At 41.1% G+C, this 70,592-nt stretch overlaps 3 protein-coding genes across 15 annotated transcripts; 2 read left to right on the top strand and 1 right to left on the bottom strand.

Moving 5' to 3' along the window:
• Positions 1–3,079: 3,079 nt before the first annotated feature.
• Positions 3,080–18,659, top strand: Poli (DNA polymerase iota). 6 transcript variants are annotated; one of them, XM_029471896.2, is made up of 11 exons: positions 3,162–3,179; positions 3,558–3,626; positions 4,545–4,670; positions 6,613–6,777; positions 7,819–7,971; positions 9,923–10,159; positions 10,442–10,620; positions 11,397–11,488; positions 15,987–16,114; positions 16,504–16,706; positions 17,585–18,656. In XM_029471896.2, the coding sequence occupies exons 3-11, from the start codon at positions 4,634–4,636 to the stop codon at positions 18,395–18,397; spliced, it is 2,007 nt and encodes a 668-aa protein (XP_029327756.1). In that variant the 5' UTR covers positions 3,162–3,179; positions 3,558–3,626; positions 4,545–4,633; the 3' UTR covers positions 18,398–18,656. The 6 variants fall into 6 exon arrangements, with proteins under 6 accessions (XP_029327754.1, XP_021005956.2, XP_021005954.1 ...); XM_029471894.2 differs by lacking the exon at positions 3,558–3,626 and having other exon boundaries at positions 3,080–3,179; positions 7,888–7,971; positions 17,585–18,659; XM_021150297.3 differs by lacking the exon at positions 3,558–3,626 and having other exon boundaries at positions 3,080–3,179; positions 4,548–4,670; positions 17,585–18,657.
• A 7,586-nt stretch (positions 18,660–26,245) lies between these two features.
• On the bottom strand, positions 26,246–47,133 carry Stard6 (StAR related lipid transfer domain containing 6). Of its 3 annotated transcripts, none has more exons than XM_021150404.3 (9): positions 47,052–47,133; positions 46,258–46,421; positions 45,166–45,246; positions 43,359–43,452; positions 43,121–43,170; positions 36,604–36,730; positions 31,571–31,688; positions 28,634–28,727; positions 26,246–26,873 (listed from the first exon to the last, which is right to left on the bottom strand). In XM_021150404.3, exons 4-9 carry the CDS (start codon positions 43,446–43,448, stop codon positions 26,651–26,653), a joined length of 702 nt encoding a protein of 233 aa, XP_021006063.1. In that variant the 5' UTR covers positions 43,449–43,452; positions 45,166–45,246; positions 46,258–46,421; positions 47,052–47,133; the 3' UTR covers positions 26,246–26,650. The 3 variants fall into 3 exon arrangements, with proteins under 3 accessions (XP_021006063.1, XP_021006062.1, XP_021006064.1); XM_021150403.2 differs by lacking the exon at positions 47,052–47,133 and adding an exon at positions 47,003–47,051; XM_021150405.2 differs by lacking the exon at positions 47,052–47,133 and adding an exon at positions 46,968–46,989.
• CUNH18orf54 (chromosome unknown C18orf54 homolog) lies at positions 47,130–67,682 on the top strand. 6 transcript variants are annotated; one of them, XM_021150402.3, is made up of 9 exons: positions 47,130–47,324; positions 47,623–47,946; positions 49,852–50,126; positions 51,115–51,876; positions 52,153–52,303; positions 55,633–55,735; positions 61,322–61,453; positions 63,215–63,285; positions 66,549–67,682. In XM_021150402.3, exons 3-9 carry the CDS (start codon positions 49,889–49,891, stop codon positions 66,619–66,621), a joined length of 1,530 nt encoding a protein of 509 aa, XP_021006061.1. In that variant the 5' UTR covers positions 47,130–47,324; positions 47,623–47,946; positions 49,852–49,888; the 3' UTR covers positions 66,622–67,682. The 6 variants fall into 6 exon arrangements, 5 of the variants coding, with proteins under 5 accessions (XP_021006061.1, XP_029327758.1, XP_021006059.1 ...); XM_029471898.2 differs by having other exon boundaries at positions 47,131–47,324; positions 49,852–50,180; positions 51,115–51,792; XM_021150400.3 differs by having other exon boundaries at positions 47,131–47,324; positions 49,852–50,180.
• Positions 67,683–70,592: the final 2,910 nt, after the last annotated feature.

Here is a 70,592-nt window from a genome sequence, read left to right as displayed (position 1 = left end):
TTTCCTGGGGAAGGCTGCTCCCAGCATTCCTTACTTGCCCGTAGCTCTTTGTCTAGAGAGCTGAGGCCCCAGGAGATTATCCCCTTCTGTGCTGGCGTGTCTTTTGGTGTCATCATGGCTCATGTCCTGTTTAGGCAGACACTCTGACATTTCTAGACGAAATCGCACAGCCAACTTCCTGTCCCTGCTGTACTCACAATCTTACTACTGTCATTTCCGCTACGATCTCTGGGCCTTAGATGCAAGGACTGTGCTGTAGACAGACCAGTTGGTGCTGGGGACCACATCATCATGTGTTCTCAGCATCTGGACTGGTTGTGGTTTTCTGTAAAGGTTTACATCTGTTGGAAGACTTTTTTTTTTTTTGAGGGTTGAGACCTATGCTTATCTGTAAGTATGAATATTTAGAATGTAGTTAGGAATTATGGTGATTTTAGTAAACTGTTTTATGTAGGCTTTCCTCCAAAATCCATAACTTCACTAGCCCTGGGTAGTTGGCTAGGTTTTTACTACCAAGCATAATTTTCATTTAGATGAATGGTCATAACAAATCCAATTAGAGAGCTGTCGGTTATAGCTAAGGCATGTGACATAGCTAAGGTATATCCTAAGCTACTGCACCCTTAGGATATCATGAACGCTGGTCATTGTTTGATTTCAAAGGCAGCACAGCTGGGTAGGACTATTAGATGCTTCCTTCCCTTAGAAACTTACAGGGAACAGTATGGTTCTTAAGATTTGATTTTGATCCTATGTAGACTTTTTTGGGGGGGGGGTGAATTACTCCATATGTCTAAGAATTAAATATGCAATGGTGATTTGTAAAAAAATATATTGGACACACACACACACACATCATGTCACTTGCTATTACTCTGCATGGCTTCACTGGCAGTTTATAAAAGAGTTCTCTTTTTTAAGATCCTCACTTCATACTTGATAAGAAACAGAATCACAGTGCCCATGCCTATAATCACAGAAGTGCTTTGGTCAAGGGAAGAAGATGGAGAGTTAGTTCATGGCCAGTCTGAGCAAGGTAGAGGAAGTAGAGAAGATGGGGGGTGGAGGGAGAGAAGGAGGAAATACAATCATGTAAAAAAATTAATGTGTTATTCACATGTATGTTAATTGTTCATATTTTATTCTGAGACAAATGAGAAGAACCATATGTTGTATGGAAATTTCCTTCGACCTTGAGGCATCTTGACAGCTCTGGAGTCATCAGCCCTGTTGGGGTGGGGTTTGGATGATTGGGGTGGGGTTTAGATGATGCAGTTGCCTTTGGGCTTCCCATGCTCCTGAAGGGAACCCCTTCACCCACACTCCTGTAAGCAACCTCAGTAAACTCAGTGGTGGAGCAAGGTGATCTACGGTGGTGTCTCTGCTTTGTTCTGTCAGTTTCCTATCCAGGGTGAGCAGACTTGTGTCCCCATCTCCCCAGGAAGTTTCACAGGACGCTTGGGTAGAGGGACGTGGATTTTAAGCTACCCCAGATGACACATTGCAAAATCAAAGTGGCGGTGTTAACATTTTTAGTCAAAGGAATAGAACAGTTACAGTCGGGACATCTAATAAATACATCGAATCCAGCAAATCTTTCCAGGGGTTTCCAGATGTTTCCGCACTTGGTAGAGGTTCTCGATTTGCTGAATTTAACAATACATTCCAGACAAGGCACAGAGGCTGAAAGCGAGTGGCTATTTCTCTAAAGGGCCTAGAACTGCCGAAGGAGGCTGTTTTGTCTTTTGACCTGTGTGCTGATTAGTTTTCCCATAAACTTGAAACCAAGGTAGAGTCATCCCGGAAGAAGGAATCGCAAATGGGGAAACGCCTCCATCAAATTGGCTGGTAGGCACGTCTGTGTGGAGTTTCCCCAGTTAATGATTAGCGTGGGAGGGCACAACCTACTGTAGGCAGTGCTGCCCGCGAGGAGTTGCTTCTGGGCCACTTCTTCTGGAGAAGAAAGCAGGCTGAGTCTAAGCCAAATAAATCCTCTTCTCCCCGTGTTGCTTTTAGTCATGGTGGTTATCAAAGCCATAGGAAGCAAAGTGTGACATTTCTCGCTACAATCAGTATGTTCTACTTCACCAAGGTAGAGAGAGAAGCATATCAGAAGAAGCGCACAGAAACAAGTATCAACAACCGCAGCACACATGCACCCCGAGAGGAGGCATGGATGCAGTGAGCTCCTAACGTGCTAGGTGCTTTACAGACATTAAAATATTAAACTATCTTGTTCTTTCTCCATTTACGTAATCGAGTGTATGTTGTTCTGTTTATTTTTACAGTACGGGTTCAGAGCAGTTATATAATCTACTCAAAGTCACGTCAGCAAAGTCAGAGTCTGGAATGGTGATTTTATGACCCGAAGCTCGTGAGTCAAAGCCCTACTAATTTTTTTTTTTTTTAACATTAAACCAATCAGGGGTTGAATGCATCACAGTTTCTCTAAATAAAACAAATCTCAACAAACCTCCACATCCTTGCTAATCACATCTTTTACTTGGTCACTCAGGGTTAGGGGTTAGCATTGGAAATCATTGGAAAGAGAATATATTTAAAAAGTGATTTTTTTTTCTAACATGAGCCGAACACTGAAGCTCATAAACTCAAATCAACAAAAACTGAATCAACAAAAGGAAGGAATAGGGTTGAAGAGATGTCTCAGGGGCGAGAATGCTCGCTGCTCTTCCGTGGAACCCAAGATCACTTCGTAGAAACCACAGTTCCCAGAAACCACCAGGGGCTCACAAACCCCAGTTAATTCCAGTTAACTCCAGTTCCTGGGGATCCAACGCTCTTTTCTGGCTTTTGTGGGCGCTTGCATTCACACAGCATACACTCTCACATACACGTTTAAAAAAAGAAAGAAAGAAAAAGATTAAAAAGAGAGAAGAGGAGGCATCTGGCTGGGTTCTTCCTACTCCTCTTACCAACCACAACCAAATCTTTCCCATTCTCCCCGCCTCTGCCACTCTCAGGCTGTTTCGCTTCAGTGCGCAGGCGCCAGACTGGAGGCTGGGCCGTGGTTTCCTAGGAGACCGTGCAGCAGCTGCGCTGCGGTTGGCCCGAAGGGAAGATGGGGGTGGAGTCGGAGGAGGAAGGCGGCCCCGCGGAGGAAGAAGACGCTCCTCGTGCCATGGAGCCCTCGCAAGCGGGGGCGGCGGGCAGCTCGCGGGGTGCGCGCCGTCCGGGTGATGGCGGGAGAGGGAGGGAAGGACGTGAAGGGCGGGAGCCCGGGGCGGTCGTTGAGTCGCGGCCTTCTGGTCCCGCTCGGGCCTGGGGAGTGCGGGCACTCCGTGTTGGCTGCTGAAGCCTGGGGGTGACGGCTGCATTCCTGCGCACACCGTCGGGGTGCACCTGTCTCCATGGCGGGCAGGACTTTTCTGACCTCCCCGTGGGGACCCCTGATGCTTCTTGAGACTCCAAATCAGAGAATAGGAGGATTTTGTCGCCCCCATGTATGCTTAGAGACCTAGCCTCGGCCTAGGGAGGAAAGGCTCGCCCGAACCTAGCAAGCAGGCTGGAGTCCCTAGGTGACCCACTTCCTACCCCAGGCCGTGGTCCAGCCTTGTGGCGCCAGGAACTGCACTGGATTCCCATTCCCTGACACTTCCCACCTCCAGGTAACAGAAAAGTTGTGGCAGAACAAAAGTTGTGTTTCTTTTATATCAACATTTTTCATCTCCTGGGTACATATATCAAAATTAAAGTCTGTACACAACCAGTCCTCTTTAATGGAAGACACCCATTCGGTTTTGTCAGTTTCCCCACAAATGTGCTTTTCCTAGCCTAGGGTTGGCATTGAGCCTGCCTTGTAACAAAGGAAGGCAGCTGTTCCCTGTTGCTTCCTGTTACACTCATAAACTGTTTACACACTGGACTGGTGGCTTCAGGTGCAGCCCTGACCCCAGTTTTTAAAATTAGATACTCAGTTTTGTTTTGTTTTTTTAATTGAGTGCTTAAATTATTCGTTTTCTGTTGCACCTCACACACTGTTGTAGGCACTGGGGACTTTAAAACAGGAAATCTTAACGCTTGTGGGGGACTAAATTTAGTGTCTTGGAACCCACAGGTTGTGTTGGTTTGGTGTTTTTAAATGTAGGAACAGGCCACTTTGACTAGTTCTCCAGTCGGTTGAAAATAATATTGCTACAGTTTCTTTGCCTCTACTGTTTAAAAGCTTCTAAAAAACCTTAACATCGTACTAGGTTTCGTGCCATCCATTATTTATCAAGAGTTCTCCCCTCTTAAATTAACTACTCAGAAAAGGAAGTAGCTGAAGAAATTCTAGTTAATTAAAGCAGGACTGAAGACCTTTTTTTGTTGATGGCGTTTCATGTCTTTGTTTTGTAGATACTGTGAAGCATATAAAAAGCTGGCATTGGATACTTCATAAATCCAAGGGGGGTGGGGACCATGTTGAATTGAAGCCACTATATGTTCTTTATTAGATGAAATGTTTAAAGGGTCTGCTAGTCTGTTAGTTGCTCACTGATGATAAGCAGCCTAAATATGTTGGTTTTCTTTTGTGTATTGTGCAGCAGTTTGCAGTCAAGGGCCACCAACACAAATCTCTTCGCCGAGAGTCATAGTCCACGTAGATCTGGATTGCTTTTATGCCCAAGTCGAAATGATCTCCAACCCAGAATTAAAGGACAGACCTTTAGGTAATCCACATTGATGGTGTCTTTGTTGAGTGATGATAAAATTAGCTTCAACATTTTTTTTTTTTTTTTTACTAACTGTATTAAGACAGTTCCTGGAGTCCATTTTCAGGTACTTTGGTGGCAGTCGTATTTGCTTTGCAACCAAGAGTAAATGTGCCGAGCCTTTTCCCCTTTAATAAAGCGGACATTAGCATAGGTAACACACGAACAGAAACCAGGATGTGCTCTTAATAGATGCAGTAGCTTGCTTCTGTGGGCTCAAACCTTAAGGAAGGAAAGCGGGTTTATGCGCGCAGAAAGGATCATTTAGTGTTAGCATGAAGGGCAGTCTTTGGTATCCCTGCTTCCTTCCTTTTCTTCTAGTACCTGGTTTGATGCTATAAGTCGTACCGTACTCCAGCCTAGGATTCTGTGAATCACAAAGGGATGCCTGCGTTTTACTTCTTCAGGGTGAGACTAAACCTTTAAGCTTTCCTAAGAGGCTAAGGATTTAAGTTAGGCCATCAGGTTTTTTTTTTTTTTTTTTCCCTCTGAAATAATTCCTAATTAGCACAAGATGCCCAGTAGTTATTTCATACTGAAAGTATTTTGTGGTTAAGAAATAACTATAAGTGGTTATTATGAAGAGAGAGTGTCAGGCCAGGCATACTGTGGGGAGTCCTTTTAGCTAGGGAGTTTGCCAGTCTGGTCTTTTAATATAGAGCTTTGGAGTCATGGATAGCTACCTTTGACTCAGTGACTCTCAGATATTGAAAAAAAAATGTATCTGTAACACTGATGTTATGTCTGAGGATGTCAGGTTCAATAATATGCAAAAAGAATGGGTTAGGTGGTTTCTATATTTTTATTCTCTATATTGCAGATGAATATGACTTACAGTGTTATGAAACAATCAACTTGTGTAAAAAGAAAAAGAGCATATAGGTTTAGCAATCTTAAATGCTTGGTAACTATAGGTGGTCATAATGTCAATTTTAAAAAGAAGCCCTAAATAATTCCTCATAGTAGCACTACAAATTATTATGAGCTATAGTTCATTGCTTAGAGTGTTTATTGGCACAAGATTTCTCATGGTTTCTGTAGCTTGGCTCTTAGAATATTGCGCCTCTATTCACTGGCAGTATGGTCAGAAGATAAATGAGTTTTTAATAACATCAACCAGTATTTAATTGTTTTTTTTTTGTTGTTGTTATTTTCTTCGGGCTTATTGTTTGGTGAACATACCCAAGAGTATTACATGACAATATAAAATTAATTGGGCTTTGAGTTGTCTGAAAAGAATCCTAGAAGGATTTAATTTATGTTTTATCACTGAAAAGTCCAAAGAATATATTGGCTTGAGGATAATTTAAATGTGAGAAACACAGCTTCCCTTTGGGAACTGGTATCTGTCCACATTCTTGTATGTAACTTCTGCTACAGTTATTCGGTGTTTTCTTAGTTAATATATAATTTCTGTCTTCTCTAATTATTTTATAATGTGTAAGTGGGGAATAGCTTGAAAACTTGATGCTTCTTAGGATTTTAATCGGGGTTCTTCTTACCCAGTTATCTTTTTGTTCTTGCCAAAACCCACTTGGCTGGTCAAGGTGGTACAAAATCCTGCAATCCTAGCACGTGTAAATGGGAGGCAGAGGGAAGGTGAGAGGCCAGCTTGTGCTACACGGTGAGCTCAAGGCCACTGTGAAAGGGAGGGCGAGGGTGAGTGTGTAGCAAAGGCCCCAAGAGCTCCGAACTAGCAGTGCTGAAGCCCTTGACAAGCACGCACAAGGCTGAGTTTGAGCCCCATTGCTGCAAACAACCACAGTTGCCAACAGTGGGTTACCACCTACGCTGCTCCAGCATGAAGCTACGAAGCTGTATTTTAAAATGCTCAGGTCGGCCTAGTTTCCCCAGGTGCTTGCTTATTTATTTATTTATTTATTTATTAATTTATTAATAGGTGTGCAACAGAAATACTTGGTGGTTACTTGCAACTACGAAGCCAGGAAACTGGGTGTGAAGAAGCTTATGAATGTGAGAGATGCGAAGGAAAAGTGTCCTCAGCTGGTCCTCGTGAATGGAGAAGACTTGAGCCGCTACAGAGAGATGTCCTACAAGGTCACAGGTGCAAGCTGGGTGCTGGAGACTTAGCATGTTTATGCAGGGTGACGTTACTATACAAATATCCATCATAAAGTGCCATATATGGAGTTCCTTTTGCCTAACACTTTAAAAAAAAAAAAGGGCCTTCCCCGCTTTAAAAATCCTTATGGAGTTGGCCGATGGCTCAGTGGAAGGATGCTCTTGATGTTAAACGTGACAGTCGGAGTTCTTCGCGGGCACCCACTTGGTAGAAGGAAAGAACAGACTTGGACAAGTTGTCCTTTGATCTCCACACATGTTGTCACATGTGCCCCCTTCCTCCACCAACAAAATAAATGTAATACATTTTTTTTAGCTATATAAGAAGATGACTTCATATACTCCCAGATAAATAAATTAAATACAAATTTTTAATTATATAAGTAAGCCGCTTTCACTGTTGCAGCTGTGAGGAAAAAAATGAACAGCCATTTATTCCTCGACATGTGCTTCAAGATTTTAACTACCTCTTAAGCACGGGTTGTTTTATTTATTTGTTTTTAGTGGACTACAGATAAAAAAGTTATGGATGTGGGAAAAGATTGAGTTAGATTTATTCCTATGAGTCATTGTCCTCGGAATATTATTTTGGGGCTTTTTTTCTTTGAATATTACCTTTACTCAAAAGTCTGTTAATTGAGGACCTTATCCAAGATGCTGTGCGGAGCTTGGCTGGAGAGATGGCTCAGCTGTTAAGAGCACTGATTGCTGTTTCAGATGATCTGCGTTCAATTTCCAGCATCCACATGGGGTTCACAACCATCTGCAGCTCTAGCTGGCCTCTCTAGGTACCAGGCACACACACACAGTACTACACAGACCCACATGTCAACAAAATGCCCATACATAATAAAATAAAAATTTAAGTAAAAAACTCAAGGTGTGAAACTGTGGTGCATATGGTATCATACATATGATGTGCACATATTTTATATGTCATATTTGCTACCTTAATCATTAAACAGTGAGATCGGTTCTAGTTTGTAACTTAATTATATCGGTGTCCCAATGTTATTTCAATTAGAATTGTTGGAGGAATTTAGTCCAGCTGTCGAGAGACTTGGATTTGATGAAAATTTTGTGGATCTAACAGAAATGGTGGAGAAAAGACTGCAGCAGCTCCCAAGTGAGGAGGTTCCGTCAGTGACTGTGTTCGGCCATGTTTACAATAACCAGTGTGAGTGCTTCCTCCGCGCCCCCTCGGTGACTGTAAGTGCACATATCCTGTAGCCAGTGAGCTCACTGACAGATGTGTCACTCTGTCATTCGGTGTCTAAGGTGGCCAAAATGAAGTCTTGCCAGTCTTGTCAAGGATTCAGAAAAGTGGAGTGGTGTGTAGGGCAGTGCCCCTCGAGGTGTGGCTTTGCTCTCTGAGGCCATTAACCTCTTGTTCTTTCTGCTCCTTATTTTTAAGAGCTCTACCTCTGTAGGTTAGCCTTAACTTACAGATGTTGACTTAGTACTTTTTGCTTTGTCATTTTTTTTTTAAGATTTATTTTTATTGTATGTATCTGAGTACACCATAGCTATCTTCAGACACACCAGAAGAGGGCATTGGATCCCATTCCAGATGGTTGTGAGCCACCATGTGGTTGCTGGGAATTGAACTCAGGATCTCTGGAAGAGCAGTCAGTGCTCTTAGCCGCTGAGCCATCTGTCCAGCCCCTCCTCTGTCATCTTTAATTCTGCATTTTGAGGTCCCCTGCTGGATCCTGGCCAAATCTTGTCCAGGCCTTTTGTCACAGGCCAGTCTGCTATTTGCTGGTGACTTCCCCAGACTTCAGGTAACCAGTTCAAATGACCATTAGTAACTAGTGGCAAAAAGCGACATGGTTTATCCCCACATATGAAGAAAGTGTGGAAGACAGATGTTTTTCCTGGGGTATTCCCAGGTGTAAATAAGTTGTAGTTAGTGCCTGGGAATATCTAATTAGGCCCTGGACACCCATGACTGCTGGAGAATGGATGTGGAGGACTAGCTTTTCCTGTCAGAGCGGCCTGACATGGTCGGTCCTGTGTCTCAGCATGCACTTCCTCGTATGCCCCTCTTTAGAACGTCCTGTATCATCGCCACAGACGACAGCGGCAGAACCTCTTTTCTAGGAGACATGAAGTCTCTCCTATGTAGTTTGTCCCTGTGCCCTTTTGTCAGTCCCTAGGGTGAAAAGCCAGAAAGATGTCAGATACATCTTTGTGCAGCTTTTAAAGCTGGCGCAGACCTTACTGTTTAAAAAAAAAAATGTGTGTAGAGAGAGCTGGGTTTCCTATTTCAAGTGAAGAAAGCCTAATTACTTAGTACTTTTTATTCCTTTATATAAGTTATTTAATTGAAACCAGTCTCACTATGTAGCCTGGCGGGCCTGGAACTTCGGTGTTGACCAGGATAGCTTTAAATTCCGAGATCAGCTTGCCTCTGCCTCCCGAGTGGCTGGCTCCACATAGATCTAAAGGCAGTTTCTTTCAAACCAGTAGATAGACAGGCAGAATCATGGTGTGGACGCTCTGGTCTCTTATAGACAAGCCAGTTATCACTTTGGTACATTTATTTTATCTTGCCTCTGTGGACTGTGTGTGTGATCTCAGCTAGGCTGACTGATGGGCCACAGGGGAGTAAGTCCTGTGACAGACTCTTTGTCTCCATGTCCTTCCAGCATGGGTCCTAGGATGGGTCCACACCAAAGAAAACCTGTTTTTTTTTTTTTTTTTTTTTAAACCTCCCTACGATATCATAAGCAGATCTCCTAACCTGTGGGCCAGTCATTATTTCCAGCCGGTTATGTGGTGTGTGACATCCAGATGCCATTCTAAGCTCTGTCTGTCTCCCTAGTGTGTGTTTCCTGGTGTTCCTCTATTGGTAAAGGTGAATGAAGGGTCCACGCATGTCAGCTAGAATTGCCAGGGGCTGCACTTTCAGTCAGTGAGGGAGTGCTCCCTGCATGCATTCCTTAGCACAGGCCCTTGGTTCCTGCTCAGTTTCTGATGACCCAGGATAAACTAAGGAAGCAGTTGGAGGAGTGGTGAGGGGTGTCGGGGGTTGGAGGAAGAGTATCAACAAAATCCTCGGCTCTTTTAACCCCATTTGTGAGAGAGAAAATAATGCTTTTGTGGTAATACCATTGTCGTTATAGCTGTGAACCTACACAACATCATGCATCTGAGACTTGTGGTTGGATCGCAGATTGCAGCAGAGATGCGGGAAGCCATGTATAATCAGCTCGGGCTCACAGGCTGCGCTGGAGTGGCTCCTAATAAACTCTTGGCAAAGTTAGTGTCTGGGGTTTTTAAACCAAATCAGCAGACAGTCTTACTACCTGAAAGTTGTCAACATCTCATTCACAGTTTGAACCATATAAAGGAAATTCCTGGTAAGACCAATACATTTGAAGAGTGTATATTGGCTTTGTTGTGATTTCTTTAAATATGCAGTTAATTCCTAGGGGCATACACTTGGCTTCTGGAGAAAACCAAAAACCTGAAATGTTTTGTGGAACAAATCTGCGTTAAGATATATGTTCAAGTACTTTTTCCATACAAGACTTTGAGCGGTGCCCTGGAGCCATATGGTGGAAACATCTTTAATATTGACAGTAGCTTGGTTTTGAAAAGCAAAGCTGTCGTAACACTGTGTGTGAATTTCTGCTGTTTAGGTATCGGCTATAAAACTGCCAAGCGTCTTGAAGTTCTGGGAATCAACAGTGTTCATGATCTCCAAACCTTTCCAATCAAAACATTAGAAAAAGAATTAGGAATTGCAATTGCTCAGCGTATCCAGCAGCTCAGCTTTGGAGAGGACAAGTCTCCTGTCACACCGTCAGGGCCACCACAGGTGTGTGAGCATGGGGTGCTTATGATGCTACTTAGGCTGAAGATGTCTGGTGTCACTGTTCACCCCTCTGCTGTGCTGTGCAGCTTGTGAGTGATCCTTGCCCGGGAGACGCGTATTCTGAAATTGAAACTTGCCCGCTAGTAGTTTTAAATCTAATTATCTATTTTTTGTTACTACTTCCTTAAAATCTTGATACACACACAAACATATGAAGAAAACCTTTTAACCTTGTAAACATCCTCGTTTCTAGACTAATACAGTGATTTGGAAAGTGGGGAGGAATAATTACCCAGTTAGCAAGGGTGTTTTCCTCACGTGCCAGGCCTGTCTGAATTCGCTTCACCCACTCATCGCATTGAATCTCACCATAACCTCTGAGCGAGGCAGTGTCCTTTGTTCAGACCTTCCTTCCTGCCTCCGTGCTTCCTCTTTCCCTCTAAGACCAGGGCACTGCACTATCAAAAGGTTAAATAACTTCTCCAAGCATAAACTCAGATTAAGGTTCTAGGGCCATGGGAACCTTGCTGTAGTCCTATAGAAGAATTAGAGATGGCCTTCGTGCGTTACATTGCATGACTCTTGGTGTACAATAACGGTGCACACAATAACTGCACACATACTAAGTGTATATAAAATAACTGCACACAACAGGATTTAGGGCAAAAGTGAATCTGGTGTTACTGATTCATAAAGACAGGTAGTAAAGAACATGTTGAGTATTTGCATGAACACTGTGTTAGCTTTTCCATTAACCCTTATTTATACTTCTTTGGTAGTCCTTTAGTGAAGAAGATACATTTAAAAAGTGTTCCTCAGAAGTGGAAGCTAAAGCTAAGATTGAAGAATTACTTTCCAGCCTTTTGACCAGGTGCGTTTCACCTTGCCTCATCATCTTTTATATTTAGGCTGGATGTAGAACCACCTCATGTTCTATGTTGGGTTTTACAGATTAACTGTGAACGAGGCACTGTTATTCAAGATAGATCATTTGCCATTAGATTTCTCTTATCTGTGCTCTTAATTAAAATGACCGACTTGCATTGGTTGTCATTCGGGTCACATGGGGGTTTACCTGATCTTAAGCCACAGTGGTTACCTAAAGGGCTTCTTCAGTATATCTCATCGTAATCCTAGATTAGGTGAGAAGGAGGTTTTCAGTCTTCCCTGTAGCTGTTGCAAGCCTCTGCTGCAGACAGTAGGACTGGCTTTTCAGTTAAAAGGGGAGCCACAGAGAGGATTCAGTCTGCTAGAGTTCTCCTGGTCCTCTGGGTGATGGCTCAGAGTAGGAAGGAGCTGAGGAGCAGGGAGAGAGGCAGCAGCAGAAGCCCCTGCCTCCCTTTCTCAGACTCTTGAACGTGGAGCCAAAGGAAGGGATGGCTAAACAGGTGTCTGTGCAATGCAAGTTCATACAAGGGGCTCTGAGCAGACAGCCAACAATGATGTGCCAACTGGGATCTAAATATACAAAAAAAATAATGCAAACTGTGCAAGAAATGCTTTCCTGGTGTTCCTTGTCACCTTTCAAATGTGCACTTCTCAATTCCCATAAGAAAGTAGTCATCTCCCATCACTTCCTGTCGTTACAAGTGTCCTAAGTTGGTTTAGAGCCTGTGTACTTCTGAAGTGCTCCGAGGATGGCTGGTTTAGAGCCTGTGTGTTTCTGAAGCGCTCCGAGGATGGCTGGCTGTACAGAGATGAGACAGCCTGATGTTTGTTGCACAGATCTGCTGTCACGTGCAGCACTTCTGGAGCAGAGCTGTGCAGTGCGTTGCTGGCTGCCTGCTCTGAGGTAGAGCGTGACTCAGCTCCAGAGAGATGGCTCACTCTCTTCTGGGGACTCTGCTGCTGAAACTGGGTCATCCACTCCACCTCAGCTCACGCGTACCCTGAACTCAGTGGCCGTGGAGAACAGTCCAGTCCTGTGCATGCAAACACCAGAGGCCGTATGTGTGGTTACTTTGTGTTCTCCACCTGAAGACTATCCTGAAGAGAGTGGGTACTCTAACCGTCTGAGACGCCTAGAGTCCTCAGCCCGAGTCTCTGTTGCCAGTGCTCCCTAACACCACACTGTTGTGCTGTGACTGAGGTTAATAGAAGTCATGTGACAGGTATAAAATAATTTAATATATCTGTGTGTCTGTATGTCTGAAAATACAGTTTTCTTCTAGAGACTTTACTGACTAATCCTACAGGTAGGAGAGAAAGGTAAGCTGTCTTTTAAAGAGCCAGGCTCTAGGCACTTGGTTAAACTTGGGTTTAGCCTTTTCCCAGTGTTCTGTTGAACAGACCTCAAGTCTGACGAGGTGGTTGGTAGTTCCCACCTAAGTCCAAGTGCCGCCCTTCCACCATTGTTGGAACGTGGCTAGTGCAGTGTCTGCTTTTGGCTCGTCGGCTGCAGCTGCTGCGGACGACTGAAGGCTGCTGTGCTTTGCCAGGTTGCATTGTCCTTTCTGATCCTATGAGCCGCTCCTCACAGATGAGCTTCTGAGTCAGTCCCAGCTCTCGCTCCCACGCCCTGGGTCCAGACTGCACGCTGTCTTCATGAGCAGGCGCTCACTCACCTTACAGTTCTAGGAATCAGTCTGGGGCAAGGCAGTAGCTGTCTTGTTTTCAGAGTTGTGCACTGCCCTGCCCTGCCAGCACTTGGGAGGGGCTTCCTCATGCATGCTGCTGGGGTTTCTGTTCAGCAGTCCTTGGCTCTTGGTAAGGCATTAGTACTTCACGGGCTGTAACTTCTTTAAACCATATATAAATATATAAAAGTAAATATTTATATGCAGTTTATGTGTATTACTTATATGATATATATTATAAAATTTACATTATTTATATACACACATGTATAATTTTAGGTAAGTAGAAAATCTTTCTGTATTTTTTTTTAATAGCTATTCTCCCCCTCCTCTGCCAACTTCTCCCATGTCCTCTTCCATACGTCTTTCAGCCCTGTCTTCTACTTCTGCCTCCTCCCTCAGTGGCCGTCTACTGCCTTTAGCTACCAGCTGGTGGGAGGCTGTGCTTCCCTTTCTGGCATCCATGCTGATGTGGACTCCTGTCCACCAGAACTGTTGGTGGTTCCTGAGTGCCTCATCCTGGTCAGGTCCAGAAGGCAATCTCGTGGCAGTTACCCTGGCTCTTACTGTCTTCGTCTCTCTCTTCATCACTGTCCACTAAGCCTTGGGTGTGGTGTTATGTTGTAGATGTCCTATTATTTGGGGTTCGCCACTCCACGGGTGCTTTGATTCTCTGCACTTTGTCCATTTGTGCTTCTCTGTAATTACCTCCATCTGCTACAGAAAGCACCTTATTTGATGTGGAGGAGAGCTGCTGTCACCCATGGGTATTAGGATAAGTATTTAGAAGGCAAGAGATGCTAAACCTACCGGTTGAGTGAAATGGTGGAGGCAGGTGCTTCTCTAGGGTCTGTGACCTCTCCAGCTAAAGGTTTCTGCTAGTCTTCAGCACCAGGTATGAAGTTCCTTCTGTTCAGCAGACTTTAAATCCAATTATATATATATATTGGAGATATATCTATATCATCTATATCTATATCTATATCTATATCTATATCTATATCTATATCTATATCTATATCTATATCTATCTATATCTAGTGAGAGCAAGCAGGCAAAGAGAGCAAGCTTCCTTCTTCTATGTCCTTATATAGGCTGCCAGCAGGTGTGGCCCAAATTAAAGGTGGATCTTCCCACTTTAAAAGATCTGGATTAAAATTGTCTTCCCACTTCAAATGATTGGAAAGAGAAAAGAAAAGAAAAAAAAAAAGCCCTCAGCAGCTGTGCCCAGCCAGTTGGGTTTTAGTTAATTCCAGATGTAGTCAAGTTGGCAACCAAGAATAGCCAGCACAGCTTGTCATTATGGGAGTTCCCGGGACTTCCAGCTGGGTGGGGTTCCTGATAACTCTGTTTCCTGGTGTCCTGCATAGCACATTCCTGCACTATGACAGCTAGTCAGAGGAGGGAGATGTGGGGAGCTTCAGGCTTAGTACCAGCTTGATTTCTGCAAGCCCGGTGACCAGTGTGTGGTGTCTTTAGTACATCACAAGTTAGGACATGCAATTAAGAGCAGTGACAATTGCATGTATTATCTTGTAATATTTTTTGGCCCACCCCCACCCCCACCCCGACACTGGACTTTTGATAAGTGCATGGGACTTGTGGGGAGCATTGCTTCACTGTATGAAGGATTCCGTATGGCCTTTTCACCATCGCTAGTGTCACTTCTCCCTCCTGGGCTTCTCTGCAGTCTCTACCCTCTCATCTTGCTCTCCAGTTAACTCTCCCCCTACCCTTGCCCCCCTTCCCTTCATAGACCTGCGCTCCACTGTCCTCTCTACAGGGCTTCCCACTGCATGGTCCTTTTCTCCTTGGCTGGATTGCACACTTACTCCAAGTTAGAAACTCCTAAGTAAGCGAGAACGTGCAGAGTTTGTCTTTCTAGGTCTAGGTGACCTCACTAGGTTTAATATTGTCTAGTACCCAGGCCAAAAATCTATGGCCAGATTAGAGTTAGAAAACAACTAGCTTTATGTGCTCTTTCATTGCGCATGACCATTACCTGCATTCTGTCCGTCCTCGTCCCCGTATAGCTAAGCTTTTCTGTCCTCTTTTCTTCATGTTATACTGTACTACACACACACACACACACACACACACACATGTACGTACGTACGTATGTATGTATGTACATATCTATGTGTGTGTATTGGCTAGATTCTGCATATGAGAGAACATTTTTCTTTATGAGAGTGTGTGATCTTGCTTAATATTGTGTCACAAGTGGATTGATGGGCCTCTGGGTGTCTGCCCAGGGGTACTATAGCTGGGTCTCCTGTGATAGATTTGTTTTTAGCTTTCTGAGGAAACTCCACACTGGTTTCCATGGCTACCCCAGTTTGTCTTCTCAGCAGAAGTGAATGAGGAGTCTCCTTTGTACACATTCCTCCAGGCACTTGTTCCCATTTACCTTACTGTGGCCATTGAGGTGTGGTTGGATGAAATGCCAAAGTAATTTTCATTGACTTTTTTCTCCCAACTGCTAAGGCTGTTGAAAATTATTTTTATTTTTATTTTTCTTGGCAGGTGGTGTTGTTTTCTTGATGCATGGTCTTTTTAGTTCTCTATATATTCTGGCTATCAGTCCTCTATTAGATACATAGCTGTCATGGCTTTGCTATGTTGACATTGAGGTACTTATTTGGATATTTTTGAACATTCATTATTATTTCATTTTCTATGGTGCATTTAGTTTCTATAGTTACAGGATCTGACACTTCAATAAATAAGTATTCCATCATCTTAAAATCATGTTAATTTATCTTATTATTGTGTTTTCCATTTCTATTTTAGAGTATGCCAGGATGGACGGAAGCCCCATACAGTAAGATTAGTCATCCGTCGGCACTCTGACAAGCACTGTAACCGAGAGAGTCGTCAGTGCCCTATCCCATCCCACGTCATTCAGAAGTTAGGGACAGGTATGGGCCAGTTCTCTAAGAAGATATTGAACTCTTTAAAAAGCAAACTTTGAGTTAGAAACATGCCACATTAAAGTGTTTTCATGTATTCTTCAAAACTTAGTTATATTTTACCAGGAATTAACATTAGGAAAACTTTTTAATAGATAATAAAAGTAAATTTACTCAATCAACTCAGTAAGTTAAAAATATTTCCTGAGTTCAGAGGGTACAAATCTAATATAATTATAAAGTACATTTAGTAAATAATATCAGATGCGTGGTGATCCCACTTTAGATTTTAAGTTCTTAATCCAAGTCATATAAATAATGTTGTGCTTTGAATACTAATAAAAGTGCATGTGTTTATTACATCCTGTGTTTATTACATCCTTCTACATGTTACTTAGGAAATCATGACGCGATGCCTCCCCTGATTGATATCCTTATGAAACTTTTCCGAAATATGGTGAACGTGAAGAAGCCCTTTCACCTGACTCTTATGAGCGTGTGCTTCTGCAACCTGAAAGCCCTGAGCAGCGCTAAGAAAGGGCCCATGGACGGCTACCTCACGTCCCTCCCAACCCCTGCCTACACCGACAAGCGCGGCTTTGTAAGTACACCCTGGCTGCACTGCTGCCAGACCCACCATCTGCATTTGTATGTAGTGCAGTTTGGAGACTCTTTGAGGTGCTATTGTGTGGATGATTTAGTTGTTTCTAGTCTAGATCGTATCAAGGGATGGTTGCTGGCCTTAAATATATTGTAATCTAAGAGGAAAATGTAAACACAGAATAAGAGAGACAGCCATTATGGTGCTTCTGTTTTGGGAAGTGTTAACTAACACATTTTCTGCGGGGGGAGGGGGTCCTATAAAAATACTGTGGATTGACTTATAAATGTAAACATATCTAGAAATTAATTACCACTGTACTAAGGCTAGGATACTATTAGAATAATTGCTGAGCTGTAGTTGAGTGCATGAATGTTTTATGGCATAGAAAACTAGAAGGGAAATTCAGGTGAAAAATTTTATAGAAAAATTGAGTAAACTTAGGTTGAGACTGTTTCTAAGTTTTATATAAATGTAGTATTACAGATTAAAAAATGATATACTTTTATTGTGCTTTTTTGTTACTGTTAAGTGTTACCTTTTAGACAAGTAGTTTTTGGGAAATCATCCCTTTCTGCTTTGTGTTTCTATTTTTAATGGCATTGGATCACATTATCTACTGAGTTAGATGTGCAGCCCATGGTGGCTGGGGTCTTTCCTTATGCGTGTCTTGTCTCCTACTCTGCTAGCTAGCAGGGACTGCATGAGTATGATGATAGGCCACACAGTAATGTGAGACACGGGATGGATTGCTCTCTGTCAAGGTCAGAGGTGCCGGGCAGGTTTGCAGGTGTGTGAGACACTAGCTCCAGGAGAACTGCAGCAGTGATATGGAAGGCTGCAAACTCCTGAGCTCTGCTCTTCCCCTTGTGTTGTAGAAAATGAAGGACACCCACACGGAAGACTCTCACAAGGAGAAAGAAGCAAACTGGGATTGTCTACCAAGTAGAAGAATCGAAAGCACGGGAACGGGGGAGTCTCCGTTGGATGCCACCTGTTTTCCTAAAGAAAAAGACACAAGTGACTTGCCTCTCCAGGCACTGCCAGAGGGTGTTGATCAAGAAGTCTTTAAGCAACTTCCAGCAGATATTCAAGAAGAAATCCTTTCTATAAAATCTAGAGAAAATCTAAAAGGGAAAGGAAATTTAAGTTGTCCGTTGCATGCCTCTAAAGGAGTATTGTCTTTCTTTTCTACAAAGCAAATGCAAGCCAGTCGCTTAAGCCCCAGAGACACTGCGCTCCCTAGCAAGCGAGTATCAGCTGCATCTCCCTGTGAGCCGGGAACGTCAGGACTGAGCCCCAGTAGCGCCTCTCATCCATCGCGCGGAAAGGACTGTTCCTATTACATAGACAGCCAGTTAAAGGATGAGCGTACGAGTCAAGGCCCTACTGAGTCTCAAGGATGCCAGTTTTCCAGCACGAACCCTGCTGTTTCTGGTTTTCATTCCTTTCCTAATCTGCAGACTGAACAGCTCTTCTCCACACACCGCACTGTAGACAGCCACAAGCAGACAGCCACCGCCTCTCACCAGGGACTAGAAAGCAGAGAGATGGATTCTGCAGAAGAAAAGCTTCCTTTCCCACCAGACATTGATCCGCAAGTTTTCTATGAGCTTCCAGAAGAGGTCCAAAAGGAGCTGATGGCCGAATGGGAGAGAGATGGAGCAGCGCGCCCCTCGGCGCACAGATAAGTCCAGAAAGCCAGGGAGTGCTAGTTCCTAGGTCGCCGGGGCAGGGGCATAACCAAATAGAAAGAGTCAGTGGTGTGGAAATCCGATGTAAGATAAGGCAAAAGTGGGCACAGGAAGGAAATTCTAGTACAAAGGGAAAATACCCATAATGTGGTAATGTAAAAAAAAAGCTATCTCCCTATTATTTCTGTTTTATATCATTGTCAATAAAAGGAATATCATGGTCAACACTGGGCTCTCACTGTAAGTTGTGAGACAGATTTTTTATGCCTGAAAATAGGAGTTCATCACAGCATCATTATGCATAGGAAAGAACGGGCTTTGGTTTTGGTTTTCTTTGGGTTGTTTGGTTGTTTGGTGTGTGTGTGTGTGAACTGTGCAGTATGGCAAAGTCAGTCCATGACATCCAAATAGGAAATTCTCTTGTCATATTCAAAAGGTAAATACTTTGGCTAAATCACTACATACAATTTAACAAGTTGACTTAACTTTGGATTTTGTTTCTGAAATAATATCCTAGTGTGTAACCCAGTCCAGCCACAGTTTTCTGATCTTTCTGCCTTAATCCCCTGAGTTTAGAGACTGCATTGGGGTGCACCAATATGTCAACCTACTAACTGGTTTATGAAGATTTTGTGTGTTCATGTGCACCTGTGTGTGAGTGTGTGTGTGTGTGTGTGTGTATGTGTGAGAGAGAGAGAGAGAGTCATTCCATAGAAACCAGAAAGGGGCATGTAACCCCTTGAAGATGGAGGCACATGTGTTTGTAAGCCACCAAGTGTGGGTGCTGGGATCTGAACCTCAGTCCTCTGATAGAGCCCTGAACACTCTTAACCAGCAGGCCATCTCCCTCTGATAGAACTGTAAGTACTCCTAACCACTGGGCCTCTATCCTCACCGCTGATAGAACTGTAAGTACTCCTAACCACTGGGCCTCTATCCTCACCGTTGGCTTTTCAAAAAGCAGTTCCTGATTTCTCTCACAGTTAGAACATACCACAGTGCATTAGGACAGACTGAATGAACAGACACTGTGGCCTTTACCTTAAGGGTAATGACTGAGGTGGGTGTGTACGCTGTAGAGCAGTGGCTCTCGACCTTCCTAGTGCTGCAACCCTTTAATACAGTGCCTCATATTGTGCTGATCCCCAACCTAAAATCATTTTTGTTGCTTCTTAACTAATTTTGCTACTGTAATGAATTATAATGCAAATGTCTGAATTTTTTCTGATGGGTTTAGGGGACCCCTGTATTGAGAGCTGTTGTAGGGGATGGTGGGAGGAGGAGCATTATTTGAAATTATTATGGAAAACATGGGCACCAGGAGTGTAGAGCGATGGGCCTATAACACTATTAGCACTATTAACAAAGTCCATTTCCGCCTAGGCAATCAGTCTGCGGGGTCTAGAAGCTGTGGGTGATGAACAGCTCTGCTGTTTTTTACCTCCTGCATATTGGACACGAGCCTAGGATATGTCAGAGACACAAATCATTACTAGGCGGTCCTGTGATTACCTTCCCTTTCCCTTTTTCTGGCCAAAGTATGATTTATGGTTGAGGATGTCTCGTTTTATAAAGAAATTTCTAGAATACTGAAGTATCCCTCAGCGCTAATTTAGAGGGGTCATCTTGTGGCTGTAATTTTTGTAAATACAGTCTAGAGAGTTAAATATAAATGTGGCTTTAAAATACTTTCTTCCAGGTCAGACATTTTGACTGGGCTATAGATTTCTTACAGTTTAACTACTAAATCTGAAATGTGTGTGTTTGTTCGCAGTGTCTCATGTAGTTTGTGTTGGTCTAGAACTCACTATTGTACCTGAAGAGGACCCTTAACTAATCTGTTTTCATCTTCTAAATTCAGGCATGTACAAATTTAATTTGCCCAGTAGTTTAAGATTAACTTAAATTATTTGTGCCCAAGATACCTAGAGTTGTGAACCAAACAACTATTTAGAACTAATATAGTATTAACTCATAAAAGGAGTGTCTTAGTCGTGGTGTTACCGCTGTGAACCGACACCACGACCAAGGCAACTCTTATGAAGGCTAACATTTTATTAGGGCTGGCTTACAGGTTCAGAGGTTCAGTCCATTATCATCAAGGCAGGAGCATGGCAGCATCCAGGCAGGCATGATGTGGGAAGAGGTGAGAGTTCTACTTCTCATTCCAAAGACAGAGAAGACTGACTTCCAGGCAGCTAGGACAAGGGTCTTAAAGCCCACACCCACAGTGATATACTTCCATCAACAAGGCCACACCTTCTAATAGTGCCACTCCCTGAGCCAAGCATGTTTAAACCACCACAAAGAGTATTTCAGTTTGGCCATTAAAAATTGTTTTGTTAATTTAAAATATTAATAAGTTTTTCAGTATGTATGCATATGTATCATGTGCAAACCTAGTGCCCGTTTGGGGCTCAGCATAGGCTGCCAGATCCTCTGGAGCGGGAGTTAAAGATGACAGTAAGCTCCAAGAACAAGTGCTGAGGTATCGCTCCAGCCCACCCCTTTCTTTCTAATTCGGTGTACTGCGGTAGATACTGGAGTAACAGGCAGTCTAGAGTGATGTCATCCCATATGGTTGGGAGACGTGGAGGCAGAGACAGTAGAGCGGAGAATACTGTTACAGAGGGTCAGAGACTAGGGAATCAAGGAGGTTTATTAATAGTGAGTATGTGTTTGCAATTCAGATAAATATAAAACAGCAAATAAGGAAATGGAGCATTTAAAAAAATGGCACCGATTCTGTGCTGCTAGCACAGTTCATCCTCTGACCACCTGACTTCATCCATTCCCCACCACGTCCAACCTCAGGCCAGTCTTGCCCAGAACAACTTGCACCAGGGCCTAGCCTGGTGAGTGCCTGATTCCAGGTCTTTCCACGCTTCCCAGCTCCACCCTGAGGGCAAGTTTTCATAGCACAAGATGGCGGGTGCCCTGCCAGCTGCTAAAGGAGGGACCTTCTTGAGTTTTCAGATCTATGTCTTCAGTCATCTGGATTATTAAAAATACTTGTGAAATTTGTACACAGAAAGGTGTATATGCATAAAATACAACTAAGCACTTTTTTCTTTCATTACTCTCAATTTATTTAAAAATATTAGATGCATGTGAAAGTATAACATGCACACCTGGTAAATTTGAGGATACACAGAAATATAACCTAAGCCATTTCCAGTTATAGAGGTTGTTAAGAGAATGCCTGAGGATTATCAGGAATATTCAGGAATTCAACAGTTCACTTCCTTACTCGAGGGAGGTTCCTGTGACATCGGGTAGAGTGGAGATAGAGTCCTTTCTGGAGCGGTTACAGGAAAAGCCAAGTGATGACGCTTTTCTCTGAGCAACTTGACATTTCTAAAACACTGACACTTTACTAAGTACGGGCCCCCTGAAGAACGAAGGTGAAGTTTAGTCATGTGAGGATGAACTATAATTGGGCAACTAAGTGCTTATAAGCAACAGGTGTGCAGTGAAGTAAGAAATAAGATCCAGAAGTTTTAAATTTCCAATTAGCAGTTATATAGAGTATACAAATGTAAAGAGAATGTATCACATTAAGTGTATGCATTAGGATATATATATATATATATATATGTATCGAATATGGTACTTATGTAGATAGTACAGAAATTAAAAATGTGGTCATTTTACAATAGCCATTTATTTTAAGTTACAAAAGTAACTGGAAGAACATTCAGCATGTGCCCGATTTACCTGAATATCCAGTGGTTGCCCAGTAGTAGAGATAAAATATTTGAGATGTTAGTCAGTAGAATACTTTTCCTTAGGTTGGCTAGAATGTAGAGTTCTAGTTTGCCCTTGTTATGGATGGGAACGGCAGTGCTGGGATGTTGCCTAGGGCCTCATGCATGGCAGATAAGTACGCAACCCCTACGGATCGCTCCAGCCTAGGCTCACTCTGAGGATTGCCTATCCTTCACCCGGGTAATGTACACGTGCAGTAGCGGATTTACTGAGATATCTGCGTTAGTCCTGCTGTTGAGATAATTTCGTATTTGGTTTTGGGGAGCTGAGTGATCAGACGTCTGCTTCAGACCCTTAGTGGGGTCCTGGGACGCTGTGCACGCCCTTGTCACGCAGGCGCGGAAGCTTCCCCTTTATCTGGAGTGATTCCAGCCTCACTGACAGATAGTGTTGTCCGCTTGGATATTTTCATTCCAGAATTTCTAGACACAGGTAAGCAAGCATCTGAACTAGTATGTGGCAATGTTTGGTGAGGATTCACTTCTTGTTAAAGTCCATCGAACTGTAAACGTCATTTTCATTGCAAAAAATTGAAATGATGAATGTGAAATTAATTTTATGTAAAAAAACAAAAAACAAAAAACAGCTTCCAAAGGATTGGCATTGGCAGTTTATCATTCAGAGAATATAGTATATGGGTCATTTTATAATGGAACAGAGGCTTTTGGGGAGAGGGAGGTCTGAAAGTAATTGCTACAAAAGTTGGTACCTAAAAATGCTGTGGTGCCCCACAGAACTATGGAGTCTGTGGTCTTGGGCCTCTGAGTAACAAGGGGCTGAGGAAACTTAGTACAAGTTGCAATTTTGTCGAGAAAAGTTGACCAAGCTGTCTACAAAATGTGGAGAGCGCCACCTGGTGGCATTTGACTACACAGGATTAAGGTATCAAAGACTTGTTTTTTTGAATTCACTTTACATTCTGCTCACTGCCCTGCTCCTGGTAACCCCCTCCCAAAATCCCTCCCCCATTTCCCTCCCCTTCTCTGAACGAATGGGTGACCCTTGGACATCTCCCCAGCCTGGCACATCAAGTCTTTGCCAGGCTAGGTGCATCCTTTCCACTGAAGCCAGACAGGGCAACCGGCTAGAACATATCCCACAGGTAGGCAACAGCTTTTGCGATAGTCCCTGCTCCAGGTGTTGGGGACCCAAGTGAAGACCAAGCCACCCAGCAGCTGACTTGGACAGATGCAGAGACCAACAGCAAAACAGTGGATGGAGCTTGGGGACTCTTACGGAAGAATAGAAGGAAGGATTGCAGGCCAAAGACCAACAGAGTCAACTAACCTGTACCCTTGGGGTCCTCAGAGACTGAACCACCAACCGAAGAGCATCCACGGACTGGACCTTGGCTTGTTTCTTTTAAGAGCTCTGCTTTCCCCAGCTTACAGTGTCATCTTATTTATTTTTGTTAATTTTTTTATACCCCTGACTTAAGTCCTCCCAGATCCTCCCCACCCATCCTTAAACTGCAAGTTTCCATTCCATGTGGGTCACATGACTGAAATTGGGTGGAGTCACTAATTTGGCAACAATAAGAAGTTTCTGGATGTGTAAGCACACACACACACACAAAGTCAGCCATGAAAAGCATCACTGTGTGGCTTGTGTTGAATAGAAGGGCTCATCTACTACACTTGGCTCTGAACACAATAGGAGCATGCCATAATGCCATATCCTGGTTTCCTCACTCAGCTCTGTGCTTTTATTCCATTGTGCTCAAAAAACAAGGACTTACTCACTTTCCCTATATGTTAAGATTTGCTCTATGTCTCTGTGTGTGTGTGTGTGAGAGAGAGAGAGAGCGAGAGAGCGAGAGAGAGAGAGAGAGAGAGGAGAGAGAGAGAGAGAGAGGAGAGAGAGGAGAGAGAGAGACAGAGAGAGACAGAGAGAGAACTGTTCTGCAGAGATCTTCAAATTCATTTGGTCTATCACACCATTTCATTCAGGACCCCCCACCCCCACCCCATTTTCTTGCCTGGATGAGAGTGGAGTACTGAAGTCACAAACCAGTGCTGTGCTGGGATTAATCTTATCTCTAAGAATATTTGTTTTATAAAATTAAGTATGCCTATGTTCTATGCCTATCTATTTGGAACTGCCATGTGCTTCCGATGGGTTCTTGGCTAAGTCATTATGAAGTGACTTTTATCGTTTTTGATTATTGTCACTCTTGTCAGCAATTAAAGCCGTGATTATTTCCTAGTGTTCCTCATCACCTGGAACACGTTGTCCCATCCTTTCCCTCTTGGTCAGATGGTTTGAACGAGATGTCAGCCCTATATACTCCCAGGCATCTGAATATTCAGTCCCCAGTAGGGACACTGTGTCCCTGAAGAAGTATGTCACTTGGGATTGGACTTAAGTTTAAAAGCCTGTACCTTTCCCAGTGAGCCCCCTGCTTGCATGCTGTTGGTTCAGGATGTGAGCTCACTGCTGCTGCGCCAGCCAACCATGTTCTGCCTGCTCCACTATTCCCCACTGTGGTGGCGATGGTCTCAGAACTGGAAGCCCAAAGTAAACCCTCCTTTCTACACGGTGCTTTCTCTGCAGTGCTTTGGTTGTGGTGTTTTCAAGCTGATAGAACAGTAACTAGCGAGGTAGCGTCTCTACTTTATGATGGGGTGTGTGTGTCTCTCAGAACAGAAACGAGATCCTGCACTTGACCCATTACACCAGGGCCTTTCCACTGCAAAACTGGGAGCAATGATATTTAGAGCTATTATTGAGTATTATTTCCTCTCATTGTGTTGACTTTAGTGTTTGTAGTGTTTTCTTATCCTCTCGCTTCCCCAGTAGTTGAGGAGTGGTTTGTTTATCTCTGTTGAGATGTTTGTCTTTCCTGTTAGCCTGATACCCCTGGTGAGAGAGAGGCTGAGAGCTGCCAGTGCTCACTTCTCCAGTGGAGCAGCCTTGAGCTGAGGAAGGCTGAAGGCTGTGGGAACGGGAGCGTTTATTCCCTTCTGCCTGAAATGTGACCCAGTTTCTCTGTGTGACAGCGCTCAATCCTATCACTGTTTTAAAACTTTCTGCCACTCTGGAAAGTGTGCTGACACCTCAGCTTGAATGTTACTTGAATTTACCTAATGGCTAATGTTGCTTTTAATTACAGATTCCCTTTCAGTGCATTGGCCTTGGCTACTTTTTAACTGGATTGTTTTTACATTATATGTTTTGAAAGCTCCTTGTATATTTTAGGAAAGAGTTCTTTGTCAGAAATGTCTTGCACATATTTCCCCACCTGTCTTTTCATCTCCTTCCCAGGGACTCACAACGCGACTCACACAGCATGCACACTTAACTTTGTGGTCACTTTCCTTTGTAAGACTCGTGCTCAGCTGTGGGTTATGTGTAGTTTCTAGGATGTCATGTCTGCGTGTTCAAGTTCCATTGTTAGTTCATTATTACAGATGGTTGTTAGGAATGGCACATGACTAGGTGAAGGCCTCTTGCTATCCAAGTGCTCCAATATCGTTTGTTGGGCAGGTGTCTGTCCTCTGCTGAAGCGCCTTTGACTCTCTGTCACTATGAAGTATGATTCCACATGTCTTTTGCTTTCTGAAGGGCCCCAGATCCTACGTTAGGGTCCCTTTAAGAAGGCGGCATCACTGTTGGCTGTAATTAGTGTAAGAGCTGGGTGGTGTTATCTCCTTAGAGAGCAGAACACTGACGACCCTCCTAGCAGGTGTATGTGGCAGTTCAGCTCCATGTCTGCCCTTGCTGATCCCTTCCGGGTGGCGGTGGACAAGTGACTTGCAGTGACGGAAGCAGAGTGACACCGGGCCTGTGACTTGCCACCTTGTTCCTCCTCATTGATACACAGGGGAGAGGTGTATGTCTTCAGATAAACATCACTGGCTGTTCACTGGAGTGGAACTCTTATTGTTTTCTGATGCTAAAGATGGAATCCAGGCTCTTTAAATGTTAGGCAATTATTCTACCACTAAGCTGTACTCTGAGTTCCCTAGTGGAAATCTTTGAATTTTTATGTTCACCTTTTCCATGATTCTCAATTTAAGTAGTAGATGAAGGAAAATAATTTAGAATGTATACTATAACCCATTTATTTATTTATTGGCATAGGGTCTCTCTGAGTAGCCCAGGCTAGTGTCATTGTGCTAGTCCTGTTTTAGCTTCTTCACTGCAGGGATTTCAGGTGCTTACCATCACTGCCAGATGAATATTTAATTAAGTTCTAATTAATGCTAACTACTGACTGTATGTCCTTCTTTAGGATCCGAAGGCAGAGCATGCTCAGATGGTCAAAGTGTATTAATGGCACATTATTTAATGTTATGTTAGCTTAAAAACTGTATTTAATTGACTTTTCTTGTCCAGTGAAGTTCTTATTTTGACAAAATATTTTAAGTCCTCTGTACAAGGTTAATGCCTAGAGACACTGAACAGACTTATTCCCGTTGGCTCAGGAGGACTCTGCAGTAACAAACTACACTTCCCAGTAGTCTGTGCTGTCTGAAATCTCTATGGTTTAATGGCAGAACGGCCTTCTTTCTTTTTGTGTACAGAGGAGTGCGAACTGTGCCGTGCACGTATGGGTGGGATTTTGTACGTCTTTATGCCATCTTTCACATTGAGGAAGAAGCTTACTAAGTTGGAAGGCATAGACTTTTCAATTACCGAGGCAGGCAATTTTCCTTTCATCTCTGTCTGGACAAAAATCACTAGCTTGGAATATGCTGGGTTTCTGTAAGTGAATGAAGAGGTACAAAAGGTAAAGCAGTCTTCATCTGATCTCATGAGATGGCAAGTTTATAGAGGGCGAGATTCTTAAATCAAGGCTCTTTGGCACTTTCTACAGTGCATATGACAAGACAGATAGATAACTCAAGGAGGGAAATGGAGAGTGGCCTGAGGTCAAATCCTTATCAAACATTAAGTAGTCAGAGTATATATTGAAGTTTGACATCCTGATACAATATTAAGTAGTCACAGTGTCCATTGAAGCTGTAGTTTAAGCGCCTCCTCCCTTTGTTATTTGATCCTTTGAGCAGATACACAACCCTCAGAATACAGCAGACCTTTGCTTTTCTCTGCACACCTGATCTGATCATGTTTATGTGGCATTTGTGCAGCACTTTGCTATATGTAAATTATGTTCTTAATAAGAAATATAATATCTACTTCTTAAAATAAATAAACAGGGAAATAAAAAGTTATATAATATGTTCTTACTATATATGCACTTTTTAGGGAACTATATTTAATTTTCCCTTTTATTATAAACATAGATCCTTTTTTCATAATATAGGTCCTGATTCTATTTTCCACTCTCTCGACTCCTCCCAGTGCCCCCACCTCCTCTCCTGTTTGAATCTATTCCCTTTTCCATTTCTCACGAGCAAAGAACAGGTTTCTAGGGGACAATGAAATAAAATAAAACAAAATATATTAGGAACACAGGACTAAAGCTACAAACACATTTTCTCTCTTACAAATTTATATTTTACCATCCCAAATCTTATGTTCACTTTATATATCAATATTGATTTAATAAGAAATAACAGCATAAATTAAAATTAATAAATGTGTGGTGATATATATGCATCTATGCATATCCTCCACTTCAATGCATGTGTACTTTTACTGAGCCTATTTATCTTTTGACCACCTGTTGGCAGCACCTCTAATCTGACTTTGGCAGTTTTTATCTGAATATTCCTATTGGATGTTTCATTTTGTGGATATTTTATAAAGCAGGTGAACCCATGGAAATAATTCTCTCAGGATAAAAATATTCATGGTTTAGAAATGCGGGCTGTATTTTCAGGGAATTTTATTTTATTTTTTAATTACAATTTTTATTTTGTTTTATAACTGTTTATGAAAATAAGGAGTACCATATCTCTATCATTTCTACTTATCATTATCTATCCCTATCTAGCTCCTCTGATGTCCTCCCCGCTTCCACCACTTCTCAAATGCATGGCCTCTTCTTTGATTATTACATGTGCGCACACACACACAGCCTAAGGTACACTTAGGGCTTCTCATATATGCATGGTTAAAAAATCCTTCACCATGGAGAAATATAAACATTACGGGAGGATTCATTAGGGGAAAACATTTGTGTGTTTCATTATGCCCAGAAACTTCGAATATATTTTTATTCTTTTTGTTGTTGTTGTTGTTGTTTTGAGACAGGGTTTCTCTGTGTAGCCCTGGCTGTCCTGGAACTCACTCTGTAGACTAGGCTGGCCTTGAACTTGGAAATCCACCTGCCTCTGCCTCCCAAGTGCTGGGATTAAAGCCATGCACCACCACTGCTGGGCATATTTTTATTCTTATATTTAAGACAAAAATATAAAAAAGTTATTTTTAAAATTGCTCTTAGGGTAAGTTTTTCTCTTCCAACAAAATATATTGGTACATATTTCTATTGGTGAGTGAAGTAAATCATATGTTGAAGTTAAAAATCTTGTTAAAATAAACAAAAATAATACTTACTCCTTCAGAGGTGAACACACATAGCCAGAGGGATGATTAAAGCCACGGATATAAGTCGAAGTTGGAGCATATCCTGGGAAGTCCACACTTTTAGCTGTGATTTAAAAAGTTGAAGTGAGACCCAATCACAAAGACAAAAAAAAAAAACAAAAACAAAAACAAAAAACCAAAAAACCCCTCTATTTCTAGAAGCATAATTTTAAGATATAAGATAGCATTTGGTCTTAATGTTAATACTGGTTTCACAGTGTACTAGTATAAATACTAGTATAAATCTGTACTAGTATTCCTAAAGATGCTTGTATATTTTCATACAAGGAAGCGTCTTTAAAAAAAGTTTCATTTCATTATTTCTGAGATTTGAAACAAAAGGGCTAAGGATAGAGAGATTGTATTACTGAGTCGGGGGCTCACTGATTGTGGTTAGTACTTTTATTCTCCACAAAACAGCTGTCTGCTGAGACACATTAAATGCCCTCTTCTCTTAATTCCATGTGCTAATTTCAAAGGGTAATTAAAACTTAGGAGAATTTGCCTTGGTAATTAATTATGCTGCAAGATATATGTGCAGCAGTGAAAAGAGGGAGCTGATTGTGATCATGGTGATGATAATTATATATTTTCTAAAAATAGTTTGAGAGAATATGTCAGACCAGAGGATATAGATTTTCCTAAAAGCTTGTAGCAAAGTCTAGGCGAAAGGCACAGTGAAGCCTAGGTGCAGAGGGCGATGTGGTTGGATGAATATTTCATTTTTGAACCACTTTCCAAACAGAGACTCGTATATTGGCATGATGGTATTGCCTGGAGCACTAATAAGGTAGTTTTCCTTTTAAAATGTGGAGGTTATAATTCTCTTTCCTTTAAAAAAAACTTAACTGTTTACCAAAAATATGACACTTTAGTGTGGCATGACTTTGAAAACCAGAAATACAGGACTTTAAAATCTAGTATCTTATTAGATATGTCAATCAATGTTTTCACAGCTTAATTTCTGGAACGTCAGCTTTATCCTCAGTGAGACCACATACAAAGTATCTAGCTCAAAGCCAGGTGCAGAGTGAGGTTTAAAACCACTAAGAAAACTGACTATTCATTGAAAATTTACTCACTGGAAATTTCTTACAGAAAAGTTAGCTTTGTTGCTTAAAAAAATGAATGGTTATTTCTAGTTGCTAGTTTAAGCTTATATCATGCTTTATTATTTTTTGAGACAGGATCTCAATATGTAGTCCTGGTTGGCTTGGAACTCACTATGTAGACAAGCCTCAAGTTTGTAGAGATCCACCTTCCTCTGCCTCCTAAGTGCTGGGATCAAAGCCATGCTCAATCATGCCCAACCTGACATATTCTCATTTCTTTACTTATTTTGCTATGCTGGGATGGAGCCTAGAGTCTCAAGTGACTATAACAGAAGTGTCACTGAGCTAAAACCACAGCTGCTATTTTACCTCCTTTCTGACTTAGCAATAAAAGTCTCAAATGGCTTGCTTTCAAAATATGGAAAATTATAGATCTACAATTCTGGAAAGGCAAAGATGTATACAGTAGGCTCTGAAAGCATTTTATGTACTGTAACTCTGAAAACAATGGTTAAGATATGTATAGACAGAGAACTTCCATTTTTAGTGGTCTGCTGTGAGACCCAGAGAACTGGCTTTGAGTAACAGGGCTGTGAAGTTTTGTCCATGAAAGAGAACACTGGCATCATCTCCTATTAAGATATTACATCCCATGGGAAGTAATGACACAGCCTCACTGTCTACCCCTGAGTGGCACACAGGAGAGGAAGCATTCTGATAGAAATTATAAGATTAAATCAAATTCAAGAGGAAGACTGGGGTCCTCACCACCACCCTGTTAAAGGACTTTTAACATGATCTTTAGCTTTCAGAGTCTAAACTCTTCTGGTGTGAGCTTTGAGTCAGAAACACAAGTTAGCAAATGATGATCATTTGCATCTCCCAGAGTCACATTATTGCATCTCACAGAGTCACATTATTGCATCTCACAGAGTCACATTATTGCAGAGCAGGGGAGGGTTATAGCAAAACTTGCATTCCCTAGAAGAGATATAAGCATGCTTAAGGAATGACCCATCCAGCACTGTTTATTCAATATTTTTATATTTTATACTCCTTAGTATAAGAATTAATATATATGCCTCTTTTAAATAAGCCAAGTGTAAAGTTATATGTAAAAGCTAGCTTTGTTGCATAGAATTACAAATGCACACACTGAAATTTTAGCTCACGCTCATCTTCCTCTATTTCATTCACAGTTCATCCTGCAAAAGTGCAGGAGGAACTTTCCTAAACAGCACCTCAGGGGGTGGGTGACATACCTGGCCTGGGTATGGGACACTCGGGGTGGGTGACATACCTGGCCTGGGTATGGGACACTCAGGGGGCGGGTGACATACCTGGCCTGGGTATGGGACACTCAGGGGGCGGGTGACATACCTGGCCTGGGTATGGGACACTCAGGGGGCAGGTGACATACCTGGCCTGGGTATGGGACACTCAGGGGGCAGGTGACATACCTGGCCTGGGTATGGGACACTCAGGGGGCAGGTGACATACCTGGCCTGGGTATGGGACACTCAGGGGGCAGGTGACATACCTGGCCTGGGTATGGGACACTCAGGGGGCAGGTGACATACCTGGCCTGGGTATGGGACACTCAGGGGGCAGGTGACATACCTGGCCTGGGTATGGGACACTCAGGGGGCAGGTGACATACCTGGCCTGGGTATGGGACACTCAGGGGGTAGGTGACATACCTGGCCTGGGTATGGGACACAAGGTTTTTGGTTGCACTGAACAAACATGAATTGCAACATAGTTTCTTCTAAACTATTAACACTAATTATTAAAGGCAAACATTTTTTAATGATACATAGTAATTCTAAAACGTGGGCAAAACATTTCAACTTACTGCTGATAATGTCCATGTTCCTTTCATAGTGCTTAATGTGTACTAAGTCGATAAAGTCTCTCGGGGAAATTGAGCCCATGGCAAAACTTTGTGTAATGGTGTGGCATATAAGTGTGTCCTGCAACAAATCAAAACCATAAAGATTGCAAGAATTACTTAATGCGAATGATGTATTGTTCCCCAAAGAACTTCATCATGGATGTTTAGCCTGTCTTGAGAAAATAAAGATAAGGTTTTTAAAAAAGTGTTAAGCCAGTATCACCAAGTCAACTTGCATTTTTAGTGGTAAAGAACATTAGAGTCACAAATATGAGTGCAAAACAGTCTGCAAAGAGTAAAAAGACCAAGTACTCTATTTGTAGATGGGGAAGACAAGCCTCCTGAGGTGAGATCATACGCACAGCTAGAAAGTAGTTAGAACACAGGGTTTCTGATTTTCACACAGCCCTATATTGTCTATGTTAGGTAGGTAAAATAAATCTGAAAAATACATTGATTTGGAACTTTATAGCATAAGGTCTAAAATTAAAGAGCAGTGTTAAAACCATCTGATGAAACTGGATTTAGAATGGCTTAACTTCCAACTCTGTGCCTTCAGGGAAGATTTCCCAGAGTCCAGCAGCCATACGCACTAAAAGGACCCAATCTCTTTCAGTGATTTCAGCTTTCTGCTGGCCTGTGTTGTAAGACAGCCTTTTCCTGGAGACACCAATACCGGTCTGCTCATCCCAGAAAGGGAGCCCGTGGCATTCCAATGTAAGGATACAGCAAAAGTCCAATTTGACGAGCCAATGTGTTTTATTAGGGTTACTTCCAAGAATATGGGCGAGAGGCCACTCACTTACTGGAGCAGAAATAACTCAGGACAGCTACTGCACTGCCAAAGCCACCCCAGCAAGGGCAACAGCTCATCAAGCTGTAAACCTAGAGCTTACTGCGCAGCCTGCGGAGAGCTCAGAGTTTTGAGAGAGTCCTTTCCAGGTAGCTCCGTTTATCTGTCTCTTCCACGAAGCTCAGCTGGTCCTTGTTTCTTCAAAATAGTTGGGCAGTTCTCTGCCTGCTTATCTGAGTGGCTCTCAGCAGTCTTTCCTAGTCACATACTTACGAGGAAGGAGGAGCCTAGTGAATCTGGTGAGTTTCAGGGACTTCCTGAAACTAGTTTGAGTTGCTTAACTCACTTCCCTCTAGAATATTCTGTTGTTTTACTTCCTTGTAAAGATCTTGCCATAAAATATTATTCCCCTTTATATCCTATGCCTCAAGAAATTTCCCTCCAAGATGGGAGAGTTTAACTTGGAGAAGACTGCTATAAAACACAAGCTTGCCTTCCACAGCCTCTGCTTAATCTATTCTCATGTTGCCCTGTGTACTCCGTCCTCTTCTTCTAGTCCATGATTCATGATATTTACCTCACTTGCCCACTGTATTATACATATGTCTCTAAGAGTAACAATTTTTCCCTCATTCGTGGACTGCACAACAGGCACATAACACCCTTGGGGGTGACATAATAAAATATGAACAGGAAGGTGAAATAATGTCCTTCAGCGGGACTATGGAACCCTGACTAGAAGGGACAGGAACTGGGGACAAATCCTAGTTCTTCTCACATATTTGCCCTAGGAGTCTTGGGCAAGTCACATGACCCCAGTCTGCTTTTTAAGTCTGCTAATGTCAAATGTAGCATTTTTTTTTTTCTACCGACTGGCAAGAAGAGCAGGCATTTCTAAAGTGCTAACTGACCCTATGATCGGTGCTACACAACAGTGATAGAAAAAGCCTCACAACTGTGCTTTTCTTAGTGAGGCACATTGCTTCTCAAACTGACTGCTCAAATATTGAAAAGATCACGGTATGATTTAGTCTTATTTTGTATTTTGAGAATAGGAACACAAGCACTCTACAGATCCTATGGATCTATCTTTCAGGGATTCCCTACAATCTCTTTCTCTCTAGGCTTTAAGATAAGTTTAATAAAAACAGGTAAAATTACAGAGGCCTAATTATGTAATGTGAGAAACATGCACGTAAGGTGTTTGCTTTTTTTTTTTTTTTGCTTATTTTAAAGACTCAAAGATCCAAAGATCCAGTGATCTAGAAGTTTATAAAAATACTGTGTTATCAAATCATGAAAATTAGTCATACTTCTCCATTGCTGTATACTACTCCTTTTTATGTTAACATTAGTTAAAACCTAGCAAAAGTATTTTTCCTCTTTGTTTTGCAGTGCCTGGGCCTGATGCATGACAGGCCCGAGCTGTGCTCTGAGCTACATCTCTACCCACCGACCTAGAGCTCATTTTAGGAAAAGTTGCCATATGTAGCCTAGACTGGCCTAGATGCACCATGAAGCCCAGGCTAGCCACCAGAGCAAGTCCTCAGCCTTCCAGAGCACTCAGTGTTGGCTAGTTTTTGTAGTTTACATATGATAAGTTCATCCATTTAAAAATCCATAGTTGTAGAGTTTTCTAAAATCTGTTTAGTTGTCTAACCTTCACCAGAATCCTGTGAGAACTCATTTTTGGTTCCTTCTTCCTCCATAGTCCAGCCTGTTGTCTCCATCTCGAGACTGTGTTTTCAGTTCTATGATTCCTCATGCTTCCCCGAGTGCAAACCACCCAAGACCCATTTAGATTGCTCCCATCGCTCCGTAACCATTCGCACCAATTTCATCCTTTTTTCCTCTTCAATTGTGACGGAAAATTTTGTTGGCCATTCTAATCTAATTTAGCATCTGTGGTCTTTCAGATTCTGCTCCTCTGGACTTTAATGTTTCCACTGAAATGTCAGCTGTTATTCTTATAGAACTACCTTTGCATGTAATTTGAGTTTTCTCACTGTGTTGAATACACTTCTTTCTCTGCCCCAGGGCACTTAATGCTTTAATTGTAATACTCTAGGGGGTGTTTCTTTTCTGGTTCTACTTAATGTTCTATATGCCTCTTGAATTTGATAGCCATCTCTTTAGTTAGACTTGGGAAATTTTCTTTTATGACTTCACTAAAAGTATTTTCAAGGCCTTTGACACAGAATTCTCCTATTGTGCCCATAATTTGAGGGAGACCTCAAACATCCACTTACACTTAAATATTATTTTTCAACTGAGTGATTCAACTTTTCTACCTTACCCCCAGGCTCTGCTGTTCTGTCTTCTGAATGATACAGTCTAGGTTTTTAATTGAGTATTCACTTTTAGTCTCATATCTTCATGACTTGACTTTGCCTTAATGTTTCTATATCTTTATTGAAATGTTTAAAACCCTGTATTGGCTTCGTCTTAATCAGATGTTTGTTTTGTTTTCTTGAACTTCATTGAAGAGTTGTTTCTGTCTTTAAATCCTTTCTGGTGTTTCTATCCTTACGGAATGCTTTGAATGTACTAATAATTCTCTTATGTTTTGTTGAGATTTTGCTTTTGTTGTTTGCATCGGGAACCATTACTACAGGATTGGTGATCTTTAGATAAGACATGTAATCTTGTTTTTCATTTTGTTTGACTATTTACATTAGGATTGTACATATTTTAAAATATAGACTTCTTAATGAGCTTGCATGTCATGCAAGTCACAAAAATGTCCTCTGTATGGGTTTTAGTATGTGTGCTGCCATAAAATCTTTCATTAGCTCCTACTTTGTCCAGAGTCTTTCAAAAATGTTCTGCTTTGTGTATGTGTGTGTGTGTTGTTTACAACAATGCATGTGTGGAGGCTAAAGGATAACTTTGGCTGTCGACTCTTGAAATCCTCTTTGTTGTGTGTTACGGTATATACAGGCTAGCTGGCCCATGAGTTCTGGAACTTCTCTTCTCACTTTTCATCTCCTCTGCGGGAGTGCAGGGGTTACCATTGCTACTTTGCTCCCCACCCCTGCCTCTCTCTCTATGTAACATGGCTTCTTGGAAATATTTCTCAGATCCTTATAATTGCATGGCTGTCACCCATGCAGCTACCTCTGCAGTCCGTCTTTAATTTTTAGCAGTTCTTCTGAAGTCCTGTGGTCCATAGCGACATGTATATGCTTTCTTTTCTTTTTTTTTTTTTTTTTTTTTGGTTTTTCGAGACAGGGTTTTTCTGTATAGCCCTGGCTGTCCTGGAACTCACTTTGTAGACCAGGCTGGCCTCGAACTCAGAAATCCGCCTGCCTCTGCCTCCTGAGTGCTGGGATTAAAGGCGTGCGCCACCACGCCCGGCATGTATATGCTTTCTAATGCCATGTTCATAACCTAAACTGCCAGGATACTTGCAGTCACAGTGTCAGGGAGGCAGGAGAATCTTCAGTTGCAGGCCAGTATGGGAAGTGTAGTGAGCACTGGGACCATGTGGACTTCTTAAAATCCAAAATGGCAGCAACGAATCCCCCAAAGCCATGGCTGGAGAGACAGTTCAGTGAGTCATAGCACATACTACTCCTGCAGCAGACCCAAGTTCTGGTCCCAGAACACTTATCAGACAGCCCACTAACTATAGCTCCATGGGGAGTCTATGCCTCTGGCCTCCTGAGCAGCTGCACTTGTGTGCACACCATTCTTCCAGTATGATTTTGGACTCCTTTCAACATGGCGTGTTTACATTTGTTTCCATGTAATACATGTGGAGAGCTAAGTGTAATTCCCCCATGGCGTAAGAACAGATCGACAAGAGCCTAGCATGTTAGGAATATGATACTTATTCACAAATAGAACAAAGCTAATTGGCATCAAACTCATTACTATTAAAAATTGATATTTTAAGGCTTTTATAATATTTTAGGTAGGTGTAGTGGTCCATGCTTAAAATTCGATCACTCAGAAAACAAAGGTTGACAGCAACCTGGCCAACTAGGTGAGATCTGGCTTAAACTGAATTTTAATGAAAGCAGTGGTGTACATTGTGTGGGGGCATTCAGTGATATAGTGTTTGCTTACCATGGGAATGGGCCTTGCTTCAGTCCCTAACCCTCTCATTAAAAAAGACTATTATTCAGTTTTTAATAAGCTAAGACATCAAAATAGAGTAACATAGTAAACAGTTATTTACTATTAAATAGAAAATTACCGAATCAATCTTGTGTATCACATTGAACCCTTTCAATGATTTGTCCCATGAGACTCTGTGATCATGTTTGAAGAGGAAGTCAGCGAGATGAGCTGCTGATTCTGGGATTATTCCTTCAACGCGGTATCTATGGTTACCAAAGGAAAGAAAGTTTAAAGTTTTAGCTTAAGCGGGAAACATACTGGTATTGAAATTAAAAATAGCAAAGAACAGTGAAGCAATTGAGTATCCCATATCTAAAAGACTTGGGACGAAAAATGTTTTTTATTTTGGATTCTTTTGAGTATTTGCATACATACACACACACACACACACACACACAGACAGACCTTGGTTATGAGATCTAAGTCTAAGCACAAAATTCATTTGTTTGTTTGTTTTCTTGAGACAGGGTTTCTCTGTGTAGCCCTGCCTGTCCTGGAACTCACTCTGTAGACCAGGCTGGCCTTGAACTCAGAAATCCGCCTGCCTCTGCCTCCCGAGTGCTGGGATTAAAGGCGTGTGCCACCATGCCCGGCTCCACAATATTCATTTGTATTTCAAAATCTTTATATGTGTATTCTAAAGGGACTTCTTTACAGCATTTTACACTTTTATTCAGTGCCCTCCACAGACTGGGAACCAGCACGGCTTATTTACATAACCAGTCAGTCACAATTTCAAAGTTTACTTCTATAGTCAGGCCTGGTGGTACAGGCCTGTGAGCTCAGCTAGTTGGGGCTGAGCAGTAGGGGGAATCATGATATATAATTTCTGTCTAGGCCAGAAGGCGAGTTCTAGACCAGACTGGGCAATTTAGTGCAATCCTATCTCAAAAAGTATAAAGATAGTTTTGGGATGTAGCTCATTGGTAGAAAACTTTCCCAGCACATGTTAGGCCCTGGTGTGTCTGTGCTGTGATTACATTTTTATAGACAATAACTTGTAAATTTTGCATGTTGTTATCTACCAAGAAATTAATGTATCAGGAGAAAAATGGATCCAAATCTAATCTTCGCTGTTTGCCAGCTGAAGCGCTTCCTTCTCCAGCCTCCCCAATGCTCAAGCTACAAGTACAGGCATGTACGCTCGCACCTGACTAGCTTCCATGATTTGCTCAGAGAAGGAATCCTTCAGACAACTTCCTGTGTATATTAAGTTTCCTTCAGAAGCTTAGTGGGTTCCAGTCCCCTTTATGAGATATTCTGAGATTCCTTAATATAAGGTTAACCTCTTTCATTGTGAAAGAACATTTTGAAGGTGGGGGGAGGGAAGGAGGGAGGAAGGGAGAGAGGCTGAGACTGCCTGACTGACTGAGACTGTTTCTCAGTTTTAAGCTTGGGGAAAAATCAATCAAAATAATCACCATGTAGTGCAACAAAATGCAACAAGGTCAGACATGAACCGGTTACAATTGAAGTGCAGAATGTTTGTTCACAAGTTTGTCACACTGCCCCACACTGGCCTTTCCTTAACTCATGTCTCTCCGTGACAAGATCGTAAGCTCTGATGATAGAGACTTAACTTTTTCTGTTTCTAACCTATACCCAATAATACCTAATTATGCCTTTCATAAAGCAGTTTTTCTGAAATTATTTACTGATGGTGACTAACACCGTCTTTTAATAGTCTTGCCAAGTGATGTCAAAGGTAAACTATTTAAGTGTATTTCACAGGATCTATTTTTCTACTCTCATGTCCTTGTGGACAGTGAGCCAAAGAATCCAAGCCCTTGCTGGAAGGCATGGTGAATGTGGGTACATTAGAAAGCACAGGGAAATGGGGGATAACAAGGAGGGTCATGTGTCACAGCTCTTTTGGGGAGATCTGGAAGTCTGTTTTATAATTATTTATAATAATATTGAACTGTTAGCATTATTGTTATACTTTTATTTGTGAATTAGAGATAGAAAAAAAATCTGTGAAACGTCCTAGTTTAAACCCAATTCCAGTTCTGAAAGAGTGCTATACCACTTACCACTGAGTAACTTTAACTGTTATGCCATAAATTATTTGTAAGGTAGAAGGCAGCACACGTAAACGATAGTTTTCAAACTGTCTCATGAATCCTGCGTGAGTGGTCCTTTATCGTCTCTGTTTATGCATGTGTGCCTGGATGAGTTTATGTGCACCATGCAAATGCTTAGAGACAGAAGACATGCGCTTTCTTAGAAAAGGGACAGAAAGACTCTTGTGAGCCACCTACCGGATGTGAGTGCTCAGTGCGTGTTGATTCGCTGGAAGAGCAGCAAGTGCTCCAACTGTGGCCATCTGTCCAGCCTTGTCATGATCCTGATAGGGAGCCTTTTAGGATTTACGGTTTGTGAAGATACTAAACCAGGATAAATTCTGTACTAACGTAGGGCTTTTCATCTGGGTCACCGTAACTTTATCCATTACGTTTGTTGTATGACGCTAAACTCTGACTACTGTTAGTTGTAAAATGTAGCAATATCTCATTTGTCTCCATTAGGGGCTTAAGAAAGGATTAAATGTGCTGATAGTGATCATCAATATAATCCACAGAATGGTAATAACTGATAGGGGAAGAAAAGAGCGTGGTACGGAAGCAGGAGATGTTACATCAGAAGAGGTGGACTCTGGTAGATGCTTTCTCTGGAATAATTATTCCACTCACACACGGGGTAGTTTTAGGATTCAGAAGAAATCATGACTAAGATAATACAAAGTCCTGGCATCTGAGAGTTTTTATTTCACTATTAAATATGTAGGTACCTTGGAGATCATCAACTCTATAGGCCTGTGCTCACCTGAAATGGGAAGGGGTAACACTATTTATAGTGTATACAGTTCTAAGTAATTGTATGTTGTATATGGGAAGTGAATTAAATTTTGTATGATGTAATGCCTGACATAACATAGAGGAATGTACTGTTGAGGGCAGGAAGGAAAGGGGTTCCAACCAAAGATGTGCCTTCTGGTGCATAAAACCAAGTCCTCATAAACTAACCACCAAAGGTCCTTTATGGGCAGCAAATTAGTCACAAGAAGCACAAATCCTAGTAAAATATATAGGTTACCCTTTTATATTGCAGTTACATTTATATAGCTAAAGCTCATATATTCACTAAGTAAGTATTTACCATGTGCCTAGGTGACATGTGGTGTTCTGTTATGGGTATACCACAAAACACAAGGGTGACTTATTTCTAGTCTCGTTCCTATCAAATTCCTGTTCATACCACTTCATACTCTAATGAGACATATATAATGAGTTAAAAAATACATTCCATATAGTGTCACCTGTTACAAGAGCGGAAGAGTTAAACAGGGGCTGGGTGTTCATGGGAGACATTTAGCCTGGTGGGCAGGAGGGAACTTGTGAAGAGGCCACAGTGAAGCTGGGAACTGGATGAGCAGAGCTGACATTAGCTTTTGAGAGATATGGGGAAATATGCCAAGCAAAAAAAGGATTATGAAGGCTCTGCAGGTTCAGTGCGGGGCATCTGAAGACAGACCGCTTGTGGATATAACACGGGGAGAAAGAGCAGGAAGTGATAGGTATGAGGGCCCGAGAGAGTGACTTAGAGGTCAGGATCAAGTGTTCGGGTCTTATTTTAGATACGAAAGAAATCCTTACAGGATTTACACAGGGGAGCGACAAATTCGGAATCATATCTCAGACTTTGCTTTGCAATGTAGCTGAGCAGGAAGAGAGAGCAGGGGCCATTCCCACAGTCTAGGGAGAGATACTGGCGACAGCAGGGTGACCTCGAGGAGCTAGTAAACACCCACCATTGTCTCTGTGCGTGTTTGGTCACACGGGGCTTCTATATGCATCCAAGCATGTAGATTCCATTGACCCTTCTTTAATCTGCTCTAAAAATACAGTCTCACAAAAAACAAAGTCCGTGGGCTGGCTTTGTCCTTGTGACCACAGAGGAAAGGATAGTAAGCACCGCAGTGCTCCTGGCCAGTGCTGCAGAACCAGCAGAGCTCAGCGAAGTGATGGAGGAGGGCATGCTAGTCTGAAAGTGGAGGCTCACAATCCTCCTCCCCTGCTACAGTCCAGAGTAGACAGTGATCAAACCCAGGCACCATGCACACACCAAGTGCAAGAGGAGACTAGAAGTTACCCCCTGAAATTCACTAGCAAATGTCAACCACTCAGCAGCCCAGGCTCACTGCTCCAAAAAACAATGCAGGGAATTAATCACACAAGTTGGTTGTTTGAAAAGAATAAAATTGACCAACATTTAGCCAAACTACCCAAAGAGCGATAAAATCTAAATTAATAAAATTAGTCAAAACATAAACTTGAAATTTTAAGTAGATGGCGCTGGAAAAGCAGCAAGCAGAATATAGCCTGCAGAAGACTCTCTCTTGCCTCGCACACGAATCAATTCAAACTCGATCAAAAACCTTCATGTAAGACATGAAACTCTGCAAGTGGCCGAGGAAAATACTCCAGGACACAGGCACAGGAGACAGACTGCTGACTGGAACCCTAGCAGCAGAGCAAAAGACCCTAAGAGTTGACACGCAGTGACAATGCGTCTCGCCTGCACAGCAATGGAAAGGTGCACAGCGGCCCACGGACTGGGAGAATCTCGCCCAGCTATACTTCAAACTGTTAATACCCAGGCTCTATAAGCAATTGCCCAAATTAAACACCAAAACCTTTCCTGCCAGTCAATAACCATGCCAACAAACAGAACAGACATCTTTCCTAGGAAGAAATACCAATAGACAACAAACCAGGTGAAGTGTGGAACGAAGCAGTGCTTCGTTTGGGTGCCACCAGCAGCTCCTAACCGTGAGAACAAGGGTATTCGTTGCTCACCAGCCCTTTCAGATAACATCGAGGAACCCCACCCAACCCCAGACCCCACTCTGCGGTCCTTAGCTATGTCAGTTCAGTAGGCCGTGTAGCAGGACAATATTGCCACCTACTGTTTGAACCCTTTTCTATCCTTTCCTCTTTTTCTTTGTGGTTCCTTTTTTTCTGTTCTCGTTCTTCTTATTGTGACTTCTCTTAAAGTGCAGAGCTGGCATGGTTTATGATATCTGGGTACATAGTCTCCATGCTAGACACCATTTTCCCCTTGATTTCAACTATTCCCACACCTGTGTGCAGCCATCTAACAACCTGACACCTATCACCAGTCTCCTCGTGATTACTTCTTTTCTCTTTCCCTTCCCAGTGATGTTAACATATTATTATACATGGTACTACCAGGGTCCCTAGACTCTACAAATTACTCAATATTTAACAAGGGTTGTTTTTCTAGTCTGTTTTCAGAGTGGTGTAACAATTGGATAGTGACTTGTGCTTCAGGTAATAGTGATAAATAAAACTGTCATTAAATGTGAAAGAACAATTTTCTATGACAAAAGCAGGCTACAGGAAGGGCGCTGCCCAGAGCAGCCTGGATCTCTCTGGATCAAGGAATCAGGACAGCCCCCACTGACCTTCCTACAGACCAACCTGATCTAGAAAACCCTTCAGTCAGCCTCTCTTCCTAGATCCTAGTTTGTGTCAAGATAAACATTAAGTAGGTTTTATTTCTCTGGTATGCCTGGGCTTAAGTATACCTCTGTATACGCATGTCTATTTATTGTTTGAAGTGCCTCTATTAGGGTCATCTCTTGCTTAGACAAAAAAAAAAAAAAAAAAAAAAAAAAGAAAGAATTTCTTTCTTGGCATGTATTAAAATGAATAAAAGAAACTCATTCTATCCTTAAGTGTTAATTTTTTAAAAATGGCACGCAGGAGGCTAAAGCAGGAAAGGTTTAGTGAGATGATCTCCAAAAAGCAAACAACAACAACAACAACAAAACTTACAAAAACCTAGATACAAACACAGGTAAACTTCAGTAAGATGAAAAACAAACAAACAAAAACCAACCACCACGAAACCATACAACAGCCAAATGTGCAAAGTATAGGATTCCTAAGGAGCAGTTTCCAAAATCCAGTGACCTGAGGGAACAGGTGTGATGCCAGGAGCTATAAATGAACGCCTAAACACAGAACAAGAAGAAAGGACAGAAAACGCTTACAGTATGCAGGACTTTAGTTGTGTTTGAATCAGTCTGATCCTCAAAACCACACTTAAAGCTATTTATAGGAGAAAAATCTGCATTCATGAGTAAGAGAAAAAATGGACAGGGGGAATCTTCCTGGTGGGTGGAGAGAAAAGTGAAGGATTACAAACACCATAAAATGTTTCTGTGGTAAGAAATGCCAGTTTGCTTTGGCAGAACTTGTCTGTCCTAGTGGATTAGAAGGGCATTTTTGTGTGCTCTGGAGTGAAGTGGGTCTTGTGCTCTGGAGTGAAGTGCTCTACACAGGACTTGAATCTGCAGAGGGATTTACTTTCTGACCGGACTTATGCCTGGAAATTGTTGCACCACCCACGACTACTCTACTTTATGAAAGCACGTGATCTCACGCATCATTTCCTGGTTAGTATTAAACAGTTTGTTCTAGTTAATGAGGTGGTGTTAACTTCCAGATTTGGTAATGGCACTGAATCTAAAACGACGATGGCTGTAAATGGGAAGATGTACTCACAGGTTTCCGTGGAATATTCTAGAGGTCTTGCTGGAAACAGTTACCTTTTTCTCAAAGGGGAAATAAAATCCAGAAATAAATTAACTGTCAGACACAGAAAACAAAACAAACCCCCCAAAAGAACCAAAAGTAAAACTATGTTTTTTTTGGCTAAAAAAAAACCCCATATTATTTTAAAACATCTTTACAGTAAACTTTCACTGAAAAATAAACTCTTGAAAAATACTTGTTTTCTTACTGAAGATTTAATGACTTTCCAGCCAGATAGGTCTTGATTGTAAGCTAAAACTTGTTCGGCAGTTTGTTGGGCAATTGCCTTATAGTCCATCTACCTGTGAAAATTTAACAAGGATTGTAAAATATAATTTTATAAACAAAAAAAATATTCCATGTTGCATAGCTGGTTTTGAACTCATGGACTGAAGCCATCCTTCTGCCCCAGGCTATCAAGGAGTTAGTACTATAGCGGTGCCACCTTACACTTTAATCCTATCTTTTACAACCTGTCATTTAGCAATGCATAATAATTGTCTGATCACTTGCATTCACAAACCTCTGTCTTCAAATGTGCAAGCATGTAAAAACCAGATTTTGAAATCAGGGACCAGGGTGAAGTTTAATCCCTGCCACGTGTGAAGCATGATATGCAATATTTATACTTTCTTCTTGATGTAGAATTAGAATATACCTAACACCCTGTAGAGTCAACGTGTTAAATAAAGCCTTCAGTGGGTTGACTAAGGTCCCAGAGCATGGCAGGTTATAGTTTTCCAAAAGCCATATTTTTAACAAGTTTTTTATTTTTCCTTATGACGTGTCACACTCTTTCGTCATGTGTTCCTGGTATTAACCTTGCGTGACTGAGGCCATATGTGGTTTCCTCTCTAAGCATGTTCCTGTCAGCTATCTTCTTGTCCACTTAGGCACAATCATATCAGTCTCCTGGATTTTCCTCAAGTGCAACCAAGGCGTGTCCTGTCTCAAGGCTTTGTCCTTACTGTTCGTTTCCTTGGAAAATCCATGATAGATTACGCTTTGCTGAATCCTTTGCTTAAATGTCAGCCTTTCAGACAAGATTATATTCAAAGCAATTCAGTTTCAAGACATTCACTAAATCTTTCCTTGCTGCTGAGTACTGCAAATGACTGTTTTCCTTCCTCCACATTCATAGCCGGAAACTGGGTCGTGATTAGGTCACGAGGGCAGAGACCTCATGGATGAGATTGGTGACCTTATAAGAGACTGCAGGCAGCTTATGTGTCCCCTCTGTCCTGAGAACACAGCCCTAAAAGCAGTCTACATTCCAGAAAAGTACTCTGACCAGAAACCAAACATTAAGGCATGCAGGTCAGACTTATAGCCTCCACAAGTGTGAAAAAGAAACTCTTGCTCTTTATAAACCACCCAGTCTATGGCAATATGCAGCAGAACCCCAAGGACTGAGAACTGCAGCAAGTATAGAAAAATTAAAAAAAAAGCTTGTGTCTGTTATGAATAAGTTCAGACGGAGGCTGGGGTATCATGGCTCTTTAGCCCATCACCCACTTTTCAGTTATGGGAAGCTGAATAGATGGTACAAAGACCATGGTAACATCTGGATTCAAATCCGGTCTCTGACACTGCAAGTGGGTAAGCTCTGAACTTCAACTTCCTACCTTTATGGGAATTTACATGAGTGCGGGGGAGGGTGTCCATAAAACTTACAAGCGTTATTATATGCAAAAATGCTTGAAACAGTGAGTGGTTTTGTTCAAGGTGATCAATAAGGTTAGTTTCTTATAATTAACGGTTATAACCATCACTAAAATGTTCTTCAAATAACTGCCCCCTAAGCACCTTAGCCCATCTTAATGCATAAATATCATAACATTCGGAAATCCTTAGCTCTCTCCTAGCACTCTTCAGAATGGGTCATAAATTTATGTTCTCTTCCTGGGCTTCTCAGAAAGGCACAATAGCTAAGCGATACCTTTTATATTGGAAAAAAAACCCCACAGTACAATACTATAGACTCCTCCTTCCTATAAAAGTCCTGGTACCTTTACCTTTATCGAATCTAGTCCAGAGTTTTAGTGCCCATTGATGTTACTCTCCAAATCCTGGAGGAGATCTCCATCTCTGTCAACCTGTAAGGGAATAAAGTGAAAGTCGAATTATTTTGATCTATGACTTAGGTCAACATATTTTATCAATTCTTTTCCATTCCTTCCACCAACACTTTATATCTTTATTTAAACAAACAAACAAAAAAAACCAACACAAGTCTAAGGTGGAAGTAACAGGTATGTCTTACTGTTCTATTGCTCTGATAATACACCCCGACCAAGGCCACTTAGCAAAGAAACCATTTAATTTGGGGTTTATGGTTTCCGAGGATTAAGAGTCCATCACTGAAGAGCAAAGGCATGGTAGCAAGAACTGAGAGCTTACATCTTGATTTGCAAGTTGGAAGCAGACACACACACAGGAAAGGATACAAGCCTTTTCATGCCTTGAAACTCACTCCTCAGTGACACACCATAAGGTCACACCTCCTAATAATTCCCAAATAGTTCTATCAGCTGGAGACCAACTATTCAAACACCTGAGCCTATGGGGCCATTCTTCTTCTAAGCATTACTGGGTAGTTTAAAAAGCTCTTTTTTTGTTTTCTTCAGCATGAGGATTGAATTTATCATGTTAAGCAAGTGTTCTACCACTGAGCTACATCCCAAAGCCAAGAAACTTTAAAAGTATAGGTTAAAAAGATACCTAGATGGAACTTAGGCTTAAAACAAAATCTTGGGTTTTTGTTTTGTTTTGTTTTGTTTTGAAAGTCATGCCATAAACATTGTTTGGCTGGTCTCCAACATGGGCCTCACCTAGCCTAAAACACAGGGTTTTATATCACGGACTTACCTAATATTGATCTAGAAATTTCACACTTACTGGCATTTACCACTAGCTGTAAGTTTCTGCGTGGGTTGTACAAGTATTTCAGAATCATTTCACATCCCATAATAGATGTGTGTTTAATGAACCACTGAACAGTGTTTTATAGCATCTGCCAATTTTGCTAAGGGCAACGGGAAGGTAAAGTTTAGAAAGCTAGAGAGAGTACAAAGATACAGGACACAGCAAAGCTGTAGTTCTCTTACCTGATGTAACATTGGATGAACTAGAATGCATGTATTCAGATGAAAAGCAAGGGTGTCTTCAGCCATAGGGTCAGTGGAAAACAGACCATTGTTGAGATAGCATCTTTTGTGAAGATAGCACTTGGTTGCAACTTGATTCTTCCCACTTCATATCCTGTCCCAGCCTGGTAGACAGGGTCACACACAAGTTAGTGATCTTTGTGTTTGAATAATTTCCTATTTCCCGTACTGCCTGACTGGGTCCTTAATGCGCGTTGGCTCACTGCCATTTTTCCCCTGGGAATCAAGGGTCCCAAAGAGTTTGTTAAATCTCATCACAGGTCAGTCTGACTTCCTTCCCAAGTCCTGAATCTGCAGCTGTGTGTGAGATGGGTGGAAACCCAGGAGGTTCAGGGTTCTGGGGCGGGATGGAGATGGTACAGAGGTGAGCAGAGTGGCCCTGGCTGAATTGGTACTTATGTGGGATGGTGGGCGGAGGGGTGGGGGGCGGCAGGGGGATTGCTCTGAAGCCGCGCAAAGCTCCTTGGGAAAGACTGGGGCTGTGGATGTGACTCTCAAGAGAAGAGACCCGCATCTGAGGGCGCCTCCAACTCTCCTATCGCACAGTTCCCACCCCAGCCCGGGAAGCCCAGCCTGCCCATTGCGCCGGGAAGAGCAGTGGCCTGGATGAGGACAGCATGGGTCACGGATAGAGTCTAGAACCTTCCTACCGGACTCAGAGAAATAGCCAAGAAAGAAACCCCACCTCCCCCTCCCCGAGGACGGCGACCTAACGCCCCTCAACGCCCTTTGACCTCTGAACTCTTCGCGGGGCTCTCGAGACCCTCCTCCCCCATCCCTCCCGGCGCCTGGTACTACACATGCGCCCTGCGGCCCGGCGCCATGTTGGGTCGGTTTGAAAGCGAGCGCGGGCGTCTGGCCTTCCTGCGGTGGCGGAGGAAATAGCGGTCCCGAGGAGGGCGGTGTCGCGCTCGGGGATGCTTTGTCGCGTCGTCCGGTTTGGGCAGGGCTTGGGCTGTCCGCCGCCCGGAGTCTGGAAGTGCGCGCTTTAAAATAAAAGTGTCCTGGTGAGCCCTCTGCGGGGAGCGCAGCATCCTTTCCGCAGCAGGAGGGAGACGCGGGTGCTGGGGTGGAGGGACGGAGGGACAGAGGGACCGGGGGTGGGGGGATCCTTCTAAGGGAGGGCACGGTATGGAAGAAGAGTAGGGGTGTCCCGGGGTGCGGTGACCCGAGGGGCCCCAGGAAGCTTGCCGGGTGCAGGGGCTTGAGGTTCGGGGGATCGTTGTCACTCAGCATCCCCTGCGGCCCCGGGTGCGGAGGGATGAAGGTCCTCACCCAAGGCCATGTCTGTGTCCACACGCAAAGGGACGCTGCCATCCCGGAGCCAGCCCGACAGCCACACCCAGCGCACAGGGATGGTCCCAGTCTCTGCAGCCCAAGGCCTGCCATAACCGGTGTTCCAGACCCGTCGCCGCTGCCCTCCCCTTGGAAGGCTAAACCAGAGAGCAGCGGGTTCCAAGAGTTGTGCTCCACTTCCAGAGCGTCCATCTATCTCCCTGGCACTCATTTGACGCGGTCGGGTCGTCTGTGTTTTGAATCGAGGTAGTTGACATTTCTTGCCCTAACTTTTATTCTGCACCGCGATGGATTTATTTCGGGAGATTGAAACCGGCACTTCTGAAGGGAATGGTAAGATATATGATATTTACTTAAAATATGTGTATATGTGACCGAAATGTGAGGGAGGGGATCACAAACAATTAAATTTTGTTGATAGTTGTTAGCAGCAGAGCTGTTAGGTGTATGTACCGGGGTCTCTTAAACTATTTTACTTAGCTATGGACTTGAAACTTTCCCTAAGAATTGCGGGTTTTGTTTCTTGCCTTGTAAATGGAGATAACTCAGATAACTCTCTTAAGAACTAAATCCAACCAACATCTCTCCCTTTAAGCAACAAGATGTTGCTTGTTCTTAAGGTTTTGTGACATAAAATTGGCATCCTGATTTGTGACAAACATCGAGGCGAATTAAATTGAGCTAATTTAAAGATCTGTAAGAAGGATAAAGAAAGCACAAAATTGACTTTGTTCCGTTATTCTTTAGAGAAAAACCAATAGCAGAGCGTTCAGGAATGGAGAAGAGCATTGTCTTACTAACGTCCTGCTATCACTACCCAGTGCTACCTTCTCCCTCAGCCCGGGAGTGCTAGGAAGATAGGCTAGAGCGACTACAGCCCTGTCCCCTCTTAATTAGAACATTTGTTATACTTTAAAGTCAAATTTGACATTGCTAATACTACATCAAACAAAAAATTTACAAACTTACAGCCAGAATTGAACTATTGACATTGCAACATTGTAGTGTGCATCACAACCTATGTGTGAAGGTTTTTATTTTAGTACAGAGGATCCTTCAATTCTCAGTGACTACAATGTCCTTAATTAATCCATGTCTATCCCATTATTTCTTGTTTACAAAAGTAGATGTTACTACTGTGCTAAAAGCTCTCTCAATTTTACTAGAAAAACATAAAGCTGATTACATTGAATTCATTTCCAAACCAGTTAAGCTTTCTTTCTTTTTTGGGGGGGTGGGGGGTTCGAGACAGGGTTTCTCTGTATAGCTCTGGCTGTCCTGGAATTTACTCTATAGACCAGGCTGGCCTCGAACTCAGAAATTCACCGGCCTCTGCCTCCCAAGTGCTGGGATAAAAGGTGTGTGTCACCACCCTGGGCTCTCCAGTTAAACTTTCTTAAGAAGGTGAAACTTTTTAAGAATTAAAACTACAGGAGCTGGAGAAATGCTGTGGGTAAGAGCACTGGCTGATTTTCCAGAGGACTCAGGTTCAATTCCTGGCACCCACATGTTGACTCACAATTGTCTGTAACAGCAGTTCCATGGGATATGCAGCCCTTTTCTGATCTCCCTGGGCGACAGGCATACATAAAGTACACAGACATAAATGTAGGCACAATACCCATACACATAACATTTTAAAAAATTAAAATGTACTGAGGATATGAAAAATGAAGGCTACTCTTAACATTTTTTTAATAAAAGGCTTATAGCTAGCTCATTCTGAAATAATTTTAATTTTTTGTAAATATTATTTTGTTTTCTAAAGTTACTTACTTTTGGCTAAAGTTTCATATTGATGCTTATTTCTGATGCCTTATTTAATGGCTTAAAAATTGATTGCCAGCTGTCTGTAATGCTTGGCAGTAGGCTTATAAAAAATAGTACCTATTGGAAATTGTTAGGTATTATGATGTCATAAAATATATCACCATAATAAAGACTGTCTATAGTAGCTTTTAGGACTTTTAAAGAAGCACCATTTCCTTGCTATCCCATGTATATTGGCAGATAATTTTTATCTGCATATTTCCAAGCACATAGTAGGTTCTCAGACATTTTCCTAAATCATCCATGAAGTGACTAACAGTAAAGATAACAGGGAACTTCCAGTGCTTATGTAGGATTATCTATTATCAATAAGTAATTTTAATCATGAAAACCTTTGCATATTTAATAACTTTTATTGCCTATCATCACTATTCATTGGCACTGTCCCATTTTGTTTCTGTATTGTAGTATTTAATGGAAACGAGTAACTCCTTTTGAGAAAGCCATGGCGAAATTAAACACAAAGCACAGGGGTTGTTGTCGAGAGTCTTCAGTGTCTTCTCTCCTGGCAAGCGGCAGCCTGAGTGGCAGCAGCTCCCACAGCTCTCACAGCTCCCACAGCTCGTTTGTGTATAAGGACCAGCTGTACAGCTCGGCTTCCGAGGCTCTGCAGGCCTATATTGATGATTTTGACCTGAGCAGAGAACATCCTGGTGCAAACGCCGTCAAAGCAAACACTGACGGTGAGGTTGGTAATGGGCTGCAATTTCCCAGCTATGTGCATACACCCGACAATGGTACGCCTTAGTCTTTATGCTTGCTTAAACTCTTATGTCCGGTGATTTAACATATTTGAGAAATGTGCCTTAGAAAGTTGGACCTTTTTGTTATTTTTGAAAAAAAAAACCAAAACACAAACAAACCATATTGCTGAAGTCTTGATAGTTTGTAAAATGGATTGTCTACTTGTCATGATCCCAGGAGGTTTTTGCTAAGATCTTTTGTCCTTGGAGAGGACACAGGTACCTATAATTTACAGTAGAAAGTAGCTGATTCTAAACTACAGCCATTTTCTGTGGCATGATAGAGTATAGACACTGTTGTTTAACAAGCTGTTACATAATCCCAATCTTTCTGAGTTGATATTTGTTCAGTTTCAGCTGGTGAAGGAGGAATATTATTTTTTATCATCTGTATTCTGTGGGATAATAGCCATAATATACTAAAACTTTATGCTTAAGAAAGCCTTCATGAAGACAGGCTTGGAAAAATGAATTCATAAACTCTACTGAACACTGGCAGAGAAGTGTAGTGTGGAAAGAGTAGGGGTGGTTTATTCGTGAAGAGAACCAGATAACATTCTCTGAGGCTCTGCCACTGTAGGGTTGGTAGCAGACAAAGCAAATTGTCTTTCCAGCTACTTTAATAGTATTCTGTTCTCTGCCGCTTACTGTGATTGTATTAATGTAAGAGGTGTATCGTCTGGGTGGAGAAAGTTGAAGAAACAGTGAGAGAACACACAGGTTTAGCTGATTGATGCTGCATATAGAAATTAAGTACTGAAGAGATATGAAAAAAGCATGTGTTCTGTTTGTCAGTTTATATGATTAAGATTTGTATTCACAACTAATGACAAAGGGGGACCAAAACTATTTCTAAATTTCTAATCTGCATTTCCTGTTGACTATAATACATGATTAAAAATAAGCACAACTATGTTTTGTTTTTCAGCTTTTGACAATCTTGATCCCAAGCAGCACTTTAACCCCTTGTACTATAGAAGAGAGACTGTTAATGACATGGACGCCATTAGCCTGACAACTGATGATTTGTTAAGACTTCCAGCGGACGGATGCTTTTCCTTCACTTGTGTTCCACCTGATCACCGACCAAACAAGAAATACAGTGGAAGACAGGATTCATCGGACATTAAGAATAGTCCAAGTTTTTATGGAGACGCTACTTCCAAGAGCAAGAATAACATAGTTCCTTGCTATGTATATACAAATATAAATGGAAAGAAATGTGGTAGGCCCAGGACCCCAAAACCTATTAATAGAGAAAATAAATGTGTTTCGGAATCATCTTTATCTTTTCCCAAAGAATCATCCTTCCCGGAGGACAGTGCAGAGCGCAGGCTCGAGAAGAACTATCCAAGATGGCTGACTAGCCAGAAGGCTGACCTCAGTGTCTCAGGGGTAACTAGTATACCTGACTTTAAGTATCCAATTTGGCTCCATAATCAAGACTTGCTACCTGAGGCAAATACTCCAAGGGGTTATAAATTACTTAACGAAGATGAATATCACCCTATACATAGTTACCAAACACAAAGAACAAATCAGCTGTTAAATAAAATAGATTGTTTTGAATATTCTTTTAAACCTTCAAACTTAACAGACTCCTTCAGTGAGTATAAAGGATTAGGTAATGAATTTAAATGTCAGTGTGACAATCCACTTCTCCCAGGACAATCCCAAAAGCCATTCTGTGGTAATATTTTGTTTTTAGTTTTTTATTTTAAAACAAAAGATATGTTAAAATGTAATATACTCTGTAGAAGTTTTATGATGTAATTACACTTTTAGAATGCATATGATCTTTAGTACTTTTAAGCTGTTAAAGTCTTTATCTCTGTTTTCCTTGCTTACATTACCCCACTATCCTGATTTGCTGATAGAGACGTGTACATTGCCAGTGTTTTACTTCCTGTTGACTGAGGTCTTTTGAGATTTCTATTTTCGTCTTAAAGAGTGTTTTTGAAATTAGGTGACAAAATTGAGTTGCTTATCCTGAAGGCTAAGAAGAGTCTCAAACAATCTACTGAAGACTTACCAAAGCCCGTGGGAAAGGAGGACAGCCCTTGCTCCTTAGATAAACTGGAAGCAGAACGAACGTGGGAAAATGTCCCTGTTGCTTTGTAAGTAAGTGACATTGTTAAGTGAGCCAAATGATAAAGCATGATGTCAACATCAGACGCGCTTTCCACCACATAACTTAATAGTTAATGTCGTGGTGTGATGTAGCTTCCATACTGCTTACGAGGCAGTTTCCATTTGTTACTCCAAGATGATAGAGTGTTTCATGTGCTTTTATAAAATACCTGCTGCATGTTTCATGTGCTTTTAAAAAATACCTGCTGCATGTTCATTTTGCTTTGGTGTTAAATTATCTAGAACTTGCATAAACATTTCTTTGGCAAATGGAATAGTGCTATTGAATTCCTTACTTTTTAACTGTTGCCTTCCCAACACCTGCTATTCATGTCTTGTTCACGTTTTGATTTTCTCTTTTTCCTGCTTTCCTGAAGTGGCAGTACATTTTGAGATATGGTCTGTTGTAGTTCCTAGGGTTCTTCTCATTTGTATACTCAATCTCCCTATGGTACTGTTTCTTGGAATAATTAAAAAAGCACCTGCACACCTAAGATGAGTTTGGTACTGACTGGAGCTTATGTAGAAAGAGTTGTTTTCATTAGTAACACCACATTTGCACTTAGCAGAAATGCAATTTTGGTGAGCGGCACCTGTGTCTCAGGCTCTAATAGTTGATTATATTTTATAATTCCCGTATCCTGTTTTCTTTCTTGAGACAGTGTCATGCTCTGTAGCCTAGGCTGGCCCTCTGCTCTCAGTCCTCCTCTGTCAGCCTGCTGAGTACGTGGCCTCCTTCTGCTTGTTTCTCAGTCGGATACTTTGGGTGCCAACACTGACTGTTGTCCTCATGTCTTCCCTTCTTGCTTTGATAGCTCTGTAAGTCCTCTACATTTTAAAGATAGAGAACTAATAGTTACATAGAGTTGTTGAGAGGACTCAATTTGAAAATGAAGTACTGAGGCTAGTTTCTGATTGGGGCAAACTGTCTATGAAGTCAGTGTAGTGTTCCTGTAGTGTTGATGATTGCTCATAAAACTTGATTTTCTAGTTTTCGTTTTATTTTTCATGCTACTTCAATATGCTTTTTAAAAAGATTTATAATTGGCTCACTTATTTAACATCCTTTTTAAATTTTTTTATTTCCTAATCAGTTAGTCTTTGTGTGAATAAAAGAATAGCTGCAGTGTTTACAGTCATGATCAAATGAGGAGAAAAGTTGGAGCGGAGCTGGGGAGGCGTGGACTTTCCAAAGCATTTACTGTATATGTTTGCAATTAGACGATAAGACTTGCAGTTTATAGAGTAATAGCAGTGATTGGACCCCGTAGCTCGCACCTAGCACTTCAGTCTTGGAGCATCAGTTTACAAGTATTGTGCTTGTAGAAAAAGAAAAGATGGATTGCCAAGAAGAGTAAATGGATCTTAGCTGATGCTGGCAAGGCGGTCCAGGATCAGGCAGAATAAAAAAGGAAGCCATAAAGTTAGTGTTGGAAAGGGAGAATGTGAATCCTGGGCAGCCATCTCCATGGCTTAAGGGGCTGGCACACAGACTAGAGGTTGGATCTCCAGCCCCTAAGGAAAGCCGAGGTGGTGGTGTACACTGTAATCCCAGTGCTTTCGAAGGTTTGTTTGTTTGTTTGTTTGTTTATAGCAAACTAGTCTTGCTTAATAGGAAAGCCAAAGGTTCAGTGAAAGACTTTCAGAAATTAAGATGGGTAACAATAGAGGAAGACATGTGACATTCATTGACTGTGGACCAGACGTGTATGTACACGTACACACCACACACATACCTATACACACATGCCACACACAGACACACATGACCCCCATACACACAAACATACACGTGCCACACACACCTCACACATGCCCCCACATATACATACTTACCACACACACACATATATATATACCACAGACACACACACTAAAATGTAGCATTTAATTAAAGTCAACAAAAGATTCTTTAAACAAATTTTTGTTGCGAAAATGTTAAAAATAAAAATAGGATAGGGTAATGAGCATGTCTGTTCTGCATCTATCTTCAATATGGATATATAAAAGCATATTGTTGAGTTGTGAGTAAAAAGACTACCCAGACTAAGCAAGTTATAAGTAAAATATGTCAACTAAGAAGTGCTTCTTGAAATAATTACCATGCAATGTTTAAGTGTTTTATAAAGTTTACTAGGTATTGTGTTTTTAAGTTATAAATATGTTATAATGATATATAAAGTACTAGGGTAATTTCATTTATTTTTGTGATAAATACAGTTTAATTCAGAAAATTCTTATTTTTGACATTAGTATTCCTTACTACTCAGAACATCAAGGAAGAAGTGATTATTGAATGACTACTAAATATGTAAGGTGCATAGAGAATTATTTTACAATTATCTCTGAAATAAAGATAATAAATGCAGATTCTCTGAATTAGGCAGGTAAATTACTGAAGGTCATATAGAGTTGGGACTGGGATTAGAATTTTCAGTTTGGAGTTTAGATTTTAAAAATTAAATCTTTCCTTAGTTTCCCCCCACTAATAATAGTTCCGAGGTGGGTTTGTCCTGTTGTCTCATGGAAGAACATAAAACTACCACTTAGGTAAAGTCTCTCCGGAGTTTTAAGCTTTCTATATCTTTAGGTAAATAATTTGTTTGGTATGTATGCATGGCACGGAGGAATTAACCTAGAGTCCCCTGCATGCTTGGCTGGGACTCTACCACTGGGCTACACTCCCAGCTCTCACTGTATTTACTTGGGAAAAGGTACTGTGTCAAACAGATGAATTTTCGAAGTTATTCCATAGTTGGGGGATCCAGTCAAGGAAAAATCGTTTACTTTATATAATTATCGTCTTTAGAGCTGAAGTTATTCCATAGTTGGACTATTTATTTGATGAATAGAAGTTTCCTTTATATAAGGATCGTCTTTAAAATCGGAAAGGACAAGCAGAGGGTACAGAAGGACGGATTCTGGTATCAGCTTAGGGACAAGGTAGAGGACTTAATACACGGCTTTAATATGAGTTGTATCCGTGACATTTATTTTTTGGTCACTAGTAAAATATTTTGAAGTGCACGCATTCACGTGTGTGTTGTGTGTGTATGGGTTGTGTGTGTGTGTGTGTGTGTGTGCCTTTGCAGTGTTGAGGAAACCAGAAGAGATGGTTGTGTCTCCTGGAGCTGGAGTTGCCAGTGGTTCTGAGCCACAAGATGTGGATGCTGGAGAAGGATGGAGTCCTGTGCAATAGCACAAGTACTCTTGCCTAAGCTAGCTCTACAGCCTCACTTGTCTTTAACAGAAAGCATTTGAATTATATAATGCCTACTTTTAAAATTACTGCTTGTATCCTTGAAATCCTGTGCAGCAAACCTCCTGTCCCTGTTAAAGCTGATGACAGTCCTCAACGAAGTTCCAGGACACAATGTGGGAATGAGTTTCTTGAGGACTTTTTAAAGGATGGGAATCAGGTGAGTAAAGTGAACGTTGATATTAAAAAGAGTCTGCAGTTAAGTTATGCAGAGTGATTTCTCGTAGTTAACATTCTAAATCAACACAAAGTTCACACGTTCAGTTTTCCACACGACACACATGTGAGTGCGTGCACTTCAAAATATTTTACTAGTGACCAAAAATAAATGTCATGGATACAACTCAATCCACCAAACTTCAGCCATTTTCAGGATATTTAGTATTTTAAAGTACAAGAATTTAGTACTTTGAGGACTTTAGTATTGTAAAGTATAAGAAACTGAGCTGATTTATACATGTACTTAAATTGTCATTATTTTTTTTTTCTGGAAAACATAAAGGAGACCATTGAGGGGGAAATGATCTTTCTTTGTAGGCCAGTTGGTCATTGAGGCTTGTGTTTCTCAGTAGTAATACACATCATAGTTTAAATTATCACCTTATTTTACAAAGTGAGTTTATATGTCTTACAAGTACGAATTATATACATGCATTGAAGAAATGATACATGATTTCAGCTAAAAGTACGAATATGCCTGACATGTTCAAGGATTATCAGAGTGAGTCAGATTAGCTCTGTCAGAAGAAGCAAACAGTAGAATGGTAGGGAGGTGGTGACATGGCCAGGAAATCTGGGAAGCAGAAGATGCCGTGTGAGGAGCACGTTAGGGTCCTAGAGAAGGAGCAGTGACCTCATTTGGGAGTCTGCTGCAGTCTCCAGAATAGTGGAGCAGTGGATTTGGTAGGGTAGGCACATGGGAGGTACTCAGCCGTTGCCAGATGTGAGCTGTGTCTTGAAGGAGTCCGAGATGTTTTAGCCAAGCAGCGAGGGGATGGCATCAGTAAAGGAACATTGGTGGAGGAACACATTTTAGAAGAAATGTGAAGGTCTGGCATAGGTCCGAGGTAGCATGCCCTGACCATACTCTGCCTCTCTACGCCGTTTTCTCTTTCTTTTGCCGTAGAGATGCTCATGTACTCACATTTATCTTGGACTTGCATCTAGTTCTGTCTCTCTACATGTGTGACCTTTCCTTTTAAACTTGAGTCTCATGAGTCTAACTCTCCGTCCTGGTGAAATATTTCAATTTCAAGGAAACCTCCATCCCTCAGCATTAACAGTGAGAAAAGAGGACACCCAATTGTAACATCAACAATACTAAGTCATCAGAGATAGAGAAATAGAGCCCATTAGTATGTCACCAGTAACCACAGTATGTGGAAGTGCTAACAGGTCAGAAATTACTCACAGATAGGTTTAGAGGTCACAAAAGAGTAAGGGGGCGGGGTGTCACAGTGAGGTAACATAAAGGCAGAAAAAGAAGAGGTATGCTGGGGGAGAGTGGAGAGAAGGAAAGAGAAAAGACCCAGAAACTAACAAATATTAAAATGGAAGAAAAATGCAAATAGTTCCCAAATAATGAAAAAATTCATAAGTAAAATTAGATAAAACAACAACAAAAATATTAAAGGATTTTTAAAAATAAGACAAAGTCAGAACAGTACTAAATATAAAGAAAGGGGAAACATGAGGCAAAACAAAAGAGAAAAGAAAAATTGTCTCATACTGAAAAAAATACATGAACCTAGATAAGTATTTTGAGAGTAAAAAATCAAGACATAAAACCAGAGCTAAAGAATAGTTAAAAAAAAAAAAGAGAGAGAAGCATGCAGCAAAAAGGGAAAAGAGCGAAGTTCAGACTGGACGTTAGCATTGCTTTCTGGGCTGTCAGATATTGGAGACCTCTGTACATGGGGTAGAGGTCAGTTGGTTTGTGGACTCTTGGCATTTTTCCTGTGATTGGTGCTGATGTTGACCTTGTGTTGGACAAGGGTTGGATGCCTACTAGAGTTGTCTGCATTGTCTTATCTTCCCTGTGTTGTGTGCACCAGGACCCTCTGCTGCCCTCTGCTGCCTATGCTTAGTTGCTCACTCTCTAGCCACTCTCAGTTCTTCTTTCTCAAAGTGGTCAATATTCTAGCTGGGAGGCATCTATCACATTTTTGGAGTACAGAGAGAAGGCAGAGAGTAGTTATTTGTGTAGGCTGCTGTCTTCCTAAATTCTCAAGCACTGATCATTCTACTGGAGAGCTAGGACTGTGGGTATTGAAGAGTGTGCTGGAGCTTCAAAGTTCTTGACCTGTACAGCAGTAAGTCTCATCACTTCAGAGTTTTATTTAATTGCTCACCTCAGACTCTGAACTATCAGACGCCAAGGTTTTTCTCGGTTGATGAAGCTACTAAGGGAGGTCTCCTTCTTCCTCCCTATACCATTTATTGCCTGGGATAAATCAACTTATGTCTGATATATATAAAATTATCAGCATATTGGACCTCTTATTCTCCATAAAATTCTGGCATCTGTTTCAGCAGCAGGTTGAATTTAGGGTCCCTTACTTGTGATGGTTTTCTGTTCTCGGGCTCCCAGGGTATCTTAATTTAAGCAAATAGGTACTCTGGTAGCTTGAATGAGAATGGTCCCGTATTTTCATGTTTGAATGCTTGGTCCTCAGTTGATGGAACTGTTTGGGAAGGATTAGGAGGTGTGGCCTTGTTAGAGGAGGTGTGCTATCTTCACTCCTGGGGGTTGGGTTTTGAGATTTCAAAAGACGTAGTGTGTTTCTTCCCTGCCTCCTACCTGTAGATTATGACAAGTGTTCTCAGCTGATCCTGCTACTGTTACAGGCTCTCACTCTCTGAAACTGTAAGCCCCCAAAAATGCCCTGGTCATGGAATTTTATCACAGCCATAGGAGAGTAACTAAGACTAGTACAGTCCTCTGTCAGGAACCTGTACAGGAGGGGTGCTCTTTATTGTTCACATAGCTTGAAGGAGAAGTCACAAGTCAACAAACTTTCAACCATTTTTGAAGTTTGAGAGAGCTAATCTTGTCTTGAGGGTATGACTGCTTCTGTTTACACCAGGAGTGATGAAGGGCATGTTGGCCTACTCCTGCCCGAGGGCTGTCTGGTTTGGCTTACTGCTTTCAGCTCTGAGCTACCCTTTGATTCTCTGCACTGCTCAGTTCCCACAGGCCAGTCTCTGCTCTTCTCTTTGAAATAGGGTCTATTTCTAGCCCTGACACTTCTCCATAACCAGCTTACATGGAAGCAGACTTTAGGCTGTTAGATGTTTAAATAGTTTTTTTGTATGTATGAAACATTACTGAGTCACGAACAGAATGATTTCCCCAAACATTCACTATTAAATTTCAGTGATAAGTCTCAGAAGATTGAATGATATGTACAGATTTTAAGCCTACCTGGACCCTTACACTGCTGCCTTTTTCTCTGAGCTTTTATTTTATTGTAGTAAAGAATACAAGCCATAAATTTGCATGCTGATTTGTTTTAAGCGTATGTTTCAGTGGCATTATAGTAACGTGATATTATTTTATAGATCACCAACAACTGTCTCCAGAGCTTTTTTATCTCAAGCTAAACCATAGTACCATTTAAGCACTCCTCATTCTTCTCCCCCACCTTCTAAGAAAAGAAGTATCTTGGGTTTTGTGCCTATGAAGTAGCCACTTTAGGAACTTCACAAGAAATGGCATGAGCCTGTGGTGCTCCGAAGGTGGAAGTAGGATTGTAAGTTGCAGGCCAGCATGAGGTATAAATTCCCAAATAGACAAATAAATTAAAAGCTCTGTAGACTCTGCAAACACTCTCATCACCCTGTTCTATAGTTAATATTGTTATCTTTTTCAATACATGGAAAGTTAGTATGATGGTTGTTAGGTCTTAAAGTGGAAGGATCTGAGGAGGTAAAAAGACGACATCTCTGTGTGAAAACATATGACTTAAAACATAGTTTTAAATCTAATGTCTATCAGGAAAGGAAGTAGTTTGGAGTTTAGCTTATTTAACATGATTTCCAGTTTCATCCATTTTCTTGGCAAATGTAATGATTTTACTTTTCTTTACGTCTGCCTAAAACTTGGTTGTGTTTATATACCGTATCTTTTTTAAATATCCAACTTTTGCTGGACATCAAGTTGGTTCTGTTTCCTGGCCATTAAGTATAGTGCAGCAGTACACATGACCGCTCAGGTATCTCTGTGGTGTGTTGGCGCAGTTCTTTGGGTATATTACCGAGAGTCATACAGCCGGGTTAAATGGCACTTCTTTTTTTCAGTTTGTGAGGGCTAATCATTTCATTTCCACGGTGACTGCACAATTTGACATTTTTTCACAAGCCCGTGACTAAGGCTTTCTCTTTCCCTTGTACCAACCGTGAAAGCATACTTGAAATGTAATTGAGATCTGCTTGAAATCTAGTTCTCACTCACTTGATAAATAACTTTCTTTAGATATTGGAAAAGAACATCAAAAGCTGTGGATTTAGAGGCATTATGTAAATGTGTAATATTCATTTTAAAGAATCAAGAACTAGGAGGAATATGCTAAACTCTTTATTAAGTAATTTTACCTCAAGACAGAGTGTGGAGAAATGATGAGTTAGTAGTTTGGTTTTTAAAAATTTTTCTCCAGTGGAGCGATACTGGGTGTATCAACAGCACTGCAAGTGAGGCCCATGCCTAGGGTAGTTAATGAGCATGTGTGTGCATGCACACACCCACATGTCCCCCCCTTTTTATTTGAGAATTTTATACATATATGCAATGATATATGTTAGTATATGCCCCCATTTTCACCCTCTTCTCCCATATGCTCCCAACATGTCCCTCTCTCAGCTTCAGGTCTTGTTTTCTTTATTTTGTTTGTTTTTGTAGCACACTAAGTCCGGTTAGTGCTGCCTATTTGTGATGAATGTGGTGTCATCCACTGGAGCAGAGAAACCTGCCAGTGGCCACATCCCTTTCCCAGCAACTATCAACTTCTAGTCACTCCTCAGGAATGGACGGGGCCTCCAGACCATTTATCCCATCTGTGCTGGCCTGTTGGCTGGTTTATCTTCTGTAGGTCTTGTCCAGGTAACCAGACCTGTTGTGAGCTCCAGAGGACACCACAGCACTTCTCCCTCTCGTCCACCGCTTTCTTCTGTTTCCTCTTCATTGATGCTCCCGTACCTTTGATGTTCCTAGTATAGGAGTCTGGATTATGGCTGAGTCTATCTTGTTTTCCATCACTTTATCCGGTTATGCATCTCTCCCTTGACTACTGTCAATGTCCACTCCTAAAAGAAGCTTTCTGAGAGCAGCTCAGGTCTGTGGTTATAACTAGAAATGTTTAGGAAACAGTTGGACAGCTTGGCCTCTTAGCAGAGTAACAGTAGTAAAGCCGTGTCCTAGACCTGTGGCCTCCTCTAGCTGTAGGCTGTTGGCCAGACGTCATGAAAGTCCCTTCTAGGGAGCATGCCTCAAATTCAATCAGAGAGCACTATTTCATAACAGTCATGTGACTTCTACACCAGTAGGTGCATCTCTTCTGGTGAGTTAGTATTACAGCCTGCAGGGTCTGATGCTAGGTAAGACCACAGATGTAGAAGATTTGATTTTTAAAACAAATTTCAGTACATTGTTGTCTTGACTTTTGCATTAATTTATTTTGAGGATATTGTGCAATGTACCATTTTCCTTTTATATTTGAATGGTTAATTTTCTCGTTTCATTTACCTTTAGAGCTCTACTCTATCTGGAGGCAAACATCATGGTCCTGTTGAAGCTTTGAAACAAATGTTATTTAACCTTCAGACAGTACAAGAAAGTTTTAATAAGAATAAAAATACAGAGCCTGAAGAAGAGATTAAGCAAGTAAGCGCAAACTTGGGATTGAGACGTATGCGTTTATCTACAGTTGTGCTAGTCATGCTAGTGGCGGGATACGTGACAGAAGCATGGTTTATCTTGGTTGTGGTTTCACAGGTTTCAGCCATAGTCTTTGGCTCCTCTGATTCTGGGCCCATGGTGAGGCAGACCATGAAGGCAGCAGGAGCAGTGGTGTTTGGGAGTAGAATTAGGAGAGGCTGTGCATCTCAGGAGCCAACTGAGACTAACAGAGTAAGGGAGGGGCTGGAGACCAGTGTGACCTTCAGGCCTGTGATCAACTTCCTCCACTCCCTTTCTACAGTCTTGCAAAGAGTTCCACCATTGGAGGATCAACACTCGAGCTGTAGGATCATTCTACATTCAAAGTTTCATCAGACTTCACCAGATTCTGTTTTAGAATTACCTGTAGTTGTCTGTAAATGAGCATACTAACACAGTACATGCCAGAGAATTGTATTCTAATTATATACTTTTTAGGAATTATTCCACTCACACCTAGTATTATTAGAATTACACTCCTAAAGTGTTACTTTCTCTGCTCCCAAGCTATCTTTTCTTTTTATTTCATGCTTATGCCCATCATCGTAGAGCTGCTGCTGCTACAGTTACAGTATAGACAGGCACCAATGCCATCTTTACACATCCTACAGATTCATCTCTCTGGCTTCTTACAAACACAGAATCTGTGAAACCTAGAAGATGTTCTTAATGTTAGACTTCTCCACCTGTGTATCTCAGAATAGCAGATTTAGTTTTGTTTTTATGTGTTTATTGGCATTTGTGAGGATAATGCATTTTTATAAAAATTGTGTATTTCTAGAAATTTTGAAAAATGTGTTTCTGCTTTCATGTAGCAGATGAATTTTCAAAATACAGAACCATAGAATTTAAATTCTCTTATATGTACTTGTGAATTCTAATTGCCACTGGTCACAAGTGATAAAAGGATATTTTTGGTGTAATATGATATATTAAAGAGTTATAGATTATTGAATGGCTAAATCAAGCCAATTGGTATATATCCACCTTATATCATTTTTTTTTTGGTTAGAATATGTAAAATCTGTTACAAATAGCTATCTTGGACTTACCCGCTTCTGCGTGTGATGTCATATGTTTACTAATATTTCATTTGTCGTCACTCAGCCAGCCTCTAAGTTTACTCTGTGATCCAGTGAGTTTAGCTCCGCGGTTAAGAAGGCATTCTCTTTCAGACGGCCCACACGAGCGTCCCAGCACCCATGGATGGAGGCTGGCTCCCAACTGTCTGTAACTTCAGCTCTGGGGCTTTAAGAGTGGTACTTTTCAGATTCCATATGTAAATGAGATCTTTCATTGTTTGATTTTCTGTGCCTGGCTTATTTTCCCAATCAGTTTTACTGCCATTCAGTAGAGCATTACAATAATCAATATGAGTGAATCAGCCTGGGTATCACACAGTCTGTGTCATTTCTCCTCTGACACTCCAGTCATAGCTTTAAGATACAGTGTAATCAGTCCTTCAGTCCTTCTCTTAAACATCAGTGACACTTAACCTTGTCTGTTAAGATGTAATTTCAAGCAGTGTGATTCTGGAATGGCCATGTGCTTAGACACATATCTTAGGAGCATTGAACAGAAAGTCAAAGTAGTTGTAATTTTCAAATGAAAGAACAATGGAAGTATTAATTGCTCTTCATAAAAAATCGTTTGGTGCAATGAATTGAGTATTTCAAATGTTTTTGTTTCTTTTGGGTTTAATCATAGGTGTCAGAGGATGATTTGTCTAAATTACAGATGAAGGAAAATATGATGCCTATTACTAGGTCTCTTCACAAGTAAGTATTGTTTACTAATGTGGACACAAATCCATTTTAGTCATTCCTTTGACAGAAATTAGGGTGAAATTTAGTAGTTCCCAGAGTAAATGTTTGGAAGGCACACTTACGGTTTTTGTAGCACATGTTATATGTGGTGTGTGTGTGTGTGTGTTTATAGCACATGTTATATGTGGTGTGTGTGTTTATGTAGTGTGTGTGTAGCACATGTTATATGTGGTGTGTGTGTGTTTATGTATTGTTTGTGTGTGTTTTTTGCATGTAGAGGCCAGAGGTCAACATTGTCTTCCTTAGTCATGGAATGCACTGCTTTTTAAGAAGATTGCTTGCTCTTAAACCTGTGTAATTTCCTAGTTAACCAGCTCTAAGGGCTAAAGAGATGCACTTGGACATACAAAACGTAATGGATCTGAGTGGGTCCAATTCTTTATTTCAGAATAAAGCAGACATTTGAGATATTTAGTCCTGATGTGGATATCCTATAACAATAATATGTCATGAAATGAGTTCATCTAGTCGTAAATGCATCATTATTTAACGTATCTGAGGCTGCCACGAGGGTTCGGTAGGTAAGAGCACTTACTGCCAAGCCCAGTGATCTGATTTCAGTTCTCGGAACCTCTGTAGTGGAAGGGCAAAACCAGTTCTTACAAGTTGTTCTCTAACTTCTACACAAATGCAGTGTGTGTGTGGACTTTCATAGAAAGATACACGTTTATCTTCCTTAGTTGTCCTAAAGAAAAATGTAGTGAAGACTACAAGTTGTTTCTGTTGTCAGGTAGTAAGGCTCTTTATGTTTGCATTTGGTTATAAAGATATGAGGTGAGATGATCTCTGAGCCCTGGGAGGAGTGGGTGTGATATAGAAGCCTCATTTAGGTTTTTTAGAAAAATAAAAGACTTCCCCAGTCTTTTATTTCCTTCATGTTGGCCAGATGCGCACCTCTATGCTAATCACCATCTACTACTGAAGGAATCTGGTGATGGAGCTTGTGAGATGGGTCATGAGGAGTCACTGTAATGCCATGCACATTTAGAAGAACAATAGTAGTAGGTTCTCCCCGAGGGCCTATGGCCACCTAGCCAGGAGGTCTTGGACATAATGGGCAAAATAGGAGTTATGTCTTATGCAGCTGACCTTAAATCCAAGCAGAAAGTGCCTGGTTACTCCCAAAACATTCATGCCACTGTCATACGAGAGGCACATCTTATCAGACCGCTAGCTATTGTAGCTCGTAGGGTTCACAACTAGGTAGAATTAATAACTACTTTTCTCCTTCAGTAACATACACAGTATCTTTCAGTACTGTGAAAACGAGGCAGTAGAGGTGCAGCTTTCGTCTTGGCACCAGCTTGACTTCTCTGTGTTCTAGATTTAAGTGTGCGGTGTTTTCAGCAGGAGGGTTTTACCATCAAATATTGGAGGGTGGTCAAGAACAGTGGTCATAGCCTATAATATTTGGGGGAGGTTGTGGGACTGTACTGGCAAACGTTTTGGGAAGCGATAACTTGTATCTGACAGTGGGCTTTCTACTTGATAGCCTATGGTGTCTAGGAAAGGCATTGTCCCACTGTAATAGGGTAATTCCACTTAAACTTGTAATGTGTGCATGCATATACTTTCCAGTTCCACAGTTCCAGATTTCCACACAGGTGTTCAGGATCTTTACTGTTACTCCTCATACTCCTTCTCTTGCTTGAATTTCTTCTTTTGGGAATTTTTAATTACCTGCTTCAATTAACCTGTTTAATTGCCTGCTTCAACTAAAGTTATTTTTGGACTAAGTTTTATTTTATATATATGAATGTTTTGCCTGCTTGTGTATATGTGTAGCACATGTGTGCCTGGTCCCTTGTAGAGGTCGGGAGAGGGCACTGGGTTCCCTGAGTTATGAGTGGGTGTGAGCCACCGTTTGTACACAATTGTGCTCTTTAACCACTGAGCCTTCTCCCCAGTGCTGCTCCTGCCCCAATGTTAATTTGGTGCTGGGTTTTTTTCTCCTCCCTCCCTCCCTCCCTCCCTCCCTCCCTCTCTCCCTCCCTTCCTCCCTCCCTCCCTCCCTCCCTCCCTCCCTTCCTCCTTCCCTCCCTCCCTCCCTCCCTCCCTCCCTCCCTCCCTCCCTCCCTCCCTCCCTCCGTCTTTCCCTCCCTCTTTGTTTTATTTTTCTGTTTTTGTTGTTGTTGGTTTTGGTTTTTAGGTTTTCTAGAGACCTTCATATATTCTGGACACTAAATCTGTGTCTGCTATATAGATGGTATGGATTTTTTTCCTCTTGGTAGGCTGTCTCTTTACTTTCGTCTTAATGTCTGTGCTACTGGGTTTTCCTGTTCAGAAAGTTTCTTCCGGTGCTTGTAAGTTTAAGCACATTTCCTAATTCCCCTCTTGTCAGACTCCGGCTATTGCATCTAATATTGGGCCTGAGGTCCTTGCTGCATTTGCAGCTGTTCTGTGAAGAGAAAGAGAAATAAGGATGGAGTTCCGTTCTTTTACATGTAGTTAATAGAGTTTGAAGCTGATGGTGTGGGCTTTATGTAATGTGCACTGTGAAAGTGTGTGCATAGTCATCCTTACTGGAGCAGTTGCTTGTTTTTCTTCTCAACAAAAATGAGTTTTACTGGGCTGCAGAGATGGCTCAGAGGTTCAGAGCCCTGACTGCTCTTCCAGAGGTCCTGAGTTCAATTCCCAGCAACTACATGGTGGTGGCTCACAACCATCTGTAATGGGATCTGATGCCCTCTTCTGGTGTGTCTGGAGATAGCTTCAGTGTACTCACATACACTAAAATAAATAAAATACATCTTTGAAGAAAGATGAATTTTACTGAGAATTTTTTTACTGACTTCAAGCTATATCTTTAAAATTTAAACTATCTTCACCGTTAACATTAAATGAATTACATGCCTTGTTTCTAGATGATACATATAGTATGACAAAAATTAATTTTGCACAGCTATTAGGGAAAGTATATGAAAAATATTTTATTAAATATGATGCCTGTGATACTATTGTTTATTAGGCTCTGGCAGATTATCTAAAAACTGAATATTAAAGCAAATGTTTATATAACATTAAGTTATTTTAGTTATTACTTGTTCAGATGTTAGTTTATAAAAAAGGAGTTCTCAAAGTTTTGTTTTTCTGTAACTTAATTTCTGACAGTAACTTTGAAGTTTAAACAATAAGTTCATCATTTCTTGCTTCACATATTGGCTATTCACTTCTCAATATTCATTTATAATGTATTTTCTATTTTTTTAATAAAGGGCCTTACAACATTTATCCCGCCTGAGAGACCTGGTCGATGACACCAGTGGGAGACAGTCACCAAGGAAGTGAAGAGGAAAATAAGCCTTCACCGCAATAAACAGTCACCACCCAATGAGTTACGTACTCTTTGCTGTTACTGACACTGAGAAAGTGAACATTAGCCACGCGTTATCCTGTCACCAGTTCAAGTGGATTTACAGCTAAGAATCGGAACTTGGAAATATTCATAGGCCCGATTTTATATGAAAACAAAAGTGGAAGACACTAAGATATATCCTGAAGTAGTACGTGGATCCTCAGACCAGAAAACTTTTTAATATTCATAAGTGGATAATTTCCTTTCTTGCTATTTATCTGGACTCAGTTTTTATCGACAGTCTTATCATTTGCCATTTAATTCTTGGTTGTAAAATCTTTTAGCTTCTTCCCAAATCATCTAAATGTTATCTTTGAATGTGTGTGTACTGAGTATTTTCAAGCACCTACAGGAGTACCACCTACAAGTACTCAACAATGAGTACCTACATTGTTGTGTCCTAGGGGTCATTTTGCTACTTCTAAAGTTTTATACATTGGATATTTAAGATGTTCTGTTTGTAAATGACATTTAAATAGTTTGTGACTCAGTGTTAATGGAATGTTCTTTTATTATGACACCATAGAATCTTTTTTTACTTAATTCAATTAATTGATTCTTTGTAAGATAATCTTGATAATACTTAACAGTTGACAAATTATTTGAGACTATATTTGTGAATTTAATATTTGATATGTAGTTCCCCAGATTTTAGATTTGGGTTAACCTCAATCTATTAAAAGCTATGACATTATGAAAAATCTGAAACTGAACAAAATATGAGTGTAGAAAATCCCAAAACAATTATAATTTAAAGCTATTTACTATAGTGTTCCAAATTTATCTCTAGATAGAACTGAGCAGAGTTGTGTTTTGCAGTTTCTACTAAGCAAATATTAATATTTATAATAAGTAGAAAACATCTTCATCAAGAACCAGAATTATGTAATAAAGCATGGAGAATGCATTTACAAGCCTGATGAAATTAGTGTATGGTCAAAGACTACAAATTAACATTTTACCCAAAGTTGTTCTTATAGAACATGATTTTAATATTTTCAACTGTTAATAATTCAATAAACAATTATTTTAAGATATATTTTGTTATGTCTCCTTTTTCATTTCTGATTTTATTAATTAGGGTACTGTCTCTGTGCCCTCTGGTTAGTCTGGCTAAGGGTTTATCTATCTTGTTGATTTTCTCAAAGAACCAGCTCCTGGTTTTGTTGATTCTTTGTATAGTTTTTGTTTGTTTGTTTGTTTCTATTTGGTTGATTTCAGCCCTGAGTTTATTTCCTGTTGTCTACTTCTCTTGGATATATTTGCTTCTTTTTGTTCTAGAGCTTTCAGGTTTGCTGTCTAGCTGCTAGTGTAAGCTCTCTCCAGTTTCTTTTTGGAGGCACTTAGGGCTATGAGTATTCCTCTTACCACTGTTTACCCAAATTTTTGATGAATAAATTTGTTATGTAGAATTTCTAAGTACATATGGTCAAATAATTTTTTCATGCTAATAAGGCACTAATAACATCCAATGCAGCCGAGTAGGTGTTCCCTAGCCAGAGAGGTGCCACTGATCTCTCTGCTGCTGACATCCTGCTTTGTGATAAGTTCTGCCTGATGTTAAAAGGGAAGACTGTAACAGGATAAGCATCGGGTATGACTAGGAGAGTCATTTTAAAATATACTATAGACAGTTTCTAAAGAGAGATCTAGGTTATAAATGCCAATATGTTTGTCTCACATAATATATACTATTCCTGAAAAGCATCAGAAAACACATGGTGCTGTAATGACTGATAAACATTCCTTTGGTTAGTGCTTCCTTTTGCAAGAGAATATATCCAACAGTAAATATAACCAGCTCATTCTAAAATTATGTTACAGCCTATATTTAAAGTAGTTTATTTTATCAAATGAGCATTACTTTTTCTCTTTTATACATGGAGAAATTTAGCATTTACCTAATTAAAGAAATTGATTTAATAAGTTATTAATCCCAACTTATATATAAATATATATATACACATATACTATATATAAGTTATATATTATTGTCTCTCATATATATATATATATATATATATATATATATATATATATATGAGAGACAACTGAAAATCAAATGTAAATGTTCACAAAGTTCTGCAAAGAAGTAGTTTAGTTCCGTGTATAATCAATATTTTAAAGCTTTTTCTTTAGAGTTTTGGAGGAAAAAGTCAACATGGCGAATACTGAATTGAGAATTTAAGTAGATGATGAGAAAATTAGATTTTAAAGATGTATTATAAATGTAATCAGTATATTGCTCTTATCTTTCTTTTTTTGTTTTGTTTTTCAAGACAGAGTTTCTCTGTGTAGCCCTGGCTGCCCTGGAACTCTCACTCTGTAGACCAGGCTGGCCTTGGACTCAGATATCTGCCTGCTGGGATTAAAGGTGTGCCTCACCATTGCCTGACTCTTATCTTACTTTAAAGGTATATTGGAAAGATGCTAAATTGGAAAAAGGAAGAGACTTCAATTTTGAGTACAAAATTGTTTTAATCAAAGGACTTGGTATGGCAAGGTGGTACACATCTTTAATGCCCACACTCAGGTGGCAGAAGCAGGTGGCTCTCTTGAGTTTGAGGCCAGCCTGGTCTACAGAGGGAGTTCCAGCACACCTAGACTACATAGTGAAACCATGTCTCTTAAAGCAAAAAAATAAGAAAGCAAAGGGCAGGGAAAGATGGGTCTATGAATAATGTGCTTGCTACTTATGCTTAACTGATGTTAAAATGAAAACAGAAAACAAACCAACCAAGCAAATAAACAAAAAAGCCAAGCATAATAGCGCATGCTATGATTCCAGCCGCAGAATGGCAGAGAAAAAAGTTCCCTACGGTTTGCTCTGGCCAGCTTGTATAGTCTGAGTGAGGTCCATGTCAGAGATACTTTCTCAAAAACAAGGTAGACAAGCATTCCCGAGGCATGACACCCAAGGTGGTCCCCTTATCTCCATCCACATGCACTTACACTCCATGTGATTTAATGCTGAGATCAGGAATTAAAGACAGGAACAAATGAGCCAAGACTGAACTGTACTGTCTGTATAGTCAAGGTGAATTCTCCATTCAGCGTCGTAGAGACTCCTCAGGAATGTGAGGATCTGTTTCCTAGAATTTGCTTTGGTCTGTATTTCTGTAGTTAGGTTATTTTTTGTCAAACTTTTATAAGTTGGGATTTTCTTGTACTTAATATTTGTTATTTTGTATTTAATAGGTTAGGCTAATATCTTATATACCATTATAAAATAAAATTCTCAAGTATTAGAGCACTGACTCCACAGTTAAGAGCACATACTGCTCTTCCAGAGGACCTCAGTTTCGTTCCCAGCATCCAAGTGGGGCGGCTCACAACCTTCTGTAATTCCAGTGCCGAAGAATCCAGTGCCCCGTTTTGGTCTCTGAGGGAGTACACCTGCACACGTGGCATTACTCATGCTGTCAAACACACTTGAATAAAAATATAAATCTAAAATATCCTGAAGGAAAAATCATAATTTTTTCCTGTGTTTTGAATAAATGGATTTTCTCTGAATCGATTGATTTTATTTTTTTGATTTTATTCTTCACTCTATATTTCAAACCTGTATAGTGGAAGGAGTGCCAGGGTTGTCACTTGGTGTTGTAATTCTGAGTTTGGACAATTGTGTGATATGGAGTCACCATGATGTAAGCATCATGGTGTTTTTTTGTTTGTTTTGTTTTGTTTTGTTTTGTTTTTTTGTAAAATCTGCTGTGCCTCCTATTCATCTCACCCTCACTCATGCAAAGCCATCTTAAAATGAGGCAAATCACACCTACTTGAAACTTCCTTCCTTCTTGATATTTCTGCTGCTGTTCTCAAACAGGATCAGAAGTCTTATAATCCCTGGATAGAACCATAAGCTTTCTGAGTACATGAGCCCCGAACACTTGGGATTTAA

This window comes from Mus caroli, unplaced genomic scaffold (genome assembly GCF_978045245.1).
Source record: "Mus caroli unplaced genomic scaffold, Mus_caroli_1 scaffold_19, whole genome shotgun sequence".
In the NCBI taxonomy this organism is placed as follows: Eukaryota; Metazoa; Chordata; class Mammalia; order Rodentia; family Muridae; genus Mus; species Mus caroli.
This window is presented reverse-complemented; position numbering and strand designations above follow the sequence as displayed.

Bases quoted from the DNA above. Each gene is read 5' to 3' on its own strand.
- CUNH18orf54 (XM_021150400.3), top strand. From the start codon at position 49,889: ATGGCGAAATTAAACACAAAGCACAGGGGTTGTTGTCGAGAGTCTTCA. The intron at 52,304-55,632 runs GTAAGTAAGTGA...AATCCTGTGCAG, and splicing joins GAAAATGTCCCTGTTGCTTT to CAAACCTCCTGTCCCTGTTA. The intron at 55,736-61,321 runs GTGAGTAAAGTG...ATTTACCTTTAG, and splicing joins TTTTAAAGGATGGGAATCAG to AGCTCTACTCTATCTGGAGG.
- Stard6 (XM_021150404.3), bottom strand. From the start codon at position 43,448: ATGGACTATAAGGCAATTGCCCAACAAACTGCCGAACAAGTTTTAGCT. The intron at 36,731-43,120 runs GTGAGTACATCT...TGGTAACCATAG, and splicing joins AGAATATTCCACGGAAACCT to ATACCGCGTTGAAGGAATAA. The intron at 28,728-31,570 runs GTAAGTTGAAAT...TTTAAATCACAG, and splicing joins GAACATGGACATTATCAGCA to CTAAAAGTGTGGACTTCCCA.
- Poli (XM_021150295.2), top strand. From the start codon at position 3,080: ATGGGGGTGGAGTCGGAGGAGGAAGGCGGCCCCGCGGAGGAAGAAGAC. The intron at 4,671-6,612 runs GTAATCCACATT...ATTTATTAATAG, and splicing joins ATTAAAGGACAGACCTTTAG to GTGTGCAACAGAAATACTTG. The intron at 16,707-17,584 runs GTAAGTACACCC...CTTGTGTTGTAG, and splicing joins ACACCGACAAGCGCGGCTTT to AAAATGAAGGACACCCACAC.